Raw genomic sequence first — 72,089 nt, forward strand, 5'->3', positions numbered from 1 at the left:
ATGTAACAGGACACGGAATCATAGCATGACCGATTGCAGACCGTTATCTTACGTAAGCACTTAGCTACAGGAAGAACAAAAGAGGTTTCGGGGAGACATGCATAGGATGCTACGTTGGCTAATAACTTCCTCTATTTGAAAAACAATTACTTTTACACAATAATTACATTTACTTTGAAGATCATTGATCAACATGGAAATTCAAACTAAGTACATTAGGACCAGATCACTTTACAGGATACTTAAAATAATGGTGAAAAAGAATCGAAATGACTTGTTACTGAATGAGAGGGGGGTTTAGGAACTAGCATGATCGTGGATGACAGAGAATGTACATGAATATCACGGTCCATGTGCGCACAGGGCTCAAGGCAGCCCCAAAGAACCAAGTTTCGTTTTCAGTCATAATGATAAGGGACGTAGCTGTGACATCGGAAAAGTAAGTTTGTTCTACATGAATGTATTCGATCATAATACAATGCGTTGCTTAAACCCACAGCATATAGCGATCTCGCCAACAGATTTGTAGCACCATGAAGTCAACTTTGCAAATGACTGTCATAAGACCAAGCAGAACCAATTCAGACATAAGTGTAGTCGGGCTCCCGGCACTCTGCAATTCAAAAGGAACTCTCACAGAAAGCATGTGATTGGCCGCCGCAAACCAATGACCCTTCCGTGAAACATGTCAAACGTTTGGTTAGCTGCGAAAACAAGAGCTACGTAAACCTGCACCGTCGATACCAGCGTACACACGTCCGTGCCTCTCTCTCTCTATACAGTATATATAAGAGGTATCGAGTCGAAAAGCAGTTGTCTTTCGAGCTATTCGTGGGTCAAAGTTTCACAATGCTTGAGAGAGTCTACTGATAGACAGAACTCAGGTTTAGCCTACCTGTATCACATACAAATTAGTTTTAGCATCTACACTCCTGGAAATTGAAATAAGAACACCGTGAATTCATTATCCCTGGGGTCAGATACATCACATGATCACACTGACAGAACCACAGGCACATAGACACAGGCAACAGAGCATGCACAATGTTGGCACTAGTACAGTGTATATCCACCTTTCGCAGCAATGCAGGCTGCTATTCTCCCATGGAGACGATCGTACAGATGCTGGATGTAGTCCTGTGGAACGGCTTGCCATGCCATTTCCACCTGGCGCCTCAGTTGGACCAGCGTTCGTGCTGGACGTGCAGACCGCGTGAGACGACGCTTCATCCAGTCCCAAACATGCTCAATGGGGGACAGATCCGGAGATCATGCTGGCCAGGGTAGTTGACTTACACCTTCTAGAGCACGTTGGGTGGCACGGGATACATGCGGACGTGCATTGTCCTGCTGGAACAGCAAGTTCCCTTGCCGGTCTAGGAATGGTAGAACGATGGGTTCGATGACGGTTTCGATATACCGTGCACTATTCAGTGTCCCCTCGACGATCACCAGTGGTGTACGGCCAGTGTAGGACATCGCTCCCCGCACCATGATGCCGGGTGTTGGCCCTGTGTGCCTCGGTCGTATGCAGTCCTGATTGTGGCGCTCACCTGCACGGCGCCAAACACGCATACGACCATCATTGGCACCAAGGCAGAAGCGACTCTCATCGCTGAAGACGACACGTCTCCATTCGTCCCTCCATTCACGCCTGTTGCGACACCACTGGAGGCGGGCTGCACGATGTTGGGGCGTGAGCGGAAGACGGCCTAACGGTGTGCGGGACCGTAGCCCAGCTTCATGGAGACGGTTGCGAATGGTCCTCGCCGATACCCCAGGAGCAACAGTGTCCCTAATTTGCTGGGAAGTGGCGGTGCGGTCCCCTACGGCACTGCGCAGGATCCTACGGTCTTGGCGTGCATCCGTGCGTCGCTGCGGTCCGGTCCCAGGTCGACGGGCACGTGCACCTTCCGCCGACCACTGGCGACAACATCGATGTACTGTGGAGACCTCACGCCCCACGTGTTGAGCAATTCGGCGGTACGTCCACCCGGCCTCCCGCATGCCCACTATACGCCCTCGCTCAAAGTCCGTCAACTGCACATACGGTTCACGTCCACGCTGTCGCGGCATGCTACCAGTGTTAAAGACTGCGATGGAGCTTCGTATGCCACGGCAAACTGGCTGACACTGACGGCGGCGGTGCACAAATGCTGCGCAGCTAGCGCCATTCGACGGCCAACACCGCGGTTCCTGGTGTGTCCGCTGTGCCGTGCGTGTGATCATTGCTTGTACAGCCCTCTCGCAGTGTCCGGAGCAAGTATGGTGGGTCTGACACACCGGTGTCAATGTGTTCTTTTTTCCATTTCCAGGAGTGTATATATGTATATGTACGTCGTAATTACATTGTACATGAAAGTGACGTAACTTTTAAGCGTATTAATTTCTGTCTGCATCATATTTACATGCGTTGTCTGAAACTGATTGAAAAAGTATTTGTACTCATTTGTATGAATGTATCATTTATTCATATGTTTTCGAGTACCATTTTTGTAAGTTCGGTTCACTTTGTACAGCAGGTGCTTCTGTCTTATTATTTTGCTGCTGTTCAAGATGATCATCACAAACCGAAATTAATTAAAGGTGTTAAATGTTTCGATCCATAACTGGAATAGATGTAAAACCCTTCCTGCGTTACTGTACATTTTCTGTTACTGCTACGTCACAACTCATGCAGTATCAGCTCCTCCAAATGTGAAAAATGCAATGTACTGCTGTACAGCTGCAGAACAGGAAAGCAGAAATATGAGAAAGCACGCAGATGGAACAGAAAGGAGACAGAGCCACAGGGTGTACACACAGGCAGGATTATGTAGGCGTCTCTGCTGCTTCTTGTCCGCCCCCGGTAGCTGAATGGTCAGTATGACGGATTGTCAATTCTCTGGGGCCGGGTTCGATTCCCGGCTGGGTCAGGGAATTTTCCCCGCCCAGGGAGTGGGTGTTTTGCTGTCATCATCATCATCTTCTCATCTTCATCGACTGCAGGTCGCCAAAATGGCGTCAAATTGAAAGACCGGCACCCGGCGAACGGTCTGCACGACGGGGGGCCCTAGCCATACGATTAAATAAATGCTGCTTCTTGTAGACATAGGTAAATGACACGCCGGCGTAGTCTTGCACTTCCGTGTCACGTTATTCTGCCATATTTTCTTACAAAGTCACAATCTTAAGCTGCTTTCTTCATCATTCCATTCAGCGGAGTAGATCGTCCTAAGGCGGAAGTGATCGTATCTTGCTCCCAATTATTTTTCGTTCAGCCTCGAGTTCTTCCCACCTGGCCATGAAAATTGCGAGAAGTTAATTAAGGGGCATACTATGCCCGCATCAAATCTGTTAAACAGATTATCATCATGCTATATTGTCACTTCACTGTAGAATAACGGTTCTATGTTACACATGTCAGATCTAGTTGTGAGTCTGCGTTTCGACTTAAACGGTTTTGTTAGTTGTTGGCAACAGCCTGAACTGTACATTCAAGGGCCAGCTTGCAGACACCCTATCGAGCCAAAATATTACGACCGCCTGTAACTAACGTGCTCAGCTACCATCGGAAAGCAATAAATTACTATTTCGCGTGGCATGGATTCCATAAGTCGTTCCTAGGTTTCCAGGAATACGACAGGTGTTCAATTAGTAATGCAACACTTTTCTTTTCCTCGATCAGTTTAGATTGCAGCAATGCGAAATTTTTTCGCAGGTCATCGTGGAATATTCCTTCTTCAGCCCCTATAATTTCATCACGCTGCCATTAGTGGCGGTGCTATACATGGAATTCAAACTGGCACCTGCAACGGAAGTGCGTTCCAAGAAGGGAGCTGTCATTGAGTTCCTTTTGGCGGAAAACCAGAGCACCGTAGATATTCAAAGGCGGTTGCAGAATGTCTAGAGAGACAAAAGCACGGTAAGTCTTTGGGCGAGGCGTCTGACATCATGGCAACAAGATGGACCATACCTGTCCGACCGCACACTGTTGTAACTCTTGCAATGCTGGAACTTGTGGATACTCTAATCGAAGTGATTGGTGGATCACAGTCAAACACCTCGCTGCACAACTGAACGTCTCTGTTGGTAGTGCTGACACGCCCGTCCATCAGTTGGGGTACTCAGGGGTGTGCGCCCGCTGGCTTCCTGGCCGCCTAACGGAAGACTATAAAGAAGAACAAGGACCATCTGTGAGGAATTACTCGCTCGTAACAATTTTTTTGAACGTCGCCACAGGCGATGAAACGTGGGTTCATCACTTCCAACAGGAAAAAAAACAGCAGTCCATGAAGTGGCCCCACACCACCTCTTCTTCGAAGGAAAAGTCAAAGTAGTACCCTCAGCCGGTAAATTCATGGCGACCATTTTCTGGGACTCTGAAGGAATTATTCTGATGTTTCCCCCTCATGGAGCAACGATCACCTCTGAAGTGTATTGTGGTACCCTCCGGAAATTGAAGAAACCAGAGTGTTCGTCGCCACAAACATACAAACTAAACTACTCCATGACAATGTAAGGCCTCACTCACGTTTGCGCACCCGAGACGAGCTTCAGTAACTTCATTGGGCAGTTCTGCCTCTTCCAGTCTACAGCCCGAATCTCGCACCTACGAACTTCCATCTGCTTGACCCAATGATGGATGCACCCCGGGGGGAGCAGTAATTCGATGATGGGGAGTTTACTGATGCAGCAGGAAGTTGGCTCCGACTCTACCAGTAGAGTGGCTCGATCCGGGAATAACTACATCTACATCTACATATATACTCCGCTAGCCACCAAGCGGTGTGTGGCGGACGGCACAATTTACACCCCTCTGTTCCACTCACGGATCGCGTGAGGGAAGAACGATTGTCTGAACGCCTCAGTACGAGCTCTAATTTCCCTTATCTTTTCATGGTTATCACTGCGCGATTTGAAAGGTGGTGGTAATAATATATGCTCTACATCCTCGGCGAAGATCGGGTTTCGGAATTTAGTGAGCAGCCTCTACCGTTTAGAGCGTCGTCTATCAGCAAGTGTGTCCCACTTCAAACTCCCTATGAGATTTGTAACGCTCTCGCGATGGTTAAATGTACCAGTCCGAATCTTGCCGCTCTTCTTTAGACCTTCTCAATCTTTTGAATCACACCCAACTGGTAAGGGTCCCATACAGACGAACAATACTCTAATACTGGACGAACTAACGTATTGTAAGTAATTTCCTTTGTTGAAGGACGACATCGCTTCAGGATTCTACCAGTAAACAGCAATCTAGAGTTCGCCTTGCCCATTACTTGTACAAATAGGCCCTCTCAAGGTCGTCGCATTGAACAGCAATTATGTTTAAAAACCGGATTATGTAGTCAAAAGTGCGGGGAGTAGTATGGGGTATTGAAATTCTGAATAAAGCCAACCTGTCTTCAGAAAAAATGTGTTGCATTACTTATTGAACGTCCCTCGTATGTGACACCAGATGTCACGCAATTACGGACTTTTTCGGCGCACGGAGGTGACATGCACTAGCGTCACAGGCCCAGGTGTGTTTCATCGCCTTCAGATAAGGAGCATTTCATGGCTAAGACATCGACGTGAGTTCTCTATCATACTCCTCAAAGCACTGCAGCACGATTGTGGCCTTGTCATATGGCTAGTTATGCTAGTAGAATATGCCGTCACCGTCGTGCAAAGTATCTTTTCGTCTCTAATTCGTTTGCTCGCGTCCATCTATATATACAGGCTAATCTCAAGAACCATTTGAACAGTCTTACTAGCCATAATTGTAATTTTTATTGCATTACCCTCATTATATCTACTATATTTCCTTGATGATTCAGTAGATGCAGTGGTCAAAATTAAAGCAATTGAGTGACAATGATACTGAAGATACGAGCATGCAGGCTTTATAGACGTATGATTTGTCATCTGTGAGCTGGTGCGCTGCTGGCGCCAATCTCCATCGATTGTCATCCCGAGCGTTGTGAATCGATTTTCGATGCCTGCTTGTCTTCTTCGCATCTTTGGCGGGTGGCTATTCAACTGCGGCGCGCGCTCTCTGCAGTGGTTTGCGTTCGGGTATCAGCTATGTGAGCGGCTGTGACGTGTGGCGCTGGCGAGTGACCGAGTCGGTACGACGGAAGAGCGTGGGCAGCTGCTGCGGCGTGTTTAGCGGTTTGAATTCAGATCCTCTGCCGATGGTGATTATTTCCTTGAGATTTGAACGACTGATTTCCTTCGCGTCTGTTACATGTTACCCAAAGTGAATGAACTGGAGTCGTAAAATTGTTCCTTGGTGGGTTCTTTTCATGTTAATTGAATACCCGAGTGCACTGAAAACTATCTTCATTGTTTCAGTTAGTGGTAACTGTATTTGGTCTGGCTGCCTGATGTGTTGATGGTATGTAAGGGAGTGCTAGCTACGCACAACAAATAGACATGAAGCCGCGCTTAATGCGTAGCGAGGGCATGCCAAGTAGTACGTAACCTGTGCCTGACGTTCAAGAGCGGGCTGAACTAATTTTCCTATTTCCCTTTTTTATGTTATTATTTTATTTGTTTGTTCTAGAGAATTGACTAAATTTGAAGAGCGATTACTAGGCAAGTGGTCACGTAAGTTAGTTCTGCTTAGGTTCATTTGTGCTGTGTATAATTAAAGGTTTATTTACAACCAATTGCGCAGCTATGTTTTATGTATCTGAATGTTGCCAGAATGTTGTCTGTCGCTGATGTGTTAATGTTTCAGATAATTGGCAGTGGTCGACGCGAGAAAACTCCGATCAGGGTACCACGGTGGAAGAGGGAAATTTAAGGACCGGAATCGGTGTCTATGGTTACGTTGTTAGTGTCCTGCAATTCCATGTTTCCGGTGGTTTGCTGGTTCAAATGGCTCTGAGCACTATGGGACTTAACATCTGCGGTCATCATTCCCCTAGAACTTAGAACTACTTAAACCTAACTAACCTAAGGACATCACACACATCCATGGCCGAGGCAGGATTCGAACCTGCGACCGTAGCGGTCACACGGTTCCAGACTGAAGCGCCTAGACCCGCACGGCCACAGCGGCCGGCGGTGGTTTGCTGGAAGCTTAATTGTAGCTCAAAGTTCACTATAGTTCTACTCCACCTTCTGGTCCGTGAATCTCCTGTATCTGGTAGAACCTTTCGTTCAGCTCGCGTCCATCACTAATTTCAACGTAAAATTGAAACGGCTCCATTTTAAGACTATTTATTATGCTATTATTACATTCTGGCCATGAAATGTATGTGAACCTCGTACCTGTGAGTAATACTAAAGAGAAGCTTATTTGAGTGTGTTAATCTGATAATACTTTTAATTTGTTTCAGTTGCTTAAGATCTGTCCATGGAATTGTCTTAGTTGTTGAAAGCAGTTTTAGTATTGGATATAAGTCATGTGAAAGCCAGTCATGAAGCATGACTGTCAGTTAAATTTCATTAATGGTGGTTTTATGAACATTGTTTTAATTAGTGAAAGTGGGTTGAGTAAATTTTGAAACATCTGTGTCTATCGCACTTAAATGCATTAATGTTATAATCTGAGTCCTGCTGCTGGTTCTGTACGGCAGGTGCCTTTTATTATAATTGTTGTTACTGTTGGTTTCGTTAACAGCATGTGTTTGTAATAAAGAAGTGTATGGCAACTACAAACTGGTTATGTGTTTAATTTCGATGTGTGGAAAGGAATAACACACCAGCCTGCTGTAGGGATTTTGATATGGTCCTGACTAACATATACTTTGATTCATAAGAAAGGTTTTGTGTATAATTTTTAAATATTTCGTACAAATTTAAACTGTGCAAGTGATCACAGTGCCACCTAGCCAACAGCCGTCGTTACTGGAGAGGGCTGCGGTGCTTCGAGAACGCAGCAAATGGAATCTAATTCTCGCCTGGTGTGGTGGCACAGCGTACGTGAAAGAAGAGGTACAAGCCATTAAGAATCTCAACGCCGACAAGAGTATATTGGTACTGCCTGCCGATAAGGGGAATGCGACCGTCGTAATGAAGACCGAAGATTATGAGCAAAAGATCCGAGACCTATTAGATCCGACGACGTACCGAAAACTATGTGCAGATCCGACACAGCGTATCACTCGGAATACGAATCGATTAATCAAGGCGTCTTCTCTGCCGGCGGACATACAGAGAAACCTGCGCAACACAGAAGCCCTACCACATCGGCTGTATGGATTACCCAAGATCCATAAGAACAACGTTTCACTGAGACCGATCGTCAGCGCTCCTGGCTCACCAACGTATAAACTGGCAAAACACTTGGCCTCTCTGCTCCAGCCACACGTGGGGAAGACCGACACATACATTAAGGACTCAGGACATTTCATTGAGAAGCTGAAGAAACTGAAACTTGCACCAAACGAGATACTGGTCAGCTTTGATGTTGTTTCGTTATTTACGAAAGTGCCACTCAGTGACGCTCTGGTGCACATCGGTTCCATGTTCCCGCAAGACATTAAAAAGCTCTTCCATGCATGTCTCACCACGAGCTATTTCACGTGGAATGGCGATTTCTACGAACAGCTGGAAGGCGCCGCCATGGGTAGTCCTCTCAGTCCAGTGGTGGCCAACTTCTTCATGGAACAATTCGAAGCACAGGCACTGGACTCGGCGACTTGCAAACCTAAGGTGTGGTACAGGTACGTCGATGATACTTTCGTGGTGTGGAGCCACGGTGAAGAACAGCTCGGTGACTTCCTAAGGCACTTGAACAGCCTCCATGCCAACATAACATTTACCATGGAAGTAGAAAAAGACAAGAAACTGCCATTTCTAGATGTGCTGGTCACAAGGGACGGCGAAAACCTGGGACACAGCGTGTATCGAAAACCGACACACATGGACCGATACCTGAACAAACTGTCAAACCACCACCCGAGCCAGAAAAGAGGCATGATTAGTACGCTCGTAACGAGAGCAGGACGAATATGTGAGCCGCCACACCTCAAACGAGAAATGCAACACCTGGAAACTGTTCTGAGGAGCAATGGGTACTCCACAAATTACATTAGCAGTGTAACAGAGCCAAACACGCGGCGAAGTAAGGAACCAGAAAAAGAAATGTCGGGTACGGCCTTTCTGCCATACATACCCAGAGTGACGGACGGAATCGGCGTATATTGCGCAAACATGGCGTAAAGACGATTTTCAAACCGACAAGGAAGATCAAAGAGTGTCTTAGATCGGCGAAGGAGAAAAGAGACCCACTTGCAATGTCGGGAATATACCGTATACCATGCACATGCGGAAAAGTTTATGTCGGAATGACTGGACGATCAATTAACACCAGGATCAAAGAGCATAAGCGACATTACAGGTTGGGGCAGGTGGAGAAATCGGCCGTGGCAGAGCACGCACTGAATGAGACCGACCACGTAATAAAATTCGCCGACACGGAAGTTCTGGCTGTAGAGAAGCACTATCACACGCGCTTGTTTAGAGAAGCTGTAGAAATACAACAACACGCGAACAGTTTCAACAAGAAAGAGGAAAGTCTTAAGGTAAACGGATCCTGGCTTCCCGTACTGCAGCGAACGACCGTCGCAGGTAGCAAGAGGAGAACCGCACCGGAAATGACCGCGGAGAAGCCCTCGGACGTTGGCGCGCCAGGTACATATAGTCTGCGGCCGCGAGCTCGGCTCCAGTTCACCACCGGCAATGGAGGGTGAAGCTTTGACAATGCCAGCCACTCGTGCTGGCGAAACTTCAGAAAAATCATTAGATGAACGTCGGCCGAAGAACCCGAGACAGAAGCCAATAGGCAGTTTGTCGTACGTGTGTGTGTCTGGAAACCGAAAGACTGGGTGAGTGAGCCTCAACTGACTTTTCTTTCACACTGTCTTTTAATCAAGCATTCACCTGTCATTGATGTGGAGATATGCGTTTCGAAATATGACAACAATTTCGGCAATCAGTCGTACGCGAGAGCAGTATGGAGATGCTCAGGAAACACTAGTGGCAGTCGCTACTTTTTCAAGGAAACGGTTAAAATTTCGAGCGCAAAGTTCGGAGAAGAGTCGAATAACATGTTAATGCCTCACATAAGGTCTTGCGAACTGAAGACGACCAGACAATCAGCGAAATTAGAGCACACATGAAGTTTATCGGCAGTCGTTGTTCCCACACACAATTCGCGAAAGGGACAGGGAAGGAGAGAAACATAGTGGTTCGCCACACACACTGCAAATTGTAAAGGGGCCGTCACACGCCCGACGCTGAGCACTGCGCAATAGTATTGACCATCTGAGAGTAGTATTCACGGTTTGCGCAGTATCTTGGAGAGAGTAGAGCCTTAAAAATATTGACGCTCGCCCAGCATATTGCATAGTGTATTGTACCGTGTAAGGGCGATACCGTGAAACTTACGGGAGTTCCTGCCGAGACTTCGTTATTTGTGGGCTTGGAGACAATTGGCACAGCGACGGTATATGAATTAAATACATCAGGAAACACAGATGAGAGGAGTCATCTGTAGAAGTGCAATCAGTGGAGTAGTTTGATTACATGATTAATACTTATTCAGTAATCAGCTGTAGAAGCTCAAATGCCCCAAAGCACTATGGGACACATCTGAGGTCATCAGTCCCTAGACTTAGAACTTCTTAAACCTAACTAACCTAAGGACATCACACACATCCATGCCCGAGGCAAGATTGGAAATGGCGACCGTAGCAGCAAAAAAAAAAAAAAAAAAAAAAAAAAAAAAAAAAAAAAAAAGGCTCTGAGCACTATGGGACTTAACTTCTGAGGTCGTCAGTCCCCTAGAACTTAGAACTACTTAAACCTAACTAACCTAAGGACGTCACACACATCCATGCCCGAGGCAGGATTCGAACCTGCGACCTTAGCGGTCGCGCGGTTCCAGACTGTAGCTCCTAGAACCGCTCGGCCACCCGGCCGGCGCGACCGTAGCAGCTGCGTGGTTCCGGACTGCAGCGCCTAGAACCGCTCGTCCACAGCGGCCGGCAGCTGTAGAAGCATTCAACAAAAGTGCTTAAGGGCAGGAAAATAAAACTCCTACTGCCTATTTATTCGCTTCAGAAGCTTGAATTATTTGTTGCAGAAATACATAACAAACTTTCAGATTTAGAGATTGCTTCCAGTAGTGTGGAAAGTGAAACCAGACTAATGTATGGAAACTATTTTTTCTGTGTGACTGCATAATGAAGTTCACTAACTGTTGAAAGATTTATCTGTCATCTTCAAAAAGTTCCGTCAGTCATCTACCTGTAGTGCAAGGTCTCATATCATGTTGGTACGGCGGTGTATAGGGCGCCTTCCAAGCCACTTTTTCGGATCGTCGCCGCTGCCTTTTGTATTTCTTTCTGCTGCACGTAGCGCAAGCCATCGCAATACATGCGAGTTCCGAACGGTCGGGCGCTGACGTGTTCGCTATGAAGGCAGAGCTCCAACTCATGCGTTCTGGGCATACACATTGCACAATAATATTGTGCCGTGTCCTCGGAGACTTTCGCGCGGCATACATGAGTAAAACTGAGCCGTGGTTGGCTCATGCTATGCGCTGGATTAAACCTTCGTTGCGATTCTCTGTTTAGTCTCCCGCGGTTATCGCGATTATGGTGTTATCCTTCTCCTTCCGCGGCTGGCAGCAGCGGTGTGTATCGATATTCGCACGTTGGACTATCTCTGACCTGGCGCTTATAGGTTCCGGCTGGGCGTTGTGCGGGCAGTCGGTCGGTTGGCGTGGAGCAACGAGGAATTCTCGGCGGGGCGTAGTTTGGCCGGGACCTGCTGGCGGTCTCTACGCGGTATCTGAGTGTGTGGCGCTGTTCCTATTGCTACGATGTCCGTGGCTCACCGACCCTGAACACGAAAGTTGAGTTTTGATTTAACGTACCAGCAAGTCAAGACTGTTCACATTGTGTCGTTTGGAGTTCGTTGTCGGCTGTTGGGATAGACCCGCGAGCAACAACGTGGTTTTCAAGTTCGAAAATTCTAGCCACCAACTGGTGGAGTATCACTGTATTTGGTTAGTTGAATTGAAGTGTACCAGCGGAATCTTCTGCCTTGTGGCCGTTAACGTTCCGGTTACCTGCCCTGGCCGTTGACATAAATTTCGGGCAGTGTAGTTTCGTCAACGTGTTGCTTCTGTCCAGCACGGTGTATAGTTTGACAGCTCCACGCATGATTGGTTGTGGGCGCCAATATCTTCTACGTTGTTCCGTTGAACTCCCTGTTGTGCTCTGGTCGGGTGAAGTGGAAGTTATCTTGTTGGTGGTTCTGTTGGTTGGGTTGTCGTCAGATCGGGAATGGTTGGCCGGACTGCCTGTCTCCCCTAAGCGAGCGTTAGTCTTTGGATTACAGGCCGACCCTCGAACATCTGAGCGCCCTTGGGTGTACTGCTTTATTTTTTTAATTAAATTTGTTCTTCTTGTTTTTACTTGTATAGCTTCTAGCCGATTTTTTAAAAATTAGAGTTGTTTAGCATTTAAGGCCTTCATCCTAGTTTAAAGTACTGTTTCACGTAAGCCCTTTGGCATTTTAAAAATGTTAATGTTGTTGAATTTTTTTGAGTATTGGGCCTTCAACCGATTTTGAGTTTGAGTTCTTTTGCTCTTGAGACCTTAAGCTTAAATTAGAGAAATGTTTCACGTAAGGCCTTTGGTATAAAAAAAAACTATTGTTATGAAGTTTTAAGTTTTAAGCCTTCAACCGATCTGAATTTAACTTAATTACTTCAGCCTAACTAAAGAACTGTTTTAAGATATAGCTTGCCTGTTAAATTTCTGATTATGCTTGCGCTTTAAGTTATTGGCCTTCAGACGTTTTTAAATGAAAGTGGCTTTCAGCCAGAAATTAAGTCCCAAGGATTAAGGCTGTGTGGTTTTTAAAAAAAATATTTTTTTGGGATCTTGTAATGTTTGATCAAATAATAAAGTTGTATGTCCGAGTGTAGCTGACAGCCCTTATTTTGGCCCCTTTCCACAATTTATTCTATCTGTCCTGTCCTGCGGCATTAGCAGGGCGCCTCAAAAACGATCTCGGTTTTATTCAATATTGTGCCGTTCTTGGCATCGCGTTTTCGCGTAATATATTGACACAATATTATTGGGCAATACATTTTGAGTGTATGAAGACTCCTTAAGTTCTAGGAATTTCTTCTGGAACTTTGAAGAGTTATTCTGTTTGATAGTCTGCCTCATGCCGGCCGGAGTGGCCGTGCGGTTCTAGGCGCTACAGTCTGGAACCGCGCGACCGCTAAGGTCGCAGGTTCGAATCCTGCCTCGAGCATGGATGTGTGTGACGTCCTTAGGTTAGTTAGGATTAATTAGCTCTAAGTTCTAGGCGACTGATGATGACCTCAGAGGTTATATCGCATAGTGCTCAGAGCCATTTTGAACCAGTCTGTCTCATGGTGGAAGCGTATTGTGCTACCCTGAGAAAAGTGAAGAAACAATTTCGGCGTCTTCTTCGCCGCAAAAGTGCAGAGGAACCTCTTATTCTGCATGACAACGCGAGGCCCCACTCAAGCCTGCACACACGGGAGGAGCTTACAAAACTTCGTTGGACTATTCTTCCACGACTCTATCATCCTGATCTTGCACCTTCCGAAATTCCACCTGTTAGGCGGGATGAAGGATGCGCTCCACGAGAACCAGTACGTGGATGCTATGACGCCATCGTTCGTGTTTAGTACAGTAAGACTCTTACTTGTTGACAATGATAGCTGTGTTACATGTAATGAGTATTCGTTCATTTGGAGAAAGACTAGTTAAGTAAAACTTCTGTTCACTGTGTTAACTTATTTGCTAATCATATCTGCTCCCACTCAGCTTTCCTGCAATGACAGTTGCCACACCACTCTGTAGGCCACCTCCCCTTACCGTTGCTTACAAAGTCGTGCTTCTTGCATGACTTATTGAATGTCTCTCATAGACGTAGACCTTTTCAGAATCTGCGCTGCAACATTTCAGGTCCATTCGCCGCCTTACGCGCGACCTTACGTCAAAGGCAGCGGCAAGTTGGCCTCGATAGCAGGTAAAATTGGTCCGTAGCGGCAAGTTAACGAGACTGGTGGCGCAGAAGAATTCGCCGACACGGCCGCCTTTGCCCCCTCCTCCGCAGCACCTGCCGGTGTGGCGCTCGCGGGCACAGAGCGGACCGCCGCCGCCGCCACGGGCAGCGGTCGTGCTGACTTATCGCCACAATTACGGCGGCGCGGCAATTAGGCCCCGGCCGCGGCCGCCCACGCCCGCTGATTTAGGGAGCCGCTCCATCAGCTCCCAGGCCGGCCAAAGCACGGAGCCGCTGCCTTCCGGTGTCCCGCGTCCCGCCCCACCCACGCTGGTCAGCACTCACTGCTACACAGTAGCACAGGGGACCCGGCCAAACAGCATCAACACCCCATTTCCAGAGCTTGTTTTCTGACACCTCAAACGTAGTGCCGCTGTGTCTTGTTTTCATACCTCTGGGGGACTGAAACGACACTTCTACGGATCCTGCTGCTCTTGCTGTATAAACGGGTGTTCACAGGTACAGCCCGTTAGACTGAGGTGCTAAGCGACGTGGTATGGAACCAAACCCCTGCAGAAATATTGACCCACGCTTCCTCCATAATTGCGAAAGTCTTGCCAGTGTTGGATTGTTTGCACGAAGTGCTCTCTCTATAACGTACCAGAAATTTTCGATGGGATTCATGTCAGAAGGTCTGGATGCCCAAACCACTCGCTCGAACTAACCAGAATGTTCTTCAAACTGATTTCAAACAATAGTGTCCCAGTGACATGGCGTATCGTTGTTTAGGAACATGAAGTCCATGATGGCTGAAAGGGGTCCACAAGTAGACGAACATAGCCATTTGTAATCAATGACTGGTTCAGTTGGTCCAGAGTATATGTGCATTCCATGTAAACACAACCCATACAATTATGGAGACACCTCCAGCTTGCACAGTGCCTTGTTGACAACTTCGGTCTGTGGCACACTCAAACGCTCCCATCAATTCTTACAAACTGGATTCTGGATTCATCCGACCAGGCAACGATTTTCCAATCGTCTGGGGCACAACCAATATGGTCACGAGTACGGCAGGCGATGTCCTGTTAGCAAAGGCACTCGCGTCAGTCGTCTGCTTCCGTAGCCCATTAACGCCTAATTTCGCCTCACTGTCCTAACAGATACTTCCGTCGTACGTGGCACATTGATTTCGAGGTTTTCTCACGCAGTGTTGCTTGTTTGTTAGCACTGACAAATCTATGCAGAAGATGCTGCTCTCGGTCGTTAAGTGAAGGCCGTCAGCCACTGGGTCGTCCATGGTGAGAGGTAATGACTGAAATTCGGTATTCTCGGCACACACTTGGCACTGCCGCTGTGTCCGGAATATTTTCTGCGTTTTTTCTTGCTGTGTTTCTCGGCATACATCATGTCATCTACAAATGTATGAGTGGCTGTTAGTAAACAATCATAAAAAGTGCCGAGAAAAACGGCAACAGAAAAAAAACGAATAAAATATGCCGGAAGTAGCAGCGACAATCGTAAAACCGAGCTGTAACGTATAGCAAATAAGAGTTTCTGAAATTATTCACAGAAAACAGTATCAAACCAAACTGTAGACATGTAATAACACTTAAATTGTTTTGTAAGTATACTATTTCTGCATAGTGATCAAAATTATTCTGGGTATTATGTCGCTTCATTGCTAAAAACTAACAACAATAATAAAATAAAACCGACGTTTACGGCCAAATTGCAACTGCCTTCCTCGTGCCCTGAGGAAGGACTTTGCAATTCGTCCGAAACGTCGGTTTTAATCACTATGACACCGACCGCGGAACCTATGTTCTTATATTTCTGCATGTTTTAGCGTCAGCTAATCTACTGATGACGGCTATACTTGTCGCTGAAACTAGTTTGGGAATAAATAAATAATAAAAGTCTTTTGCATCTAGGTGGAGCCACAATCCCATATTGTTGTATTTGTATGCAACCACCGACCTATGCAAGAGTTCCAAGATAACATTATTGTCACTGAATAGGATTATGAAGAAAAATTAGAGTCTCTGCGGAACTGAATCCTGCACTAGTGAAGCCTGTCAGCACCAAAATAACACTAATGGAGCTGCATAAGCTGGGGACTGCAGGACAAGTTGAAATTCCAGTGCCTTTAACAGGTAAGCATGGTGCCGAAGCCATAAATCGTGTACTATGGAGCAATGGATAAAACATCCCCGCCTTAGGAGCAGTAGAGGGGACCTAATTAAACCGTGATTGGCAAGCGCCTGCAAGAGACCTGCGTGGTTGGCTGGGTGGCTTTACTTGGAGAAACCCCTAGATTCCGCATTTTGGCGGAGTTCTCAGTCGGACGATCTGGGCGCCGAATCCGCGTCCGTCGACTCCAGCGTCGGTCCAGCTGCGCGTAAGTCTGCTCTCTCACTTGGAGTGCCTCAGTGAACAGTGTCACATTCAGTATGTTTTGTTTTGCAACTATGTTGTTGCCTTAAGATGCTGCTAGTATTTGCTACTGTGGTTAGAATGCACTCCTGGGACTTCTGCGCTGGCTTCTTTTGTAACAGTGTTATTCATGCTTTTCCTAACCCTAGAACTAGCCTCCAGTGTATTAGTTAGTCCTGTCTGGAATAAACAAATATTTCAAAACCCTGTTTGTCCAAGAGTCTCCACAACGAGTTCTGTACCAAGTCTCACCACCTGCGTTTCTAGTAAATGCCTGTACCAGTGTTGGCTCAGGCAGAAGAAAACAATCAAATGTCTTCACTGCGAATTGTCCTTCTGCCTTCTGCTCTGTACCGCTCCGGAGCGCAGACTGACCAGTAAACCTTTTCCACCCTCTCCCACCTATGTCAGGACACGTTTTACCGAACAGTTTATTCAACAGGTGATGTGTATCACCGATTTCTGCTCAATGAATTATCAGCGCTATTAGAAAACAATACCTTTGCAGAAAGACAACTGTGAAATGGTTCAAATGGCTCTGAGCACTAGAGGACTTGACAGCTATGGTCATCAGTCCCCTAGAACTTAGAACTACTGAAACCTAACTAACCTTAGGACATCACACAACACCCAGTCATCACGAGGCAGAGAAAATCCATGACCCCGCCGGGAACCCGGGCGTGGGAAGCGAGAACGCTACCGCACGACCACGAGCTGCGGACAAAGACAACTGTCGTTTATGCATGATGGGGTACCGTCGCATTTCCTACGGATTGTGTGACAGTACTTAACTGCAAGGATTCATGAGCAATAGGTTGGTCAAGAAGGTCCAGTAGCGTGGCCTAATCTTTCATAGGACGTCAGTCTGTTGGATTTCGGAGCATAAGACTTTGAAAGCAACTGGTGTATTGCCAACCCATCGACAATGTGAAAACGTTACAGGACCGTGTGACAAACGCCAATGACCAAATCCGAATGGAGCTAGTTGCAGATGAAAGGGTGATTAACAGATGAGGATGAGTGTCCATATTTCTACAGGTACTGGCTTCCGGATATATAATTGTAGTAACTTTTCGTCTATTTTTGATCAATTTCCTGCTTGTAGGAATGTCTGACACTTCCTAAAAAACGTCGTGTGTGATACAGTGTAGACTAATACTGATATAAGCACGAATATAGTGCGCAGTTATCTATGACCGTTTGCTATATGTCAGTGATGTGCATTTACCTAGGGCTGTTCGATATAGACCACTGCATATCACGATTGTAGTTAAATTAGTACTAACCTATCATTGACCAACAGCAAGAGATAAACTTTAACACAGAAATACAGCTTCAGCAGAACAATGACTTCCTTTAAGCTGTTTTAGTATATCATGTAATGTGACTAAAATAATGGAAACTTCAGGTAGGAATATCAACAACGTGAGAAAAGACAGTACAATTAGGGATACATATAGGTAAGCTTTCGGCCCCAGCCTTCGTCAGAAAAAGAGAAACACACACCATTAATTCACACTCGCAAACACACCTCATGCATACCTGACCGCCAATTCCGAGTTGGTTTTGATTTCTGTGCGAACAACAAAAGTATTTACTCTAAAGCTGTATCCTCTCAACAAATTATACAACGAACAATATCGAAACGGATACGCCAGAGCGGATTGTTTTCAAAATTATTAATGCAGTGGAACTTCACTTTCGTCTGAGAACACTAATGAGTCAGTCGATGTATCACGCGTGAGTTCATTTGTGTAACAAATGCATTCCTGGCAGCCGTCATTGCTGAATTTTCCATTCAAGTAAGGTTAGAAGAAATATTACGAGTCAGTTAGCATCAGAATTAAGTCGATTTGTATCTAAAAGTGTAGGGCTACTGCTCATTCCATTAAACATTCCAACTGCTATGTAAGGGAACCTGTAATAACGGTCATATTACCTTCAGGGAATACTATTATCTTTTTTACGGACTTTCTTATATCTACGTATTGGAAAATTATCATCCTCTTTTCATCAATAAAGCTGTACTTGTACACTGGCGAATTCTGGAAACCGATTAATGAGTTCTTTATAGATTTCAGCTTCTGAGATTACTTGCAGCACCATCGCCGAGAGACTACGACTACTCAGAATGCTGTACGACAAACGCTGGCAACTAAAAAGAATAACGCCATTAACTTAAATCGATGTATGCTATTAATATAAGGAGAAACATCTTTACGCCAATGATACTTTCAGGCTTTATGTAAAGACGTTTCCTAAGTCTGAATTGCTTTTATTTTCATATTGAGTATTAATATTCAGACTTTTGAGACTGCACAGTCAGAATCCGTTTAGACTTATTTAATAACTTTTAACTGGATTGACAAAGAGTAAAAAATATTCCGTGTTCTCAAATTTCAGGATTAGAATTCATTTAGACTTATTTAATAACTTTCAGGGGAGTTGAAAAAGAGTTAATCACAGTCAGTTGGCGGGATATTTCATTGTTTATGAGGTCTGTGGAACCCAACATGATGAAAGCCGTTGAAATGTTACTTACTGTACATTTGTGTCGAGGCTGTGAAATTTAACCTCTGGCAGCAACGACGGCTCTAACTTGACTGGGTATCGAGTCGAGCTGAACCTGGGTACCACGTACTGCTTCACCTCAGTGCAAGAGTTCAAAAACCGCAGTGGCTAGCGAGTGGTGGCGTGCGAGTTTCCTGACAACCAAACGCTCTATCCGTGCGCTGCGTGGTAAATCTTTCCCTCTACACAGAAAGTTGCTGGCGTTACTGCTGCATCCTACGTGGTGTTGCACATCAGTGCACCTGATACATCAGAACAGAAATAAAGTTAGTACGCAGAAACGTTTCTAAGTTGAGTTTTCTGCGTCATTACGTCCGCATCAGTTATCAAACAAGTGGCATTCCATAGTGTAGTACGAATTTGGTGTTATCCTCTGCAACGTACCAGCTGGATACGACTGACAGTAACCCTGTTGCTACAGGCTCTTCATCTCATAGAGAGTTCAGTGTAGTAGCATCTTTGAAAATCCACGATTTGGTCTCATGAAAGTAGTGCTAACAGATTATGAATGATATCAGTTACGTCAGAATTCAGGAGAAATAACTACAATGTTTAACTCTCAAATGCTAACAATATTACGGGATTGCCATACAATATGTGCTTGGGATTGAGCAACAACACTGAAAATATATGACGAGAAACCCCTGCATTCCACTCACTTTCAGGAATCTATAGAACCTTGATATACAGGGCTATTACAAATGATTGAAGCGATTTCATAAATTCACTGTAGCTCCATTCATTGACATATGGTCACGACACACTACAGATACGTAGAATAACTCATAAAGTTTTGTTCACCTGAAGCCGCACTTCAGGTTCCTGACGCCAGAACGCTCGAGAGCGCAGTGAGACAAAATGGCGACAGGAGCCGAGAAAGCGTATGTCGTGCTTGAAATGCACTCACATCAGTCAGTCATAACAGTGCAACGACACTTCAGGACGAAGTTCAACAAAGATCCACCAACTGCTAACTCCATTCGGCGATGGTATGCGCAGTTTAAAGCTTCTGGATGATTCTGTAAGGGGAAATCAACGGGTCGGCCTGCAGTGAGCGAAGAAACGGTTGAACGCGTGCGGGCAAGTTTCACGCGTAGCCCGCGGAAGTCGACGAATAAAGCAAGCAGGGAGCTAAACGTACCACAGCCGACGGTTTGGAAAATCTTACGGAAAAGGCTAAAGCAGAGGTCTTGCCGTTTACAATTGCTACAAACCGATGGATCGGTCGTGGTGGAGATCATGATCAGCAATTCATGTCATGGCCTCCACGCTCTCCCGACTTAACCCCATGCGATTTCTTTCTGTGGGGTCATGTGAAAGATTCAGTGTTTAAACCTCCTTTACCAAGAAACGTACCAGAACTGCGAGCTCGCATCAACGATGCTTTCGCACTCATTGATGGGGACATGCTGCTCCGAGTGTGGGAGGAACTTGATTATCGGCTTGATGTCTGCCGAATCACTAAAGGGGCACATATCGAACATTTGTGAATGCCTAAAAAAAACTTTTTGAGTTTTTGTATGTGTGTGCAAAGCATTGTGAAAATATCTCAAATAATAAAGTTATTGTGGAGCTGTGAAATCGCTTCAATCATTTGTAATAACCCTGTATATTAGCAACACCATTTACTGTTCAGTGGACGGGGCTCTTGGGTTCACCAATACATATATGTATTTTATGTAAAAGTCTCGCATGCCCCACAGTGATTACCCATCAGAATACTTCAGAAGAAGTGTTTGGCACGCAGTATGTGTATCAGCATCACTGCTGGAAGTTCATACAAAATTATGTGCATATTAGAACTTATTTGTATACGCCATTAACACTGGGATAAGCAAATATGAGCCATATTGTTAGTGCAGGTTGCATACATTCAGGGGCAAGTATATATTCAAGGGTAAACTATCTATCTTCACCTTCCCTTAACCTATTGTTGTGCTAATTGATTTATAACCATTTGGGGCAAATTTACGACCCCTTGGGGGTAATTCATACTTCTAAGAAACATCCCATTTCTCCACAACCTCTGCGAAATCCCCAACCCTCCCCTCCTGCCCCTCGCCGATACGAGCACACTTTTTGTACAAAATTAATTGACTAATTAATTAAATTTCTTTATTAAATACCCCCTCCCCTCTGTGAAATCACCCAGCTGTCCTCTCCTATCCCCCACTTCCCTACTCCCCTTCTCCAACTGGAAAGTGACGGAAAAAAGTTGCAATCTGTGCTGACCTGCCAGAGTGGAAGGATCTCATGACAGGAAATGTGCAGTACATTTGAGTAGTACTGTCTATTTATTTGAGCATTATTAACTTAATTAATAAAATTGGTGGGAAATACTGGGTTGTGGCTCTCTTTATTTGAGCGGGAAAATAGCCCACTCTTATGTCATCACATCTGCGAAATGCAACGGCAGGAAATAGTCCATTTGCACTACCTTATCAAATTAATTGTTTAATAGTTTACAGGAGAAAAGGTAAGAAAAACAGCTCTGGAAAGTAAGTCAAACAAATCGCTTCAAACACTCGTCACCACCTTACGATGATTCTTCTTCATAACAAAACATATTTTCAACGTCTGAGAATCACACACATAGGCTGTATTTTGTAAATCAAGTAAATAAATTTCGGCCACAAATAGATCGTAGCGCTAAATATATTTGAGGTCTTGTATGCACCAACATTTGAGAACAAAAGCACACTCCCCCCACAACAACGTTTCCTATAAATAAATCTGGTGCAGAAAAGAAGAGAAAACCACGCTCGCGATCGCGAAGCATGCGCCGTTTGCCGACTGCAGGAGTACCTGGGGTCGTGGCCGTGCCGGCCCAGAGACAACTTGACTCACGCAGCTGTGTTAGCCACACTGGCAGTTGTGCGCGCCGATATTCCACTATCCACCTATCCACACGCTGTGCGTACCAGATGCTCAGAGGTCGGAGAGACTGTCACCGTGACCGCCCAATCGTCAACCATTCAGTGTACATGGAGGGGGAATAATCGTCCAGTGCAAGAACTCGCCACTTTGAATCTTTTCAAATTTTCACATAAAAATCGAAGAATAAATACAGCATATATGTCTGCTTCTGTCGCCACTCATCCAGCATACGGGTTAGTTTGCTCTTCAGCCACATAGAAGGAACCATGAGTGCCACGGGCAGGACTTGTCCCCATGTTGTGGGCAAGAGCTGACTAGCCAGAGCCTTTCTTTGTAACTAACCAGTCGGCACAGGCTAAGTTGTGACTTCCTGACCACATCTGACGATGACTGTGGCACACCGTGAGACACCCAGATGTGTCCTGTACGTACAGTTCTAACTACAGATCCATTCCTGATATAGACTCTCACCCTGGACTGCCGCCGTTCCTGGACCCCCCATCTACAGACAGACTAAGCCAAGGCAAGTATCTGACTCCATCTCCTTAAACTCCTGTTTGGCCGTACATGGGGTCTGGACCCCTCCACCATCTTCCACACTTATAAATCCCTCATCTGCCCCATCCTTTGCTATGCCCACCCCATCTGGATTTCCGCCCTCCCACTTACTACAAGTCCCTCCAAATCCTGGAATGCCATGTGCTCTGCCTCACCTTTCACATCCATCTCCCATCCCCCATGTGGATCCTATACAACTTGATTCCCTTCCTGCAACTCCTCCTTTTCCTCAAACGGATACAGATCTTTTACACCTCCCGCAAGCTTGATCCTCCCCTCCTGCTTGTCTCTCCCGTCCTCTCCCACCCCATCCCACTAGTGCACCTGTACCATTGCATCCCACCTGCTCTCCATCTTCATACTCTCCATACCCTTGTACAAGTTGGCTTCCGCTAACTCCCCCTTCCTGCTGATGTCCTTGATCCTTCCATATATCCCTCCTACCAGATATAATCCTCCCTTCCTCTCCCCATTCCCCACTTTCCTGCAGGGCTCCCTCTCTTCTTTCTCACAATCCTTTCTTCCTCCCCCTCCCCTCTCCCATTTTTCCCACTTCGTCCCCCCCTCCCTGGGCTTCCTTTTCTCCCACTGGCTTCTTCTTCTTCCCCCCTCCTTCCCCCCTGCGTGTCACCTACACTCAGTGGCAGCCTCCACCCCCCCCCCCCCCCCAATCTCATCAAGTGTGTTCATGTTTTCTGTGCCAAATATCGTCACCATTATTTAGTGCTATGGTGTTTTCTTCGTTTCTGTGTATCAGTGTTATCTTTTGTGTGCTCCTTCGTTCCAATGTAAAACTGATTACCTTAGTTTGTACGCACTGTGGACCTTGTTTCTGAAACCAGTGCCTTTCCACAAACCTCGTCATCATTATTCTTCTGTGTGTCTTCTGTTTTTAACATTCATGTATTTCTGTTTCTATGTCTCCATGTTTGCTATATGTTTTTTCTGTTGGCAGAAGAGCAGCATCTGTACTCTGCTACCGGACGACCTTTCTATAAATGGAAAATACAATAAAGAAAAAAAAACATGGACTTCGTAGTCCGAAACGGGGATTTTGTTGTCCACACAGATCGAATTTATCACATGAAATATATATTCCTGCCCTTTATGTGAGTTATTTTCGAAGACAGAAGAAATCGGAGCATACACACGTTTTCACATAGTTAAATTATCGTTGCTCATTGTGAAAATCCTGTTCAACGGTAAGGCACAGGCTTTTTCTCTTCAGGTAAAAAAAAAAAATCTGTTCTCGTCAGCTCAGTATCTGTTACGTCCTGCATCAAAGATCTCCAACCTGAGAGCAGAATGGAACTCAGCAGGAGCTTATCTGTTGTGCATAGTTTCCTTACATTGTTTAGTTTAGTGCTATTCTAACTTACTTCCGAGCAGAAGCGGACAGTGCTGATTACTTAGACGCTTTTTGTAGTGCTATATATTTTTGTTGAAAGATTTTGCTTATTTTTATATCGTTTGTCTTGAGTGAGTTCTCCGTTGCGGAAGTCGCTAGTGCCAATTTATTTGTTTGATTCCACGACCCTTGCGAACCGTAAATATTCAGTAGACCTCCAGCGTCAGATTCTCAGAATTTAATCTCGCGTTTTGTAAGTGTATATTCAGTTAGTAGGGCATTAGTTACTCAGCTGCTTGTTTTGAGACTAGTGACCGTTGTACTCAGCGCAGTTAGCCGCTTAATTTGGTGACAGCTATCGTCTGTGATACCTTTCCAGGGCATGAAGTTACGTATTTAGCTTTTCCTGTTTCTTCTTAATAGCATATATATTTGTTTAATTGCTTGCGTGTTTTGGTTTTTAAGAAGTTCAGTCTAGGTTTTTTGTTGGTTGAAATTGTAAACTCAGGTATCCTATAGCTCAGCTGTCATTTCTTCTGAACAGCCAGCGATACAGTTCAAAAATGGTTCTAAGCACTATGGGACTTAACATCTGAGGTCATCAGTCCCCTAGACTTAGAACTACTTAAACCTAACTAACCTAAGGACATCACACACATCCATGCCCGAGGCCGGATTCGAACCTGCGACAGTAGCAGCCGCGCGGCGCCGGACTGAAGCGCCTAGAACCGCTCGACCACATAGGCCGGCAGCTACACAGTTCATTGAGGTATCAGCGTCCCTTGGTTACACGTCAGGGAGGTAATAAGTTCTTACCTAAGTTTCTGCCGTCTTTTACTGTTTACTCTTCAGTCAGTCTCGGTAGCAAGGGCAGGATGTATGCCAGCTTGTGTGACGACGCAGGAGGAGCTGGCCGCAGTTTGCAAACAGCTGAATGTGGTTTTAGCCGTGATCAGTCGCCTTCAGACCACTGTCTCGGGGTGTAGCGGTGGCGGCGATTCTGGAGCGTCGTAAGCGACACATCAGATGTCACTTGTTTCGCCTAAGGGCTCTACTTCCGAGGCACCTTCTAGTGTACCTATGCGATGGACACACAGGGTGAGTGACGGGCGGTACCAAGATTGCGTCGCTCGAGACGGAGGCTGGCGGCATAGCCGCACCTGTTCACCCTGTGAGTGAACAAGTGACCATCATCCAAGATGTGGAGGCGGCCTTGCCTGCGGCTGCTGAGCTTACAGGGTATTGTCGTCTCATGTCGGCATCAACAATGAATGTCGCATGAGTTCTGAGACACCCTCAGTACGTACAGGAGATTGGTAGAGGCCGGTATACTGCTTCCAGACTATTCCTGCTGAGACCTGTCAGTCTATGGGGGCAGTTGGATGTTTCACTCTCATCTCAACCCTGAAAAGTTTCTGCCCCCATCCCTGCCATCGCCACCAGCCTGCTTGCGAACAGTAGCCACTGCCGCCACAGCGAAACGTGTTTGAGCTTGCAGACCTGGGTTTCCCTAAGAATACAGACCTGTAGAAGCATTTCTGTTGGCTCCCACTAAATTGGTCGGTGCGTGCTTCGAATGGTTCAAATGTCTCTGAGCACTATGGGACTTAACACTCAACATCTGAGGTCATCAGTCCCCTAGAACTTAGAAATCCTAAACCTAACTAAGGACATCACACACATCCATGCCCGATGCAGGACTCGAAACTGCGGCCGCAGCGGTCACGTGGTTCCAAACTGAAGCGCCTATAACCGCTCGGTCACTGCCGCTGTCTGCGTGCTTCGAAAGTTCAAATGGGAGTCCCTGGAGAGAAGGCGACATTCTTTTGAGAAAATTAGAGAACCGTCATTTGTAGCTGACTGCATAAGGATTCTACTGATATCCTCATACATTTTTGGTAGGAACTATAATGATAAGACAGGAGAAATTAGCTCTCGTATGGAGGCAAATAGACAGTCTTTTTTTTTTCTAGCTATATTTGCCACTGGAATAGAACTGGAAATGATTGTAATTCGTACAGAGTATCCTCCCGCATCTACTGTACGATGACTTGAGAAGTATGCATATAGATGCAGATGTAAATTTAGTTTACGTATTAAGACTTCTCTCCATCCCACAAAATTCCCGGAGGAATGTTGTTTCTTATTTATCGAGAAAACAAACGACGGAACTTCTACTGCTCATTGTTTCTCGGTAAAAAAAGAAGTGGCCCCTCATTTTGACATTGCAGCCTGTTAGTGAGATGTATGTGAAAGGCTTAGAAGAAACGGTACAGAGCTCATCTCTTACATCTCCTTTCGTCAGAGTATCGCTTAGCTGTCACGAATGTTAAAGTCTCCGATATTGAGCATCTGAATCCACCTAATTTGAACTTGTAAGAAATGTCCCCTGTCAAGTAACAGACCCATGTTAATTCTCTCGAAATCCCGTCACATTCCGACAGCACTTTCCATTAGTTAGAAGTCTGTCTAGTGCTCCACCCTATCAGAACAAGAGGAAAAGCGCACTGACATACAGGAAGAAAGTCACAACCATGCAGAGTATGCATGGACTTCACATACGAAACTTAGAAGCATAGCACCTACAATTTATCAATATCGAACAACTGTGTATAAACATCCCCCTGTACGTGTCCTAATCTTTTGTTTCATATTCCCCTGATTATTACGCTTGGAAGTCGACGGTGTAATGATGTTACAGTCATCGTTAATAGCCGGCCACTGTGGCCGAGCGGTTCTAGGCGCTTTAGTCCGGAACCGCGCTGCTGCTACGGTCGCAGGTTCGAATTCTGCCTCGGGCATGGATGTGTGTGATGCTCTTAGGTTAGTTAGGTTTAAGTAGTTCTAAGTCTAGGGGACTGATGACCTCAGGTGTTCAGTTCCATAGTGATTGGAGCCACTTGAACCATTTTTCATCTTTAGTAGCATAGTATACCGTAAGGAGCACGTCACCTTTTTCAAACGGTGAATAACTCCATCATACGAATCTAACAGTACCATTGGGTATCCAATACTCCATCCACTGAATGATTCACATCAGTGCAACAGCCTCACGGTTCCACGCATAATTCGGGTAATTGCAAGAGTAGGGTGAGACTCTGGATTTAATCAGAACAAGGCTCAATTTTTCACTCAAACGTACTCTTCAACAGTGGTCTGACCATGATACCGTATTCCATCTAGAGCAGAGTATATCCACATTAGTAGTACGCACATATGTAGTGCTAGTTATTTATTTAGAAGCAAACCCAGTACTTACATGTTTATCCAACTATCGCGCATCGAGAGCCAATTAACCAACAAATACAAGCTAGACCAAATCAATGTCCATGTTTTCTCCTGCAACAGCTATGCTATTAGTATCTCTTACAGCTCGACCCGAACTGTAGTGCAACAGTATGAAGGTGACATACTGATAGGATTTGTGGTAACTCGCCTCCTATACGGTCACGTTTGAAAGGGTGGATCACATTCCCCTGAAGAATCCGTGCAGGCGAATTTGACCCCACCATACTCTTCCACTTTAGCTCACTGACTTGCCATTTCTTACTGTTGAGATTGCTTCCCCCTAAGGTTGCAGCAAATGAATCCGTACCCGACATACGCATTTTACTTCATCTAGCTCCAGATGCATGCTGCTAGGCATTTTACGACAGTTAAGGCTTCCGATGACAGAGCACGGTGTTTCTAGTGCTATTATTGTGCAATAGATTTAGTTACATTCGGATGAACTACCAACTTCATCACAGGTCTTTCCACCTGCATTCACCTACAAACATCCCACATCCAAAACAAATACACCGCAAGTGGATGTACAACGTGTGGTTGAGGATACATCGCATCAGTATTATCGACTACCCATCCATCCCAATCTCACATGCTGGTCGAGTAAAAAATACTTCCATATATACCTCAATCCACTCTACGTTTTTGGGAGTAATACTCGTCCTTCACAGAGATTTTGTCCACTACATATCGAAATGGTGTATGGCCAACCTATATGATCCTACAAGTAAATCAGAGCTGTATGCCTTGCTCGGTTGACCCTGCATCGCTCCATTCCTCCACTAGCGTGCTTGATAGCTGATTATTTGCTGAAAGGTATCCATCCATTATCACCTCCCACCATTTCTTGTGATGAAGTCCTCTGCTGTATGCCTACACTTATTAACCCTCTCTCTGTCCAACACCAACATCTAGTCAACTGAACATATTTCACAAAAAAAAAAAAAAAAAAAAAAAGGTTCAAATGGCTCTGAGCACTATGGGACTTAACTTCTGAGGTCATCAGTCCCCTAGAACTTAGAACTACTTAAACCTTACTAACCTAAGGACATCACACACATCCATGCCCGAGGCAGGATTCGAGCTGCGACCGTAGCGGTCACGCGGTTCCAGACTGTAGCGCCTAGAACCGCTCGGCCACTAAGGCGGGCATATTTCCCACTAAAAATAAAGACAGCAGCTCAACACTGGGGGTGGAATGTGGAGGCAATTGTAGGAAAACCCAGCTGGAGGTTTGAGGTGCATGTGTCACAACAAGATGTAATTACTTGAGAGAGAGCGCGGGTACTTTCGATAGGAATTTTCCAGGTATCAGCTTCAAAGATCGCCGACTTAACGCTCCGCTGTCGCTGGACTGTTTGGGCGGTGGCGCTATGGTGCCCTCTGGGTGGTTGAATATGTGTTAGGCTGCTTTCATGATCACGTGTGTTGGTAAAATGAGTGGCAGAGGCTACTGGTGTTCTCAAAAGTCAGTGCTTACCAGACCTCCGATATATTTAGTGCCACGATCAGTGTTCCCTTTTTTGTATATTTGATTACTTGCAGAATCGTATAGGATGGACCTACGCTTGAAGTTCTCTAAGGCTATATATACAGCAGGTTCGAATCCTGCCCCGGGCAGGGATGTGTGTGATGTCCTTATGTTAGATAGGTTTAAGTAGTTCTGAGTCTAGGGGACTGATGACCTCAGATGTTAAGTCCCATAGTGCTCGGAGCCATTTGAACCATTTTTGATGGGAAGCAGATAACTGCGAAGAAACCATGGGTAACTGGAGAAATACTTCAGTTGATAGACAAAAAAAAAGGAAGTACAAGAAAGCTCAGCGAAAGTTAAGATTACAGAAATACAAGTCGCTGAGGAATGAAATAAATAGGAAATGCAGGCAAGCCAAGATGAAATGGCTGTACGAAAAATGTGAAGAAATCGACAAAGATATGATTGTCGGAAGGACTGACTCAGAGAGCAGCAAAGCCAAAACAGCCTTCGGTGAAATTAAAAGCAAGGATGGTAACATTAAGAGTGCTATGAGAATTCCACTGTTAATTGCAGCGGTCAGAGCGGATAGATGGAAAGACTTCATTAAAGGCCACGACGAAGGTGTAGATTTGTCCCATGTGATAGACGAAGAAACTGGAGTCGATTTAGAAGAGATAGGGGATCCGTTATTAGAATCAGAACTAAAGGGAGCTTTGGAGGACTTAAGCTCAAAGAAGAAAGAGAGGATAGATAACGTTCCATTAGAATTTTATACATCATTGGGCGAAGTGGCAGCAAACCGACTACTCACGTTGGTGTGTAGTACGTACGAGTCTGGCGACATACCATTTTACTTTCGAAAAAATATCATCCACACAATTCCGAAGACTGCAAGAACTGACAAATGTGAGGATTATCACACAATCAGCTTAACAGTTCATGCATCCAAGTTACTGACAAGAGTAATATACAGGAGAATGGAAAAGAAAACTGAAGATGTGTTAGATGACGATCATTTGGCTTTAGGAGAGGTAAAGGCACGAGAGAGGCAATTCTGATGTTGCGGTTGGTAATGGAAGCAAGACTAAAGAAAAAACAAGAGAAGTTCGTAGGATTTGTAGAGAAGGAAAAGGCGTTCGACAATTTACAATGGTGTAAATTGTTCGAAATTCTGATAAAATTAGGGATAAGCCATAGGGAGAGAAGGGTAATAAATAATATGTAGAAGAGCCAAGAGGGAATAATAAGAGTGCACGATTATAACGAAGAGCTTGGATTAAAAAGGGTGTACGACAGGGATGTAGTCTTTCGCCCCTACTGTTCAATCTGTACATCGAAGAAGCAATAATGGAAATAAAAGAAAGATTCAGGAGTGTAATTAAAATACAAGGTGAAAAGATGTCAATGATACGATTCGCCGTGGCATTGCTACCCTGAGTGAAAGTGAAGAAGAATTACCTGATCTGCTAAATGGTATGAGCAGTCTAATGAGCACAGAATAGGGACTGAGAGTAAATAGAAGAAAGACGAAACTAATGAGAAGTAGCAGAAGTGAGAATAGTGAGAATCTTAACATCAGGATTGATGGTCACGAAGTAGATGAACTGTGCTACCTAGGCAGTAAAAGTACCAATGACGGCTGGAGCAAGAAGGACATCAATCTGGCAAAAAGTGGAATTTCTGGTCAAGAGAAATCTGCTAGTATGAAACATAGGCTTTAATTTGAGGAAGAAATTTCTGAGAATGTACGTCTGGAGTACAGCATTGTATGGTAGTGAAACATGGACTGTTTGAAAACCGAAACAGAGGTGAATCTAAGCATTTGAGACGTGGTGCTACTCACGAATGTTGAAAATTTGGTGAACTGATAAGGTAAGAAATGAGGAGGTTCGGTGCAGAATAGGATAGGAAAGGAAAATGTGGAAAACACTGACAAGGGGAAGGGACAGAATGATATGACATCTGTTCAGACATCAGGGACTTACTTCCATGCTACTAGAGGGAGCTGTAGAGGACAAAAGCTGTAGAGAAAGACAGAGATTGGACTACATCCAGAAAATAACTGAGGTTGCAGTTGCTACTCTGGGACTAAGAGGTTGGCACAGGAGGGGAATTCCTGGTGGGCCGCATCAAACCAATCAGAAGACTGATGACTAAAAGAAAAAAAAAGAAAAAAAAGAGAGAGAGAGACAGAAAGAAATACCGTACTCTGTTACGGCAAGCGTTAATGTCGTAAAATGCCAATAAGTAAACATCTGGGGCTAGGTGAAGCAGAATGCAAATATCTGGTTCGGGTTCATTTGCTGATATCTTAAGGAGAGCAATACAACACTAAGAACTGATAAGTCGGTGAGCTAAGGAAGAAGAATACGTTCGGCTCAAATTAATCTGCGTGGATTTTAGGGGGGTTGTGATCCACTCAATAAAATGTGGTGGTGTAGGAGACGAGTGACCTCAAATCCTGTCAGTGTTCCACCGAGAGACTGTTGCACTAACGTTTGACTTGAAGTGTAAGAGGCACTAAGATCATTGCTGTTGCAGGAGGAAACATTGATCTTGATTTGATCTGGTTTGTACTTATTGGCTAATTGACTATAAATGCACAGTAGTTGGATAAGAATGTAAGTACTGGATTTGTTTCTAAATAAATACCGAGAGAGGTAGTGCAGTGGCTAGCACATTGGATTCGCATTCGGGAGGACGACGGTTCAATCCCGTGTCCGGCCATCCTGATTTAAGTTTTCCGTGATTTCCCTAAATCGCTCCAGGCAAATGCCGGGATGGTTCCTTCGAAAGGGCAAGGCCGACTTCCTTTCCTAATCCGATGAGACCGATGACTTCGCTGTCTGGTCTCCTCCCCCAAAACAACTCAACCCTCTAAATAAATAACTAGAACTACACACATGCGTACTATCCATGTGCATATGTTCTGCTCTAGACAGAATACAGTAATGATCGGTCCACAGTTAAACAGTTCGTGGGGGTAAAAAATGAGTAATGCTGTGATTAACTCCTGAAGTACCCCCTACTCTTGTAATAGTTCTGAGTGTGTTGTGGTGTTAGGCTGTTGCAACGAAGTAAATCATCCGAGGGATTATTTATTGGAAGTTCTGTGATACTGTTAGGCTCATATGATGGAGTTATGCTCCATTTGATAAAAGGTGATACATTTCTCATGTGACGCTAACGGGACAGTACTGTTAGATCGTGATGGGATTTACAGAGAATTAGAATGAGTCTATGAGTTAGCAGAGGACATCTCATATTCCCTGAAATCACGTGGATTGCAATCATATACACCAAAGAGTGGAAGATTCGTGAGAATATGAAAGGCATGCGGTACTTTGACGGAAGAGGTATTGTGAGGTGAGCTATATGCCGGTTCTTCTAAGTGCTGTGGGAAAGTGACTACAGTGAGATAATTAGGGGCTAACACCTTTGTACAACCCACAACAAAAGCTCCGTCTTTTGTTTTCTCGATAAATAAGAGACAACATTCCCCCAAGTGTTTTGTGTGCTTGTAAACGGATGGGGAGACATTTTAATAGGTAGACTAAATTTACATTTACATGTGTATGCATGCTTCTCAAGTCAGCGTACGTTGCGTGGCGGAGTGGACCCTGCACCACTACTAATCGTTTCCTTTCCAATTCCACTCACAAATATAGCGAGGCAATAAATCTATCTATATGCCACTGTAGGTGTGCTAATTTCTCACATCCTATCTTCATGGGACATATGTGCAATGTAAACTCAAAGAAAACAACTAGAAGCAAAGTTTGGGTCTTTGAAAACCCTCCTTACAATTCATGCCTTGCTCTTTGTGGCTTTGCACTGTTCTCGCATCTGAAGATGAAGCTGGAAGGAGCGCAGTTTTCAAGTAATGAGGACCTCTTGAGGGCTTGGGAAACGAGTGTGTTTTACTCCCTACAGAAACTTTGGTGAACTGGTTTAGGGATTGGTTTCTGAGGATGGGGAGGTGCATTCAGTGTGGCAGAAATTACTTCGAAGAAATTAAATAAAAAAAGCTTTACTGCAATTTTTTTCTACTATCCTTTGTATATTGGTGGCAGTAGCATCCTTCTGCAGCCAGTTTCAAATGTCAGTTCTCTAAATTTTCTTAACAGTATTCCTTGAAAACAACATTGCCTTCCCTCCAAGGATTCCCATTTGAGTTCTCTAAGCGTTAACCAATTTTGGTATTGGGAGGGAACCCCCCAGAGACGGCCGGCCGGAGTGGCCGTGCGGTTCTAGGCGCTACAGTCTGGAGCCGAGCGACCCCTACGGTCGCAGGTTCGAATCCTGCCTCGGGCATTGATGTGTGTGATGTCCTTAGGTTAGTTAGGTTTAATTAGTTCTAAGTTCTAGGCGACTGATGACCTCCAAAGTTAAGTCGCATAGTGGTCAAAGCCATTAGAACCATTTTTGAACCCCCAGAGACGTCACAGAAGCGTCTGTAAAGGTTACCTGACGAGTGTAATCGGACTGCACGAAAAAAATTACTCCCCATGCGAAAGGACTCATTTTGTCAAACAATCTGATACCACTAACATACTGCCCCGTGGGTCGAGGCTAGAGTAGGAGTATAATTCATGAATTGTAAAGGTAACCAGGCGTTTGTTTCGTTGCGGTGAGATCTTTTAACGAAATATCAGTGTCCCTCCTACACAGGAGAGATAACCATCGTAATAAAATCAGCCATATTATCGAATTTATAAAGTGATACGCAGTAGTAACTTGATACTTTGCTGCTAGATGATGAGGCATTTGCCTAGTTTAAGAGTTTCCGAGAGTGAGGAGACATCCGGTGATAGAGAAAGATCGTGCTCTTAGCACGCAATCATGAGCCAAAAATGAGTTTAATATTCTTGTCCTGTGATGCATGACGTAACAGACATAACGCTGATAAGAACAGCTTTTTTTCTTTTTTTTTTTTTTTTTTTTTTTTTTTAACTGATGAGGGAATACTTAGAAGAAATATAGGTTATGCCATACTGTTGTACAGAATTTCCTCAAGAAGTAAAGACACTTCAGCGTTGTGAAAACATGTGTTTGCTCCAGTTTCGAAATTAGCTCGCATAAAAGAGAGAAACCTACACTTTACGTAAAGCATTCGAGTTGAATAGCCTACAACATTTCCATTTCACATTGGGTAAATTGGATATTTTTGAACTGGGGAGTCTATATCAGATGGAAGTCCCGTCGGAATTACATGTTCAAGCCGTATCTGGTTGTTTCTCAGTGCACCATAGCCAACGCCAGGGGCGATCACGGGGGTTGGGTGCCCAGAGGTCGCAGATCATCCTGTGCCGACTGGCTCCAGCTAACCGACTCTTTCCAGCAGCCACAGGGTGAAGTCCCGATTGCAGCGCTACTGGCGCCGTTGAGGTGGCTGAATAGTGAACTATACAGTTTGCTGATTGAATGGCGACAGAGGGTGAAGTGTATGTTGCATGTATTCTCCGATTTTTACGTGGAAATCTGAGAAGATTGAGTATGACGAATGTTGGCCTGTAAATTGATCGGTTAATGGCTGGACATCACAGTAATGTGCGTGCAACGGCTGACGTGGCCCACACGGATGTGCGGTTCTTGTCCTCTCCCTGATGGTGCTGCCACAGCTTGCAGCACTCCTGCAATTGGCAGACGGCACGCACTTTGCTACTGGGAGTTTCGTTCTTTTGTCAGGTATGTTTAGTGGAAACGTAGTATGGGAGTTTGCTTGTGTTCTCAAATGTTGACGCATACAAGACGTTGGATATATTTAGTGCTACTTTCTATTTGTGGCAGAAATTTAAGTACTTGATTTGAAAATGTGAGTGTGTGATTCTCAAACGTCGAAAATATGTTTTATTATGAAGGAGAATCATTGTAAGGGTGTGGTGAGTGTTTTAAGCTATCTGGTTGACTTACACTTTCCAGAGATTTTTCCATACCTTGTCTCCTGTAAACTGATAGGCAATTAATTTGATAGGGTTGTGTAAATCGACTATTTCCATTGATTTTTGATATTGCAGTTGTGACATCATAAGAGTGGGCTATTTTCCCACCCAAATAAACAGAGCCACAGCCCAGCATTTCTCACCAATTTTATTAATTAATTAACGATTAAATAAATGAACAATGATAGGGTTGTGCAAATCGACTATTTCCATTGATTTTTGATATTGCACTTGTGACATCATAAGAGTGGGCTATTTTCCCACCCAAATAAACAGAGCCACAGCCCAGCATTTCTCACCAATTTTATTAATTAAGTTAATTAATGATTAAATAAATGAACAATATGTTACTCAATATGTTAGAGCACTTGCCCGCGAAAGGCAAAGGTCCCGAATTCGAGTCTCGGTCTGGCACACAATTTTAATCTGCCAGGAAGTTTCATATCAGCGCACACTCCGCTGTAGAGTGAAAATCTCATTCTGGGAATATGTTATTCAAATTTACCACCTATTTTTTGTCATGAGATCCTCTGTCTGGCAGTTCAGGCTGAGACTTTTTCCCATCAGTTTCCCAAATGGGGTTGGGAGGAGAGAAGTGGAGGAGGGGAGGGGAAGGCTGGAGGAATTCCCAGAGGGGAGGGGGTAAGTAATTATTCAATTAATTTTATGGTAAATGTGTGCTTATATTGGCAATGGGAATGGGGAGGGTTTGGGATTTCCCAGAGGGGTGGTAGAGGGGGGGGATGGGGTATCTCAGAAGGTCAGATTGTCCCAAGGGGGCATAAATCCACCTCAGGAGGTCATTCATCAATTAGTATAATAATAGGTTAAAGGGGGAGTACAATAATTTACTGGTGAATGTTTGCTTGTCCCTGAATGTATGCAACCTGCACAAACAAATTGTCTCAGGATTACCTTTATCTCACTACTCCTGTTATGTTAACCCAATTTTAAAATGTGAATTACTAGTTATTGTTTCTGTCTCAAAACAGTGTTTCACTTCACCAAAAATAAATAAAATATATAGTTAATAGTACTGAAGTGCAGATGGCAATGGTTTATGTTTTCAGTAATCTATGTAAAGAAGCAATCAAGTCATATATACATCTCATGGAGGAAGTGGAAAAACTTACCTAAGTGTTCCTGCCCATGCACAAGAACTGTAGCTCAAGTTGAAACGAATGGTTAACCACAGACAGGATGTATATGTATTTAGTAGAAACCTCCTTGTTATGGGGGACCATTTGCAATAGCTGAAATAGCATTAGATTATATCTAGAGAGATGCTATCAGCTATGCCACAGTGGTAACTTTGGTTCCCATGAGATTATCAGAATTATATACTTTCAGGTCAGCTAGCACTTTGATGGGTGACCATCCAGAACTGCAGAATTCTGTTGGCAAGCAGGGTGCTCTCAGCCCTTGTGGCGCCAGTTGAGGAGCTACTTGATGGAGAAGTGGTGGCTCTGGTCATGAAAGCTGAAAACAGCCAGTAGAGGGGAGGGGTGTGCTGACCATATGCCCCTCCATATCTGCATCCAGTCATACCTATTGGCTGAGGATGTCATCACAGATGGTTGGTATCTTTGTGCCTTTGAGGCCTTTTCAGATGAAGAGAGAGATGAATATATACACAGAGAGGATTTACAGCCCAGTTGTTACTACACTGAAGAGATTTAATACATTTCACATGAGTTGAAACTTAATAGTTCAGCTGCTGCAACGTGAGGCAGAGTGATTTTTGCTGCTTTGTTACAGGGACTTGACAGTTCACACATTTTTAGTTGTTGTCTGAATTAGTTCATTATTAGAAGAGTGGAAATGTGTTTGTTCTTTACAGATCAGCCAAGGGACTGGCAACCTATTTTTAGCATGAGTCTTTGAGACAGCCACTATCAGTTGAGGGCACTGTCATAGAGGTACTTCTTGCTTACAAATGTATTATCTTACTGGCTTTGCTATAACTTCCACACATCTTTGTGACTATATGAGTGTACCTTCTCTCCATAGGTGGGTAGTGATATAAGACAAAACGTATTACACTACAGTTATCAGCTCTCAGGTTCGTTATTCGCTCTTCACCCCTTTTGGTAGCTAACTAGAAATAGTCAGCACTTGGTAAAAGAACGCCATACATGATATCTGTGGGTGGAAGGCCAGGTGTGAGTGCCACCCTACAGATGGAGAGTATAGTCCAGCAATATACCATGCACTATCTGGACTATCACTGTATCCAAATGCAGTATCCAAACTACACAGACTGCAGTACAATACCCAAACTATCTAGTGTGTCATAGTGTACTCAGCATGACAGGAAATAGGTTGATACGAATTTGTGAGTGGAAATGTCAGATTCTTAGCGAGTGTATAACATGTTCGAAAATCATAGCACAGATCCTTCTGAATGGTTGTGACGGGTGGGCTTTCTGACCCTTCTCAAAGTGAGTCCACACAATCTGTACATGGTTCAGGATACCACACAATATGCTCATCCACAGCGTGCTGGATAGTTTGCTAGGACACTTCTGGTTTTTGAATGTGGGTTCATGAAAGTGAGTGCACTGCTTAGTATTCTCATTGTTCTCTATTTTCACTCTTCTTAGATAGCCCCTCAGACATAATGTAATGTCGAAATCAGGCAACACGCTCGCTACTACTGTGTAGGTTCAAAAAAGCACGTTCCTCCATAAAGCACATTTTTAACTTCGCAGATAACAATATGAGACTTAGTAATACAAAATAAAAAGTTCTTGTCAAATTCTGAAGTTCCAAAAAAACGCATGGCTAGGTGGAGTCCCTTTATTTAATACTGTAGAAGCGTTTGGGATTAATTCAAAGACAATATAAACGTAGAAACTCTCACAGACACCAAGTAAAAAGTAAAAACAGTCGGAGATCTCGGAAAAATTCTTTATTATGACAGTTGTCAGATAATACTATGTTTTCACGATTAATTGTATACGGGAACGAATTTAGGTACAAATTATTTGTCTTTTGCTGTCGAAATTGCGAATCATTCTGAAAATTTTGTGTGACAACAGTTGAGAAACCAAACTATGTAATAAAGGCGCAGAGAAGATTGAGTCGAAAATTTCTTTTCAGGACATCGAATTCATGATAAGTATTCCACTCTCACTGAAATTGTTATTAGGTTAATATGCAAAAATTAATATATTTAGATACGTAACTGAACTCAACACAAATCGATCACCTATAGAGGCCACTGAACCAAAATCATGTGTACTCAATAACATCAGGAGAAATAGAAAAGAAGGAAAGGAAGAGATTTAGAAAAATATTCGCACCGTTAAGGCCAGAAGAGAGCAAATTTAGATACAGAATGAAAGTAAAACTTGAAATAAATGAAGAAAGAAATAAACGTTCGACACAAAAAGAAACGCGCTGTTAGGTCCTTAGGCTATGTATTGAGGATGGGCAACTGAAGATCCATCATTCGAATTTCGTCACGTTCCTGAGGGTAAAAATGGAAACCCCTGGGTCAAGATATAAAGACAGACAGCAATGGGCATAGCAGAGTACATGACAAAATTACGTGCTGTGACGAGTAGAAAATAATAAGAATAAAATAACTCGCGGACAGAGTATAAATATGATATAAGGACTAGTTCCTGAAAATAAGAAAGGAAGCGAAGGATAAACCACATAGAATGCATTTGTCTGTTTCTTGTGGTGCTTACATGGTTAATGAAGAGCAAACTCGTGGTTGTAAATGCATGGATTTACAGCGAAGCCAGAAGTAAATCCATCTCTCTTGTCTCACCTCTTGAAAAAACTGCCACGACTGTCACTCAGCTTCATTTAATTACAAAACTAGAACTGCTGTTGTCACTTCTCCTGTCTTACCACATTCCCTCCCTTACAGGTTTATAACTCATATTTCCTGACAACCTACCATTACGCTGTTTGATTAGTATTTTATGATGACTGCCATGTGTCACTAATGAAAATTGCCACTAGAGGCTTCATCTTGCGTGTTAATGAGCTCTTAGTGTATGTCCTTTACGATCTTCGCGTAGTCGTCCTGACAGTGGAGGGCTAGGGGAGGGGTCTACTATAGAGCAGCCCTCTGCGACGTCCCTGGAACGGTGCTCATTGGAGATATCTGTCCATTAATGAGAGAGATGTGAGGTGGAGCGAAAATTCACAACCTAATGAGACACTGTGATGAAGTAGCGTTTTGAGTGAAGGTCATTTTTATACAATATTAAAGGGTGGAGACTTAAAATATGATATTTTCTCATTGTAAATGCGTTGATAATTCTAAAATTTATGCCCGCTATCCACCGCGAGACTGAATATCACCTGGTGAGCTTGCGGACACGTGACGCGGTAAGGGAAGTTTATAAGCGTGATTCATATATGCATACGTAGTGTAGAGGCAAGAACTGTACACAAACAAATGCTTATAACGAAAGAACTCGACATTTAATATTTCTGGATAAATACGCAGTCGCTTGAGACACTCTCCAAGTTGTGATACTCCCAATATCAGAAACAGCTCCGAGTCATATGGGACATACGCACAAATGTTTACTGTGCAGCAAGCTGATGGATTCCTGACATTCAACATGTGGAAAGGTGGAGTGTGGGCTATGGTTAGCAGATGAAATCTGTAACACGTGTTCAGCGACGTGCAAGAAGGAAACGTAACGTGGATTCCCCCACAAGCAAACCCATTTATGAGTTGGACAAATCTCTTAGAAAAACAGGACGTTTGATGTCAAATGCTGAAAAACAGCCTAAAACAAATGTGAATGAAGAGACCGTGGAATGTGTCCGCGAAGCTTTCGTTAGAATCCCACGTAAACTCAAACGGCTCAGGTATTGTGCTTACAAACTCCAACTCTTGCATTACATGGAGCTTGAATATCACCGGTGACGACGTGATGTTGCTGCTGAAATGTTGCGTCATATAAACGAAAAAAATAACTACCTCAACGTTATGCTGTTCAGTGATGAATCTGCCTTCCACGACTGTAGCGAAGTTAACCGACGTCTGTCGAATATGGGGAAGTGAGACTCCACAAGAGGTGACTGGGCGCGAAAGGGACACATCAAATGGTAATCTGTGGTTGGGATTACATACACATGGTCTGATTGATGCATTTTTTTTTTGAAACTAACATAGACAGGGTACGCCTATCTCGACATGTTGGCGATCTATGCAGTTCCACAGATGCCTCCCGACGTCATTTTGAAGCAGAATGGTTCCCCACCTCACGATCATGGGGATCTTACTGCATGCGACGTTTTCTGGGCGTTAGTTGGGAAATGTGCCGGGCCCCCCTGGGCCTCTCGATCTGACTGCGATGGATTTATCAAGGACATTGTTTACAGTCTAGGGATCGAGATATGGTTAATATCTGACAATGAAGGTATGGCAAGAAGTGTCGAAATAAAAACGGCGCCCTCACTGAGCTATACCAACATGCATAACAATGTTTGACCTTCTGCGTACAGTGTTGGACGAATTAAGTTATAACCTTAATAAGTACTGACATATAAACAAATATTTTTGTTTGCCTCTTGCCCAGATGCCCTGTATGGTAAATACGACTATAAGTGTCAATTTTTTAAGATTGTTAACACTATAATGTCAAAGTGCCTTACTTATTCCCTTGATTTAGACAAGGCAAGTTTGCATTCTGATTTCAAGATGACCATTTTAGAAGCTGAAACTTGTAAACCATGTTCTCTCTATTGCGATATCCGCCAAATGAAGGCTTTAAACCAAGTCTGCAACAGTCAGGTTTAGAGATCGCAATCTCCACTTTGTCTATGTTAGGTAATTAAAAAAGTGCAGACTGTTATCACCCGGCGCCAAGGAATGACCATCTCGGAAAGAGCGATGCTAGTCGGCTTTTCGTGTGCTATTGCCGTGAGCGTCCATGGAAAGTGGTTGAAGGATGATGAAAGTAAGAGAAGGCCCAAGTTTCCTCCACCTTGACTGCGAGGTCGCAAGTTCAGTGTTTAGTAAGACTCATTTGAAAGTACTGTGTTAATAGTTATGACAGGAAAAATATTAGCTGCCAATGACTCACCATATGCATTAAGAGTGCAATGAAAATGAGTGTCCGTGAGTTTCAGTTCAGAGACCACGTTGCTATGCGATGTAGGTATTACACGTCACAAAACGGACATCGGCGTCATTCAAGAAACGTTCAGAACAAATCATTAACACTGAATGAAAAATGGCGTGCCACATGGGTCACAAAGGTTCGCACCTTCAAGATCGAAGGTGAACTCTTTGGGAGTTATAAACTGTGGAGGACGCTTAGCCAGGTATCCACTCTTAAGGAATGCATATAGAATAGTATCGGTGTAATGGGTTGATGAGAGCTGATGGGATATAAAGGCATCCAGCCGAATGCAAACAGCTTGTTGTGGAGATTATTGTGAAACTGGCTACCGTTTAAGGCGTAGCTGCAGACAGTGCCATAATATGGTTAACAGACACGAAAAAAAAAAAATCCAGCGGCTGAATTTGTACGGGGTTCCCCGTGGTATGAATTGCAATGTCACACACTTTTCCGCAGGAATAGTTTGCTCTAAAGCACTATCATTTTAATACCCAGAACAGGAATCAAGTGAAAACAAGTTATTTTGACCAGTTATCTGCTAAAATCAGTACTTATACGATAGCTGTAGTTTTCTTACCCCCATGTTCCTAATCTTGCTTGCTGTGATGGAAATATTCCCTACTGTCCTTGCAAGACCACGCGTACTTTAGAGAATTTTAGGGGGTAGAGCACGTCAGACTTCTCTCAGCATAAAAAATAAATCCAGCAATTTACCACAGAGATTAACAGTCACCATAATAGCATAAGAAGGTATTAATGCAGTGATGTTCGTTGATCTTGATACAGCTCTCTTGGTACTTGTAATTTTTAGGGGTCCTTTGACGTGCATTTTCTTTTCAAACTCCGACTGCTCGGAGATGAATTCTTTTCTGAACGGTGGGATGAGTTTGTTTATCTCATCTACAAATTTTCGGACCGATTCCACGTATTTTAGTGCATCGTCAAGTTGACGCTTGGTTTGAAATTTCGTTATCTTACGTCTAATTCTGTAGCACTGTTTGAAGTTATACAACCACCCATTGTTTCGATGAAAATCATTGTAATCTATGTTACGCTCAATTTAACATGCTTAACGAAGTAGATCGCTATCATACACACTCTGGATACTATCAGATGTCATCTTTCCGTTTGTGTCGGCTAATAGAAGTAGCCATGTACAATAGTATATTGTTCTTGTGCCACATACGGGCAGAGGCAAGATTTATTCCTTTTCGACATGTACCAGCGATATATTATGATGTAAAATGAAACTGGAAGCTTAAGATAAACTCTCAAACATATCCAAAGGCAATAAATATAAAATTATACAGCCCATATAGACCATGATTTCATTCTCAGAACACATCTTGTAGATTGTGTCGAGCATTCTTGAAACGCACAAACACTAGTTTTTGTAATAAATACGTCCTGTCGTCTTTGGAATATCCGTAGTTTTTCATATTCGCTATACGAACATATTGCTGCGGACATATTCGAAACCTGCTGATCACGGTTTATTATTATGCTGGGGATGATCTTCAATGTAGACGCAGTTAAAGTATTTTGCTACCTTGGAACCATAACATATCACGGACGAAGCAAGAAGGAAATGAAAGCAGATTAATACGGCAAAAGAGGCAAAGAAGTCTGCTAGCATCAAAAATTGGTCTTAATTTGAGAAGGAAATTTCTGAGAATGTGTGTTTGGAGCACAGAATTGTATGGTAGTGAGACATGGACTGCTAGAAAACCGTAAAAGAAGAAAAATCTAAGTGTTTCAGGGGTGGTGCTATAGAAGGATGTTGAAAATTAAGTAGCATGCAGCTAAAACCTTTCTGAGAGTGTTGAATAGAAGGTTATATGACAAGCTGAATAGAGGGATTGCAGAGGAGCAGTTCGGATTTACAAGAGGAAAAGGAACAAGAGATGCTATTGGCCTGTTAAGAACTATAGGGGAAAGATATACGGAAAAGAGTAGAGAAATCTTTGCTGATTTTATAGATTTAGAAAAGGTTTTTGACAGAGTCAGTGGAACAAGCTGATGGATATTTTGAAGAGGAAAGGAGTGGACTGGAAAGAGAGAAGACTGATACAGAATCTATATTTAGACCAGAAAGTAACAATAAGGATTGGAAATGAAATGTCAGAAGGAAGCAGCATTGGACGAGGTGCTAGACAAGGGTGTTGCCTTTCCCCACTGTTGTTTAACGTATACCTTGAAGAGATTATTGCGAAAAGCTTAGATGGGAAAAGAGGAATATGTATTGGTGGAAAGAAAATAGAATGTATAAGATTTGCTGATGACGTGGTATTAGTGGCAGAAAGTGAGCGGACAGTGAATAACATGCTCAAAGATCTGAATGAAGCTTGTGTGGAATATTGGATACAAATAAACACAGCAAAAACAAAGAGTATGGTCATCAGTACAAGACGCAGACTGTCCAATATTAAAATAGGACAATCTACCATTAGCCAAGTAAGTGAATGTAAATATCTTGGAAGCACAATAACGGAAGAGTTGTGATGTCAGCAGGAGGTGAAAACTCGAATTGTCATCGCGAAGGAGGCATTCAACAGAAAGAGGAGACTCATGTGGCAAATTAGATAAAGGACTAACGAAAAGGCTTGGCAAATGTTTTGTCTGGAGTGTGCACTATATGGGGCAGAAACATGGACGCTGAGACGAGAGGATGAAAAAAGATTAGAAGCATTTGAGATGTGGATGTGGAGGAGAATGGAGGGAATAAGCTGGATGGAAAGAGTGAGTAATGAAAGACTATTGGAAAGGGTTGGTGAGAGAAGATGTCTGCTGAAGGTTGTAAGAGAAAGGAAAAAGAACTGGTTGGGACATTCACTGAGCACTGAGAAGGGAGTGCTTGCTAGTAGATGCTTTGGGAGGATTGGTTTGTGGGAGAAGACTGAGAGGAAGAGGGAGATACAAGATGATAGACGACGTAAAGGGAAGAGGAAATTATGCAGACCTGAAGAGGATGGCAGAAGACCGGACAGCCTGGAGAACTACCATGTGAAAACCTGCCATTTGGCAGAACACTGATGATGATGATGGTGATGATGATGATGATGATGATAAATGAGGAGATTCCCCGCAGAATCGACGATGAAAGGAACACATGGAAAACACTGACAAGAAGGAAGTACTGGATGATATGACGTGTGTTAAGAACGGGAATACTTCCACGCTACTGGAGGGTGCTATAGAGTGCAAAAACTGCATTGGAAAGATATGCATTGAAATACATCCAGCAAATAATTGAGAATGTATGGTGCAACTGCTACCCTGAGATGAAGAGGTTGACACGAGAGGTGAAGAGATTCGCAGCAAGGCGTATCGAACCAGTGGGGAGACGACTTAAAGAAAAGAATTGGAACAAACTGAAAATTGCAACGCATGGAGGCCTTTACCCAGCAGTTGGGTGACGATGATGACAGTGAAAATGGTGCATACTCGCCCGAGAGAACGACTCTGCTTTGTAGGTTCACTAGACGTACGTAATGTTTCTAAGTCGTTTGATTTGGAGTGTCACTTTTCCGTTTACTCCTGTTGCTTCACTTCATCAAGGAGAAGACCAACAGCCAGACTGGTGAGTGTGGGGCTCCGCCCCTGGAGCTCAGCTGTGCCGGCTGTGTGAGAAGCCACGTAGAGCGGCTCGGCGTGCTGTTGCTGGTGGCGGCGGCGTGGCGTGGCGTGGCGTGTGAGAACGCCGCGCTATCTGATGGCCCGCCGCCGCATACACAAGCCGCTATCTGATAGCCGCGCGGTCCCAGCCACAGCCTCCGACGCGACACCGACGAGCAGGCTACCTACATAACTCTGCGTGTAGCCCGCCACACCTACCAGTCTACCTGCAAGTGGGCGACAGTCCGTATCGGTCCATAGTACCCGAAAGATTCAGAATAACTCTTGATCTGATTTTATGAATTTGTCTTTATAACATGTAGCAATTTCGTTCAAGTTTTGAACCAGACGACACTACATTCCTCTACCCTTATCTGTGATTGTTTGATTTCTCAGTGAGGTGACACATCAAAACAGAACACACGACACGAATTAAAGACATTAGCTGATATCTGCATGATTTATAGCAATGGGGCAGGTTGAAAATTTGTACTACACCAGAAGTCGAACCCAGGTCCCCTGCTTACCAGGCCAATGCGCTGACCACTGCACCATCCAGACACATTGATCACTACAACCATACAGATTAACCTAGTACACCTGCGGTCAGATCCAAATTTTCAACTTATACCACACACTACTGACGTAGTACCTCTGCTCATTAGCCTGATTTCTCGTGGCATCTCGCCGATCCCCATAGTAGTTGAAGCTTGATGTGGACCTCCACATCGTCGCCTGAATTATATATGTGGTATCTGTTCTTTTGAACATGTCAGAAACAATGAATGGCACATTTATAGTGAAACGTCCCCTTTGAACAATTATACAAGACTGTGCTTAAACTGACACGCAATATTTCTTAGCGCAACGCAATCTGACTTTCAATAATCCCTACAAAAGAATGGCCCTGACTAACATTAACCTATACCTTTCACAAATCACTTACCTCACCAAAAATCTTCGTTACTCGAACTACTGCAATACAGCGAGCGCCACTACTGCCAGCTAAATAAAAGATTCAAACTAAGGAAGGCACTAACTACTGATAGGCATAATTAGCAAATGAAAGATTTTGATAGAGAACAAACAATGTATTTACCTTAATAGTCATAATATATATAGCAGTTCATGACATCCAGTCTTACAAATTTCAAAACTCCGCCATTTCTCTCCCCACATCCACCACTGCTGGCGGCTCACCTCCAACTGCACAACGCTACGCGCTGTTCACATCCAGCTGCCCAACACTACAATGGCAGACAACAATGCAAACTAGCCACAGACTGCACACAGCACAGCCAGTGATTTTCATACAGAGCGCTACGTAACGTTGCCAATAAGAAAACATAAACAGCCTACTTACAATAGAACACCTAAATATTAGTTCACTTTATTACAGAAATTAATAAAAGATTTACTTAATCTTAACACATTTATTTCCCAGAGGATTGCTAAATAATTTACAGCCATCACTGATTGCCAAAGCATCACTAGATGCACAGATTACAAGCTGTTCTCTTGCAGAGCAATGTTCGACATTCACGACAGTAAAATGCATCAGGAACTTTAACTACTCTTTGGTCCTATAATATGATTCTCACTGCTGTAGCAGAGTTCTATACCGATACCCGGCGCGAGGACGCTGCTGTCCTGATAGAGGAGGAGTGCTCCTCAGGAGTACATCCCATACGTCGTTGCAGATTGTAGCAAGATCTCTCTAACGTGTGTTCTATTGGTGCACGTTGTGGCATGGCGATCTCTGGACGATGCCACATTTCAGATGTGGTAAGACAAATAAAATGCAAGGTGAGTGGTCTTATACTGTGTGAATTCGAATTTGTGTACTTGAACGCCAGAGAGCGGTTCCTCGCATGCTTAGAACTCACAAATATCTCTAACAAAATTTTATCTGGTGCATATTTTCCTTAGTAAATCGTCATCAAATGATGGTTGTGTGAAAACAGTGTAAAACATCTACAAAAAGTACGTTTATTTTTGCGCTCTGTAGCTGTGTTCCATAGTTAATGCACTGGGTAGAGTTTTGCTTCAGGATACTGGAATTCAGAGGATTATTGGGAGCGACATACAAACAATAGGGAATGAGACCTACATGGTACACAAAAGAAAGTATGTTGAATGCTCCAGCAGCAAAGATGGTTTTTAAAGAACACATTCAGATGCAGAATGTAAGGAAAATTCAGTACGTAAATTGTTTCACATTAAGGTATAAGGACGTAAGAAATGTGGAAATTGAAACATACCTCCAAAGCATCAAAGCGCATAGGCTAGTATTTGAGAAACGGATATAATTCAAGCTTTTATCGAGAAGAGAGTATTAATAGACAAAGCAAAAAACATTATATAAACAAATAACAAGGCGGGAATTAAAACACATGAAGGGCTTACAGATGAATGTATAATAGATAAAGAAATTAGTCAACCCACTCTTGTTTACCTAATTGACAATTTGATTGATACCATAAGTACAGTACCAGTGAGAGCATAGTATTCACATCCCCCTGCATGTCCAAACATTTTGTGACTCGCTGCGTAATGCTTGTCTAAACTCCACAGTCACAAAAGCAGCATAGAAGCGCGCTATCAGTTATTCCAATACATCATCACAATAAAATAAACATAACAGAGTTAGCCGTGCTGGTGAGGTAATGTAATGGACATAAAAGTGGTAAGCATGATAGGTTTTTACCATTTTTTTCAGTCGTCAGCCTTTCTGACTGGTTTTGATGCTGCCCATTACGGGTTCCTATCCTGGGTCAATCTATTCATCTCAGAGTAGCACTTACAACCAATGTCCACAGTTATCTGCTGGGAGTATTCCAGTCTCTGTCTCCCTCTACAGTTTTTGCCTTCCACAACTCCCTCTAGTACCATGGGAGCCATTCCCAGATGACTTAACAAATGTCGTATCATCCTTTCCCTTGCTGTTGTCAGTGTTTTCCACACATTCCTTTCCCCTCCGATTCTGCGCAGGACCTCCTCATTTCTTATCTCATCACTCTACCTAATTTTCAACATTCATCGTAGCACCACATCTCAAGTTCTTTGATTCTGTTCTGCTCTGGTCTTCCCACAGTCCAAGTTTCACAACCATACAGCGCTGTGGTCCAAGCGTACATTCTCAGATATTTCTTCCTCAAATTAAGGACTATGTTCGAGACTAGTAGACACTTCTTGGCCAGCAATGCCCTTTTTCCCAGTGCTAGTCTGCTTTTGATGTCATCCTTGCTATGTCCGTCATTGGCTATTTTGCTGCCAATTAATTAAATTCATCTAACCCGCCCTCCCCCACGCTAGTATTGGTACACTTTCAGGAGTTACTGCAATAGTTCCTCTCACTCTCATCAATTTGATTGACTACTTAAGTTGTTCAATTAATTAACCTCTGCCCCTCTGGTAAACCCATTCCCTCCCACATTAACTCACGGAAACTGTCGTGAAAAAGACTCATAGATCGGTCATTTGGAGGGAATTCGATTGCAGTGTATGGAATATTGTTTAAACAATTTAATCAATGTGTGGAATATTGTATAGTTAAACAATTTATTGGATTTAAGGCAGTGTATGGAATATAGCTTATTTATTTATTTAAGGACTTTTACAGGAAATCGGTCCCGCCCCCTCTCCCCACTACCTCATCTGCCCCCTCACCCCCTCCCCACTGCCCCCCCCCCCAATCCTCTACATGGAAACTGGCAGCTCAGAACGGGAGAGGAAGGACCTCACGAAGCGAAATTCCAGGGCATATTGTTTAGTTGTAAAAAAAAGTCTGTTTACAGGGGTTGGATTTCTCTTGCTCATTGTTCTCTGCTGCTTGAAAACATGCGGTTCTTGTAAGACATAATTAAATCGAACGCTTATCCCTTTTCTTTTTATTCTAATCGTTCAAGGAGTACCATCATGAAACACACGTCACACGTAATTACACAGTTAAAAATCTATCGATCGCAAAGCAAGCAATGCCTGCCGCCCCCTATCCATTGGACAACACAGAACGCCACCGTACACGCTCCCAGGAGACTGGATGCACCGGTACACCCCGCAGAGCGATGACGCTGCTGTCAGCTGGCGAACAACGCGCAGGTGTCAGTTCGGGTCCCACGAGCATGAGGCGTTGACATCCCTTTCATACCTGACATCTGTGAACTACCTGTCAAAACACGTGTCTACCGAGACACCATCCCTGGCACCGTGACTCATAACCTTTGTAGCTGTGGTTCAGTGACATGTTCGCATAGCGGATCACCCTCAGCGAGATGTTTGCATAGCGGCTCATCCTCGCAGGTGCAGCTAAAAGGTTGTCAGTGTTATACTAATGTCACACGTCTATGTAAACAACAGCCAAGTCTCCCTCTGGATGCGCTGTAGAAGTTTTTGCAATGCTCTACAGAATAACACAGGATGCATTCTTCCTAGCTATCCTAACGGAACAACCCGTCCATTAGATATCAGTCCCTTCCCAGAAATCTTAAAGTGTTGCAGAAATAGTTTACGGATGCTGTTGTTGTTTTGTAGGAGCTTTCGTGATGTCTCTGCTTATCTGATTGGAAAATCTTGCCCTAATAGGAAATGTTTACGAAAATAGCCCAAAATAACACCGATTGCATTCTTCCTGATGGTCCCAACGAGGCATCACGTGTTCCCTTCCTGGAAATCATGACGTCCTGCTTTTAACATACGTCTCAGAAACGGTAAACGTTCCCACCGCTAAAAGAGTTCATCATGCCTGTGAACAGTCGCGGAAACGTTAATCATGAAAGCATTCCTGTTGTTTGGAAAGAAAGCACCGCCTAAGCACAGACGGGAAAATCAGCAGAATTACTCAAACAGAATGCGAAGCACTGTCCTACAGAAGAGAACACTGGCGGGAATTTTCGGTGTCCTACAGCTACAGGTCTGGGGATGTCCTAATGACACAGCGGCGTGTGAGTGATGGCATCCCCAAAAGAGATGGATGGTCTGCCTCAACTTGTCTTTGAGCACTTGCTTTCCCAGAACTTTCTGTAGATACCTTGCTTCCAACTTGTTTATACCAGTTGGCAGAGGCTCCTATGCCTCCAGCACAAAGGATGCCTTGTGAATGAATGGATTATTTTGATTTGCTCTTACTGAATTAACCCACCAAATTACTGATGCTGCTGGTGTGGAAGCACCGTACTTCACTTTTTCTGCAGACGAGACTTTCAGCGGCAAAGCTATTTTGTACAGATCGCCATATTCATCCCGCAAAACCCTGCACAGGTGGTCTACGGATCGTCAAATACATCCCACATACTCACCGTGCCACTGTGCAGCGCCGACGCAGAAAACCGCCGCCGTAAACGAGGCCCATGACTGCAGCTGCAGAGGAGCGTATCGGGCAGAAAGAGGCCAGCGGGTCATGGACGATCCCACACCCCAGGAGGACCTGAGTGGTAGGAGTTCGAACACTATCAATACTCCCAGTGGAGATAGTCGTCGTATTGAATCTTCTCAAATTTCTGCAGAGTATACACGCAATATACGCGGTCCCAATGGCGACTCAACACAAACTTGGTATTAGTTCACTATTCACCCATCCAGAGGGATCCGCGAGCAAAATCTTCATAATCCAGAAGCTTTCTTGGATTCCCTGAACCAGTGTACAAAGGATGGGCAAGCTCCAGCTCAGAACAAAGGCATCCACCGAGAACGTGTTTCTGCCCCGACTTTATTGCGGCTGTGCTCTCTACGGCCATCTCCAGACTCACAAGAATACTGGGAACAAGGCACATATTTATCAGTGTAACAACAATTAAACATTAGGATTGCTGCCACAGTCTGACACCGGGCAATGTACTGGAAATGTCTCATCTTTACAGCCGTGGTTCTGGAACAAATCTCAGTATCTATAACGCACATAATTTTCCACATAAATAAAAATCTTTCATTCCCCTTACGACTATCAATATGATGAACCTACACCTCCCTGGTGACCAGACACGTGTACATATACCGCGAAGACTGTGGTAAAACGACTGGGTCGGTTACCCTTGCCAAAAAGGCGTCACTGTTTCTGGCCCCGAACTGCTTGCTTGCTTGCTTTCTACGCCGATCTCCAGACTCTGTGATTACAAGAACATATGTATTTTCACATTGTGTGCCAGAATATCATACCATTTTTGCGACGATTCTCGATATCAAGCACTAAACAGTATTCTACCTATTGCTTGCACACTATAATTCCGAAGATATAGACAGGAAATTATTTCTATAGAAAGTCGAAACTTTAGCGAGGTGGAGCGTGCTGTAAAACACTGACAAGGGAACCTCCCCATCGCACCCCCCCTCAGATTTAGTTATAAATTGACGCAGTGGATAGGCCTTGCAAAACTGAACACACATCAATCGAGAAAACAGGAAGAAGTTGAGTGAAACTATGAAAAAATGAACAAAATATACAAACTGAATAGTCCATGTGCAACATATGCAACATCAAGGACACCGAGGGTTGAAGAACGCCGTGGTCCCGTGGTTAGAGCGAGCATTTTCTAAACGACAGGTCCATGGTTCGAGTCCTCCCTGGAGTGAAAATTTTACTTTCTTTATTTTCGCAAAGTTATGATCTGTCCGTTCGTTCATTGACGTCTCTGTTCACTGTAATAAGTTTAGTGTCTGTGTTTTGCGACCGCACCGCAAAACCGTGCGATTAGTAGACGAAAGGACGTGCCTCTCCAATGGGAACCGAAAACATTTGATCGCAAGGTCATAGGTCAACCGATTCCTCCACAGGAAAACACGTCTGATATATTCTATACGACACTGGTGACGGCATGTGCGTCACATGACAGGAATATGTTGTCGACCCACCTAACTTGCACACTTGGCGAATGGGTAAAAAGATTCTTCTACCTTGCCCGATTTAGGTTTTCTTGTGGATGTGATAATCACTCCCAAAAAAGTGATGAAAACATAAGAGTTTGTCACATAAACTGCAACAAATGAATGCAACAGTTTCACAGTCGCACAGTTTTCCCTGTGATCTGTCAAAACATACGTTTTTTACGTTTTCAAATGTTTCCGTGTGTAGACCGTCAAATCCTGCATATGTCCAAGCAAATCTAAACATGTCCTGGAATTTTGGAGAGCGAAGTTGATTATGTGTGAGTGCCTGAACTTTAATAATTGTCTGAAAATAAAAAATTAAACTTTTCACTCGAGAGAGGATTTGAACCGAAGACCTCTCGTTCCGCAGCTGCTCATGTAACCACGTGACCATGGCGCTCGTCAGCCGACACTCTCCAAGATGTTACCTATCTAGCGCATGGACTACTCAGTTTGTATATTTTACTTATTTTTTTCATAGTTCCACGCAACTTCTTCCTGTTTTCTCGATTGATCTGTGTTCGGATTTTCAAGGCCTATCCCTGTGCCAACTTATAACTAAATCTGAGGGGGGTGCGATGGGGAGGTTCCCTTGTGAGAAACTAGAAACTTATCTCGTCTACGAAGACTTTTACGTGAAAACTGGAAAAAAAGAGGAAACTGATATTTCCACTTGCGAATGCCGATGTCGGTGATATAGCAGATTCCAAATCATCCGCATAATTTACAAAGTTAAATAAGGTGTTCCTGACGCTTAGAGAACCAGAAAACATGTCTTCCACTCGTCTTTCACCTGCTAGATGCACACACTACAATCGATGTTGCCTCAACGAGATAAAGGCGGGAAATGTGCAGAAGCAGACTATTGGACTATTTACATGGGAGGAAACAATGGTTCAGCGCAAACACACGTCCATAATGAATCTTCTCAAATTTCCACAGAGAATGCACACGATCACACAGGCTGTCCGATACACACTGAGTATTAGTTCGCTATTCAGCCAGCCAGAGAACGACACGGTTAGGTCAGGTGCATTACTGCATCACAACCAGTCTTTCAATTGGGACGGCTCCTGCCATTTGCGGGAAACGTGAATCATTTCTGCCACAGGCCACTGCCAGTGCGCGGCACTCTCCCCTAGACAGAATCATCCTAGGAAACCAGCTACATATATATTTGATCACTGTACTTGCAATTAAATATTACGATTGCAGTCTCTTATATTGCATTCGACAATGAGCAAAGTGGCGGAAATACTTCCCGCTGACGACAGTGACTCTGGAAACAGAGATATCTGCAACATTCTTACGAATGTTGCCGCCATTGGATAAGCAGCTGCAGCAGCAAGTCGTATACTCTTAGCTCACTTATTTGTTACATAGTTTAATTCTTAATTTCTTTGCATGTTTTTGGTATTTGCATTGTTTAATTCACAAATTTCGGGCGTATTATAGTATTTGAGAGTTGTAGCACCGCGTTTTAGTACCTGAATAGTGTAAAATCGCGTAGTCTCCTTCCGCCGCCGAGCAGTGCGTCAGCAGTGCGCAAGTAGCAGCATTACTGCATTTACTATGCAGTCTTGTATTTTAATAACCGTATAAATTTTGTGTCGAAATGTTTGTGCTCTTTGTAGATTAATTCAGACGTTCTTTGCACAACAGTTTTTAGCATGGATTGGGACTGCAACTGCTGTGTTCGGATGCAGGCTGAGTTGGCATCCCTTCGCTCCCAGCTTCAGGCAGTGTTGGCTTCAGTCACACAGCTTGAGGCTGTTGCCAATGGGCATCACTATGGGGCTCCGGATGGGGGTTTGTCGGGGACGGCCAGCTCGTCCCACGCATGCCCCGATCGGACTACGACTGTGGCTGCCCGGGATACTGCCCACATTGAGGCTGATCCCTCACCTGTGGTAGAGTGGGAGGTCGTCTCGAGGTGTGGCAGGGGGCGAAAGACATTCCGGAGGGCTGAACGGAAGGTCTCTCCAGTTTGTCTGACGAACCGGTTTCAGGCTCTGTCTCAGGCTGATACTGATCTTCGGCCTGACATGGCCGCTTGTCCTGTTCCAGAGGTTGCCCCTCAGTCTGCAAGATCCGGGCGGTCACAGAGGGTGGGCTTACTGGTAGTTGGGAGCTCCAACGTCAGGCGTGTAATGGGGCCCCTTGGGGATATGGCAGCAAGAGAGGGGAAAACCAATGTGCACTCCGTGTGCATACCGGGGGGAGTCATTCTAGATGTGGAAAGGGTCCTTCCGGATTCCATGAAGGGTACAGGGTGCACCCATCTGCAGGTGGTCGCTCATGTCGGCACCAATGATGTGTGTCGCTATGGATCGGAGGAAAATCCTCTCTGGCTTCCGGTGGCTATCTGATTTAGTGAAGACTGCCAGTCTCGCTAGCGGGATGAAAGCAGAGCTCACCATCTGCAGCATCGTCGACAGGACTGACTGCGGACCTTTGGTACAGAGCCGAGTGGAGGGTCTGAATCAGAGGCTGAGACGGTTCTGCGACCGTGTGGGCTGCAGGTTCCTCGACTTGCGCCATAGGGTGGTGGGGTTTCGGGTTCCGCTGGATAGGTCAGGAGTCCAATACACGCAGCAAGCGGCTACACGGGTAGCAGGGGTTGTGTGGCGTGGACTGGGCGGTTTTTTAGGTTAGATGGCCTCGGGCAAGTACAGAAAGGGCAGCAGCCTCAAAGGGTGCGGAGCAAAGTCAGGACATGCGGGGACCAAGCAGCAATCGGTATTGTAATTGTAAACTGTCGAAGCTGCATTGGTAAAGGACCGGAACTTCAAGCGTTGATAGAAAGCACCGAAGCTGAAATCGTTATAAGTACAGAAAGCTGGCTGAAGCCAGAGATAAATTCTGCCGAAATTTTTACAAAGGCACAGACGGTGTTTAGAAAGGATAGATTGCATGCAACCGGTGGTGGCGTGTTTGTCGCTGTAGTGAAATAGAAGTGGATAGTTCCTGTGAATTATTATGGGTGGAGGTTATACCGAGCTAGGTTAATAATTGGCTCCTTTTACCGACCTTCCGACTCAGCAGCAATAGTGGCAGAACAACTGAGGGAAAATCTGGAACACGTTTCACATAAATTTCCTCAGCATGTTATAGTCTTAGGTGGAGATTTCAATTTACCATACATAGACTGGGACACTCAGATGTTTAGGACGGGTGGTAGGGACAGAGCATCGAGCGACATTATATCGAGTGCACTATCCGAAAATTACTTCGAGCAATTAAACAGAGAACCGACTCGTGGAGATAACATCTTGGACTTACTGATAACAAACAGACCCGAACTTTTCGACTCTGTAAATGCAGAATAGGGAATCAGTGATCATAAGGCCGTTGCAGCACCCCTGAATATGGAAGTAAATAGGAATATAAAAAAGGGAGGAAGGTTTATCTGTTTAGCAAGAGTAATAGGAGGCAGATTTCAGACTACCTAACAGATCAAAACGAAAACTTCTGTTCCGACACTAACAATGTTGAGTGTTTATGGAAAAAGTTCAAGGCAATCGTAAAATGCGTTTTAGACAGGTACGTGACGAGTAAAACTGTGAGGGACGAGAAAAACCCACCGTGGTTCAACAACAAAGTTAGGAAACTACTGCGAAAGCAAAGAGAGCTTCACTCCAAGTCTAAACGCAGCCAAAACCTCTCAGACAAACAGAAGCTAAACAATGTCAAAGTTAGCGTAAGGAAGGCTATGCGTGAAGCATTCAGTGAATTCGAAAGTAAAATTCTATGTACCGACTTGACAGAAAGTCCTAGGAAGTTCTGGTCTTACGTTAAATCAGTAAGTGGCTCGAAACAGCATACCCAGACACTCTGGGATGATAATGGCATTGAAACAGAGGATGACACGCGTAAAGCTGAAATACTAAACACCTTTTTCCAAAGCTGTTTCACAGAGGAAGACCGCACTGCAGTTCCTTCTCTAAATCCTGGCACAAACGAAAAAATGGCTGACATCGAAATAAGTGTCCAAGGAATAGAAAAGCAACTGGAATCACTCAACAGAGGAAAGTCCACTGGACCTGACGGGATACCAATTCGATTCTACACAGAGCACGCGAAAGAACTTGCCCCCCTTCTAACAACCGTGTACCGCAAGTCTCTAGAGGAACGGAAGGTCCCAAATGATTGGAAAAGAGCACAGGTAGTCCCAGTCTTCAAGAGGGGTCGTCGAGCAGATGCGCAAAACTATAGACCTATATCTCTTACGTCGAACTGTTGTAGAATTTTAGAACATGTTTTTTGCTCGCATATCATGTCGTTTTTGGAAACCCAGAATCTACTCTGTAGGAATCAACATGGATTCCGCAAACAGCGATCGTGTGAGACCCAACTCGCTTTATTTGTTCGTGAGACCCAGAAAATATTAGATACAGGCTCCCAGGTGGATGCTATTTTCCTTGACTTCCGGCAGGCGTTCGATACAGTTCTGCACTGTCGCCTGATAAACAAAGTAAGAGCCTACGGAATATCAGACCAGTTGTGTGGCTGGATTGAAGAGTTTTTAGCAAACAGAACACAGCATGTTGTTATCAATGGAGAGACGTCTACAGACGTTAAAGTAACCTCTGGCGTGCCACAGGGGAGTGTTATGGGACCATTGCTTTTCACAATATATATAAATGACCTAGTAGATAGTGTCGGAAGTTCCATGCGGCTTTTCGCGGATGATCCTGTAGTATACAGAGAAGTTGCAGCATTAGAAAATTGTAGCGAAATGCAGGAAGATCTGCAGCGGATAGGCACTTGGTGCAGTGAGTGGCAACTGACCCTTAACATAGACAAATGTAATGTATTGCGAATACATAGAAAGAAGGATCCTTTATTGTATGATTATATGATAGCGGAACAAACGCTGGTAGCAGTTACTTCTGTAAAATATCTGGGAGTATGCGTACGGAAAGATTTGAAGTGGAATGATCATATAAAATTAATTGTTGGTAAGGCGGGTACCAGGTTGAGATTCATTGGGAGAGTCCTTACAAAATGTAGTCCATCAACAAAGGAGGTGGCTTACAAAACACTCGTTCGACCTATATTTGAGTACTGCTCATCAGTGTGGGATCCGTACCAGATTGGGTTGACGGAGGAGGTAAGATCCAAAGAAGAGCGGTGCGTTTCGTCACAGGGTTATTTGGTAAGAGTGATAGCGTTACGGGGATGTTTAGCAAACTCAAGTGGCAGACTCTGCAAGAGAGGCGCTCTGCATCGCGGTGTAGCTTGCTCGTCAGGTTTCGAGAGGGTACGTTTGTGGATGAGGTATCGAATATATTGCTTCCCCCTACTTATACCTCCCGAGGAGATCAGGAATGTAAAATTAGGGAGATTCGAGCCCGCACGGAGGCTTTCAGACAGTCGTTCTTCCCGCGAACCATACGCGACTGGAACAGACAAGGGAGATAATGACAGTGGCACGTAAAGTGCCCTTCGCCACACACCGTTGGGTGGCTTGCGGAGTATATATGTAGATGTAGATGTAGATGAATTTATATGTTTCTCCCTTTGCTATCACAGTATTCCACCTCAAGTGCATACCTTCCTTACGACTGGACAGCCGGCCCGTGTGGCCGTGCGGTTCTAGGCGCTTCAGTCTGGAACCGCGTGACCGCTACGGTCGCAGGTTCGAATCCTGCCTCGAGCATGGATGTGTGTGATGTCCTTAGGTTAGTTAGATTTAAGTAGTTCTAAGTTCTAGGGGACTGATGACCATAGATGTTAAGTCCCAGTGCGACGACTGGACATAGTCATTTCCTCTGAAAATGTCGGTACACACACACACACACACACACACACACACACACACACACACACACACACACACAAACGCATACGTTATAACTTGTAAATAATAGATTTCAGCTATCAGTCATCCTTTGGAATTTTTATTGGCAGATCTAGATTTCAGCTAGAAGCTAGCCATTCTCAAAAATTATTCAAATGGCTCTGAGCACTATGGGACTCAACTGCTGTGGTTATCAGTCCCCTAGAACTTAGAACTACTTAAACCTAACTAACCTAAGGACATCACACACATCCATGCCCGAGGCAGGATTCGAACCTGCGACCGTAGCAGCAGCGCGGCTCCGGACTGGAGCGCCTAGAACCGCACGACCACCGCGGCCGTCTAGCCATTCCATTGTCCTCCAACTTATTTCATATTTATCGTCAAGTAATAAAATTTCCTTGTTCACTCCTTGTGAGTTCGTTATTATTATTAATGACATTTAAATAACGTCAGGTGGGTAAAACTATTTTAATTTTTAAAAAACATTTTTTTAATTTATAAAAACGCTGGAAGACACATGCTGTATACATCTGTTGGTTGATATGGCATAAATATATTTATTTTTATATTATACCACCCTTTATTAAAACATAATAAGTATATTGTTCGTCATATTTACTAGATAGTTCATAGATGGCGCCAAACATCAGTCAGATGCATGGTTATTACAATTTGTCTATTCCACTATAGATATAGAGGGTGCTAACCGCTTTCTTCCTTAAATTCGATTTCCGTTGTAAACGTAAAACAACCAAAATATGGTATTGCTGTTAATAATACTGTTTATGCACCTGACCTAACATATCATGGGAGAGGTTCCGTTGGTTCAGAATTATTCTCTTCGTACTCGTATAGTATACTGCAGAAGCATCAGTAATTTGGTGGGTCAATTCAGTAACAGCCAATTCAGTAAGAGCCAATCAAAATAATCCATTCACTCACAAGGTATCCTTTGTGCTGGGGGCATAGGAACCTCTACAAACTGGTCCAAACAAGATGGAGGCACGGTATCTACGGGAAATTCTAAGAAAGCAAGTGCTCAAAGAGAAGTTGAAGCAGACCATACATCTCTGTTGGGGATGTTGTCACTCATCTGACACTGTGGCATTAGGACATCTGCAAACCAGTAGCTGTAAGACACCGAAAATTCCCGCCAGTTTTCTCTTCTGTAGGACAGTGCTTCGAATTCCGTTTGTGTAATTGTTCTGATTTCCCCATCTTTGCTTACACGGTGCTCTCTTTCCAAACAACAAGAATGGCTTTATGATTAACGGTTTTTTCTCGAGCGTGCACAGACATGATGAAGGCATTTAGCGATGAGAAACTTTACTGTTTCTGAGGCATATGTTGAAAGCAAGACGTCACGATTTCCAGGAAGGCAACACGTGATGGCTTATTAGAACCATCAGGAAGAATGCCATCGGTGTTATTCTGGGCTCTTTTCGTAAACATTTCCTGTTAGGGCAAGGATTCCCAAGCAGACAAGCTGAGACATCATGAAAGCTCCTACAAAACAACAATAGCGTCCGTAAACTATTTCTGCAACACCTTAAGATTTCTGGGGTGGGACTGATATGTAATGGACAGGCTGTCCCATTAGCATCACTAGGAAGAATGCATCCTGTGTTATGCTGGAGAGCATTGCAAAAGATTTCTATAGCGCATCCAGAGGGAGACTTGGCTGTTCTTTACATAGACATGTCATGTCAGTATAACACTGACAACCTTCTACCTGCACCTGCGAGGATGTGCCGCTATGCAAACGTGTTGCTGAGTGTTATCTGCTATGGGAACGCGTCACTGGACCGCAGGTACAAAGCTAAGCATCATCGCACTAGTGATGGTGGCTCGATAAACACATGTTTCGACTGGTGTTTCTCAGGTGTCAAGTATGAAAGGGGTGCCACTGCCTCGTGCGCGCGGAACCCAAACTGACACCTGTGCATGGTTCGGCAGTTGACGGGCACGTCGTCGATCTGCGGGGGCCGCCGGTGGATCCTGACACCTGGGAGCGTGTGGGATGGTGTTCTGTGTGGTGCAACGGAGAGGGGATGGCGGACGATGCGTGTTTCGTGATCGATAGATTTTTAACTGTGTAATAAGGTGTGACGTGTGTTTCATGATAGTATTCCTTGAATGACTGGAATAAAAATAAAAGCGATCTGTTTAATTACGTGTTACAAAAACTGCATCTTTCCTAATGGCAGAGAATGATGGTCAAGAGAAATCCAACCCCTGCAAACTAATTTCTTTTTTTATAAATAAACAATGCACCCTCGAATTTCCCTTCGTGAGATCCTTCCTCTCCAGTGTTGAGCTGCCAATTTCGATGTAGAGGAGGATTGGGAGAGGGGAGGTGGAGAGAGGGCTGTTGATGTGGGGGCGGGGGAGGGGCAGGATCGTTTTCCTGAAAAATTCTTCAAATAAATAAGCTGTATTCCATACACTGCCCTCAGTCCCATAAATTGTTTAAGTAAACAATATTCAAAACATTTCCTAAATAGTTTAAACAATATTCCATACACTGCAATCGATTTCCCCCAAAATGATCAATCAACTGAGTATTTTGCCGCCAATTCCCAGGAGGGAGTGTGGGAAGGGAGAGGGCTTATCAGAGGGGGGAGAGGTCAGTTAATTGTACAATTTAATTAAGTAGTCAGTCAAACTGGTAAAAGTGAGAGGGGCTATTCCAGTAACTCTGACCTGAAAGTGTGCAGCAGAGAGGGGGAGGTGGCGTGTTAGTGGTTATGGGGGGGGGGGGGGGTAGGATGTGGGGGAACAAGCAATCAAAAGGAAGGATCTTTTAGCAGAACAATAGGTTAGGGACCTATCAATCAAAGGAAAACAATATGTTAATGATCTGTCAATGAAAGGAGAACAATTGGTAAATGACCTGTCAATGAAAAAAGAACAATATGTTTGCCCCCTGAGTGCATACCTGCCCCTGATGTAGGCAACCAGCTCCAAACAAGACGCACTGATGACCTTGTTGCCCTAATACTGTTAAGTTTCTCGCCGTTCTCATTTCTTTTTACTTTCGTCAGACTCACACAGTCAACACACCAATGTGAATAGTCGTTTTGTTGAAACTTCCTCTGATGATTTTAGAAATTCTGATAGAATGTTACCTATCCCTTCTGCCTGTTTCATCTTTTCTAAAGCGCTCTTAATTTTGATATAACTGCGTAGGCTTCCGCGGAAAGAGTCAGTCGACATAAAAGTTTTCTGGTATGCTACCGCATCATTATGTATAAAATAGTACTGCTGTTGGAGAAAAAATAAAAGACAACGTTTCGGCCACGGTTGCAGCGGCCTTCTTCTGGGTCTAGACACAGAAGGTACCTGGTGTTTTGGCAGATACTGGAAATTTCGTTTTTGCAATATGTGACTAGAGCCAACTCAAATGAATACTTCTCGTCATGCGACGACCAGCGTCGACGAAGGCGTCCGTTTGTTTCCTGTTACAAACAAAGTGACTTTTAAACGCTATTTCTTGCGCTCATTTGATAGAGAGGTACCAAATTAGCCTAGTGCAATATTCGTTATATCTGTTTTAGCGATAAATGTGAACAGTGGTAATAAAACACGAAGAGTAACCAGTACACCAGAAGTGACTGAGCAGCGCTCCTGCATAGCGGTAGCAGTCATCAGGGGCCAGGGAAATTCCGTCGCTGCAGGAGTACTTGTTGTTCGTCGTGTTTTTGCTCTCCCTATTAATACGTATCTATAAAATCAATAACACAGTACACTAATTTATTACCTCTACATCAGATTGCCAGGTAAAATTCTACTAAGGGAATAATTTTCTTTATAACGGGAAACAAACCGAAGCTTTCCGTCGCCTCCGGGCGTCCGATCATCGTGGCGAGTAATATTTGTTTGGGCTGACTCCAGCTGCGTATTGCAAAAAGAAAATTTCAGATGTTGTTGAAACACCAGAGGAAACGCGCCTGACGACTCTTAGGAAAGACACCCTGCATATAAGAGAAACCGTTTTGTTCGTAAATAAATAAATAAATAAATAAATAAATAAAAGATAAGGAGAGCGTCTGCAGAGGAAGTGATATTCACGATCATAACACTACGTTTAGCAAATAGATTCATACAGTCCGAACAAATGCCAGAATGTCTCAGAAAGGTCGAATCCACAACGGTTTGAACATTCCCTATTCAGGTCACAAAATCCCTTTAACCATACCTCCAGTCGTCTTTACAGTGTCACTGTTTCTATCTATTATAAAGCTGTATCTAGACAGTGAGAGTATGTGTACCGTCAAGCGTTTAGGGGCGATAAATCACGACATGGGTAACAACTTTCGTTAGAGACAAAATGTTCACTGACGCTTCCCGACGATGCTAGGCATTCTTTTGTATCAGTCATGCACCGGACAGGGGCATAGGCACTTTGCGCCGTGCACATGGTTTGTGTGTTGCCGAAAATCCAGTCATCTGCGTACAAAAAGGGTAAGGCCCAACAAACTCTAAGTTTCTTTTCCGCTTCTAAAACATTTTTCTCCATTTGGAGAGACACTTATTCTTAAGGGTTTCTTGCTGAAAATCATTCTGTCAATTTAGATAGGTAGTATGCAGCACACGTCGTTAACAGACCCTGGTAGTTCGGCGAAATCTCGTCATCACCTGGCTGGTGCATACTAAAGGATGTCTAACGTCGCTGAGGAGCATCAGCCAACACTTTGCCCCAACAAAATTTATTCTTCGTAACGTGATATATAACTCACGTGTTCTGCTTTTCGATAATAAACCTTGATGCTATAGTGACCATTTGTTTCTGTAATATGTTAGATATTCCTCCAACTCCTTAATATGTCTGTGTGCATGATGTGGTACCCATATGTTAAGCTTGGATAGGCAACCCCTGTTAATTGCTGTTCATTAAGGCGTATGCATTGCGCGACATTATTATTATCTTTAGTTAATATACATGACCGTGTGGGGTGCTTCCCTGTTCTGTAGGTCCAAGAGATCTACTATAGTATCATAGGAGTATGCCAAACAACACAACCGACACCCCACAGTACCACTGACAAATATTTCGCTACTTTGCAGTTCTTACTTCATTTTCCCTTGGGTATTCCGTGGATGTAACTGTTTATTGTCAGTACCTACAGAGTAAATATAGGGTAAACCCACTGTACGTGTGGTGTCAGCACTTGCCTTTGGCATCCTACCCCTTCTGTTTAACGCACGAACAGCTGCAGTTCACACGCTCATGTGCCGTTTTGGACCATCCTAGTTGGCCATATAGTCATTCTCCGTCTGCGGCGCAAGCGTAGCTCATCTGTTGTCATCAATACATAGTTTCTCCTTTCCTTGGTGACTATCACCAACTCCTGCTGTTTCACTTTTACGAATTTGCCCACTGTTTCAACTTTCATCGGATAGAGGTTGATGATAAAACGCTATTCATGCGCACCCACACTTTCAACATGTAATCCATCCAATTCAGAAAGCCTACGTCTATCGGCATTGACCTGGACGGTTGACTTGTGATAAACCAATGACAAACTCCGTTTCTTTTGTTCTGCTGTGTGCAGCAATCTTGCCGTTAATTCCTGCTGCACCTTCCACAGACTAGCTAGGAACATTTATGGAGTAGCAAAGTAGAGCTCAGTTCTCTGTATACCGCATGGTGTATCGTTTTCAGTGATGCTGTCATCTCTACCCTTGCATCACGTGTCTGGTAGGAACCACAGCAATTGCGCTATAGCCTTTTCTTATCCGTAATCATAGTCAATGAAAACTCCCATTTTGCCAGGCTAAACGCCAAACATCGAAAGACTGCAAGCAGTGAGGTCAGTAGAGTGGGAAGCACAATAACACCACATCATCTTCCCTTGCAAAATCCATCACATCCATGATTTTGGTGTGGGTAAAATGTCCATCGTGAAGAAGGAGATATGGCTTCTCGTAGTTGCTTGGATCCAGTCAACAAATTTCTTAAATCACTGAAAAAAAAATTCGAATTGTATCCAACCACCTGCGTGATACGCCACCCAGACTCGTGGAGAACAGTCATTTATTGACTGATAATTCGCTCTAATTCTTGGAAAAGTAAATAGAGGGATCATATACGACCCGCCAGAATTGAAACATATTTCTATTGTTATAGCGTTGCCTCTTTTAACAGATGCTAATACCACAACTTGTTTCCCACCTTTTAGGTTCAAATGGTTCCAATGGCTCTGGGCACTATGGGACTTAACATCTGAGGTCATCAGTCCCCTAGAACTTAGAACTACTTAAACCTAACTAACCTAAGGACAGCACACACATCCATGCCCGAGGCAGGATTCGAACCTGCGACCGTAGCGGTCGCTCGGCTCCAGACTGTAGCGCCCACCTTTTAGGGATGGGATTTTTTGACATATAAAGGTTTCCAGAAGTTTTTACCTATTGTTTGGTACTACAGTTATTCCTGTCACATCAGAGTTATAAATTCAGTTAGGGGTAAATTTGTGTCTATCGGCAACTCGAATTAAGATACAGAAATAGCCACATTCGATTTGTTGCTGTTGCTCGTGTCACACTAGTTGCTCTGTTTTCTGAGTGTTATCACGGGAGTTGTTTTCAATATTTTTTCGTGTGGTCTTGGTGCAAAATTTCATAATGACATCCAATCTCAAATAAATGCAGATGCTAGACGAAGTTTACAGGTGGTGCTGTAGTAATTGAGTACGAATGACACCTGTGCTACGTTCTTAATACGTTGCATGTGTCAGACGTTGTCAGAACAATGTTTTGTGTAGCTGTGAGTGCATCATGTCAGAGCTAAGTGTCTTCGAATGTGGGCAAATTGTTGGTGCTCATACGGTAACCAAGGTAGACGAAGTGTTTGGTGTTTCAAGAAGCACCGCATACGGGGAAAGCGGAACAACATCATCCGATAATTCACAACGCGGACGAAAGTGTGTGTTGAGTGTACGTGACGGACAGTCATTGAAAAGGAATGTGGTGAAAAATTAGGTAATGACATCTGCAAATGCTATTGCAGAACTGAATGTCGCCTCGCGAACCGCGCCAGCACCAAAGGAACACGAAGGGAACGCTATAAACAGCGAATTGCAGGGCGAGCTGGTATTCCAAAACTACTCATGAATGATACAGTGATGAAGCCATAAAACCTGTATTATGGGGCAATGGGAGAGTCATTAGGCGGACGAGTCTTGTTCCACACTGTTTCCAACTTCTAACCAAGTTTACGTCCCAAGAGTGAAATATAGCAGGGCATATTTTACGATTTCGGCAGCTGTATTCTGGTACTCCATGGAACCCGTGGTTACTCTGCCATATCGCATTACTGCCAAGAATTATGTGACCATTTCGGCATATCAGGCACATCCATGATATAATGCTTGTTCCTCATTGGTGATGCTGCTTTCGAAGACGGCAGAGCGCCTGCTCACACAGCTCGCATCGTTCATGATTGGCTTTGTGAGCACGAAGATGAATTGTCGCACCTCCTGTGGCCACCACACTCACCAGATCTTGGAATCATTGAGCCTTTATGGCCTACTTTGGTTGGAATTGTGCGTGATAGCTTTCCACCTCCATTATCGTTATCTCAACTAATTTGCGTAAGAATCGTGTAAGATTACCATGAAAACTATAAGGGACTTGTATTTATCCATACCGAGACGAGTGGAAGCTGTTTCGAATGCCAACGGTTTTCCTGCACCTTGGTACTCTTCATGTTTCAATACTTTTGTCCACCATTGTATGAAATAATTGCGTTATATAATGACTTAGAGGAGATATGTTACTTATTACAGTTTTTTGTAAATCTGTTATTCTTAAGTGTGAAATAATTTTTTTGTAGCGTGATGTTCGTAAGGTTGAATTACTATTTGGTTCTACTTACGATTTTGTGATATTATTCCATACGTGTCGTGCTGGATTTTCGGTGTTTCTGAACACATTTCAATTGACCACGCCATTGTCATTGTTAACGTTGTTTGGATGAGTGTGTTTATGCATACAGTGTTGGCAACAGTCAGTGTATGTTTATTGTTTGTCTTTTTTGTGTAGTTTGTTTGATATCCGTTTATTTGGTGGCAACACTATCTACATCTATACTCCGCGAGCCACCTTACGGTGTGTGGCGGAGGGTACTTATTGTACCACTATCTGATCCCCCCTTCCCTGTTCCATTCACGAATTGTGCGTGGGAAGAACGACTGCTTGTAAGTCTCCGTATTTGCTCTAATTTCTCGGATCTTTTCGTTGTGATCATTACGCGAGATATATGTGGGCGGTAGTAATATGTTGCCCATCTCTTCCCGGAATGTGCTCTCTCGTAATTTCGATAATAAACCTCTCCGTATTGCGTAACGCCTTTCTTGAAGTGTCCGCCACTGGAGCTTGTTCAGCATCTCCGTAACGCTCTCGCGCTGACTAAATGTCCCCATGACGAATCGCGCTGCTTTTCGCTGGACCATGTCTATCTCTCCTATTAATCCAACCTGGTAAGGGTCCCATACTGATGAGCAATACTCAAGAATCGGACGAACAAGCGTTTTGTAAGCTACTTCTTTCGTCGATGAGTCACATTTTCTTAGAATTCTTCCTATGAATCTCAACCTGGCGCCTGCTTTTCCCACTATTTGTTTTATGTGATCATTCCACTTCAGATCGCTCCGGATAGTAACTCCTAAGTATTTTACGGTCGTTACCGCTTCCAATGATTTACCACCTATGGCATAATCGTACTGGAATGGATTTCTGCCCCTATGTATGCGCATTATATTACATTTATCTACGTTTAGGGAAAGCTGCCAGCTGTCGCACCATGCATTAATCCTCTGCAGGTCCTCCTGGAGTACGTACGAGTCTTCTGATGTTGCTACTTTCTTGTAGACAACCGTGTCATCTGCAAATAGCCTCACGGAGCTACCGATGTTGTCAACTAAGTCATTTATGTATATTGTAAACAATAAAGGTCCTATCACGCTTCCCTGCGGTACTCCCGAAATTACCTCTACATCTGCAGATTTTGAACCGTTAAGAATGACATGTTGTGTTCTTTCTTCTAGGAAATCCTGAATCCAATCACAAACCTGGTCCGATATTCCGTAAGCTCGTATTTTTTTCACTAAACGTAAGTGCGGAACCGTATCAAATGCCTTCCTGAAGTCCAGGAATACGGCATCAATCTGCTCGCCAGTGTCTACGGCACTGTGAATTTCTTGGGCAAATAGGGCGAGCTGAGTTTCACATGATCTCTGTTTGCGGAATCCATGTTGGTTATGATGAAGGAGATTTGTATTATCTAAGAACGTCATAATACGAGAACACAAAACATGTTCCATTATTCTACAACAGATTGACGTAAGCGAAATAGGCCTATAATTATTCGCATCTGATTTATGACCCTTCTTGAAAATGGGAACGACCTGCGATTTCTTCCAGTCGCTAGGTACTTTACGTTCTTCCAGCGATCTACGATAAATTGCTGATAGAAAGGGGGCAAGTTCTTTAGCATAATCACTGTAGAATCTTAAAGGTATCTCGTCTGGTCCGGATGCTTTTCCGCTACTAAGTGATAGCAGTTGTTTTTCAATTCCGATATCGTTTATTTCAATATTTTCCATTTTGGCGTCCGTGCGACGGCTGAAGTCAGGGACCGTGTTACGATTTTCCGCAGTGAAACAGTTTCGGAACACTGAATTCAGTATTTCTGCCTTTCTTCGGTCGTCCTCTGTTTCGGTGCCATCGTGGTCAACGAGTGACTGAATATGGGATTTAGATCCGCTTACCGATTTTACATATGACCAAAACTTTTTAGGGTTCTTGTTTAGATTGTTTGCCAATGTTTTATGTTCGAATTCGTTGAATGCTTCTCTCATTGCTCTCTTTACGCTCTTTTTCGCTTCGTTCAGCTTTTCCTTATCAGCTATGATTCGACTACTCTTAAACCTATGATGAAGCTTTCTTTGTTTCCGTAGTACCTTTCGTACATGATTGTTATACCACGGTGGATCTTTCCCCTCGCTTTGGACCTTAGTCGGTACGAACTTATCTAAGGCGTACTGGACGATGTTTCTGAATTTTTTCCATTTTTGTTCCACATCCTCTTCCTCAGAAATGAACGTTTGATGGTGGTCAGTCAGATATTCTGCGATTTGTGCCCTATCACTCTTGTTAAGCAAATATATTTTCCTTCCTTTCTTGGCATTTCTTATTACACTTGTAGTCATTGATGCAACCACTGACTTATGATCACTGATACCCTCTTCTACATTCACGGAGTCGAAAAGTTCCGGTCTATTTGTTGCTATGAGGTCTAAAACGTTAGCTTCACGAGTTGGTTCTCTAACTATCTGCTCGAAGTAATTCTCGGACAAGGCAGTCAGGATAATGTCACAAGAGTCTCTGTCCCTGGCTCCAGTTCTGATTGTGTGACTATCCCATTCTATACCTGGTAGATTGAAGTCTCCCCCTATTACAATAGTATGATCACGAAACTTCTTCACGACGTTCTGCAGGTTCTCTCTGAGGCGCTCAACTACTACGGTTGCTGATGCAGGTGGTCTATAGAAGCATCCGACTATCATATCTGACCCACCTTTGATACTTAACTTAACCCAGATTATTTCACATTCGCATTCGCTAATAACTTCACTGGATATTATTGAATTCTTTACTGCTATAAATACTCCTCCACCATTGGCGTTTATCCTATCCTTGCGGTATATATTCCATTCTGTGTCTAGGATTTCGTTACTGTTCACTTCCGGTTTTAGCCAACTTTCCGTTCCTAATACTATATGCGCACTATTTCCTTCAATAAGAGATACTAATTCAGGAACCTTGCTCTGGATACTCCTGCAGTTTACCAATATTACGTTAACTTTTCCTGTTTTTGGTCTCTGAGGACGGACGTTCTTTATCAACGATGATAATGTCCTCTCTGGTAAGCCGTCAGGTATTTTACTATAAACAGTAAACATAAATAACCAGCGCATTGTGAACAGTGAAATTCCAAACAAACATGGTACAAATATCCCTTAGTGTCAGGCAACAATCGCTGTGGGAGTTAAACCACTTACATATCATAGGTCACGAGATGTGACGTCATAACAATGAGAAGCGTAAAAAACTACGTATCAAAAGTGACAATTAAAATTATTATTTCAGTGCTATTGACTCTATTCGCAATAAATTTCGCAGACAGAATCCACATATGTCACTAAATGCACCTACAAAATTATGTCATGGTAGCACACATGGTTCAAGAGGTATGACGTCATAAGCACTCAGCTGCGTCAAAAACTACGGTATTCTTCGTGACATTGCCCACTGAATCTATTCGCAGCACATTTTGCAGACAATATACGTATTTGTCGCTGAATGTACCCATAAATAGTATATAATTGTATTAACCATAGGTCAGAAGATGTGACTTTATAAACCCTGAGACGCGTGAAAAACTGTCGCGTCATGCATGCTGCTTAAATATTTTACTCCTTTGATATTAATTTTATTCGCAATGTATTTTTCAGATAGTGTCAGCAAATGCCGCTGAATGTACCTACAAAAATACGTCGTTGAACGACACATATTTCAAGAGATATGTCTAAAATTACAGCAATATGCACAAAGTTTGAATAGAGTTATTCTTTACTAGTAAGAGACTCAAATAGTTCAGTCAAGGAAATCACTGATACCTGGCAGCGCTTTTGGCAACTTTCATCCACTAAGCGGCCTCGTCGTCCAGGGCGCCTTGCCACTATTCGCGCGGCTCCCCCCGTCGGAGGTTCGAGCTCTCCCTCCGGCATTGGTGTGTGTTTTGTCCTTAGCCTAAGTTAGTTTAATAGATTCAGTAGTGTGTAAGCATAGGAACTGATGACCTGAGCAATTTGGTCTCATAGGAACTTACCAAAAATTACAAACTGCTAAGCGCAAACGGTCATAGGCGAAAACAATAATCGTCCATAGAGTTACGAAGAGGCGTTTCTGTAGAGCCGTTTACAAAATCGCGTTGTAGACACGCGATGCAGCTGTGCTTAGCATACAGAAACCGTCCGGGATCATCTTTCTTAATTCGGATACTGTACTTATAAATTTGTGTATTGTGCATATATCTTTGCACGACTGTTTCATAATTTCAAAGGTGTTCTCACGAGGACATGGAAATGAAATTTTTTCGTTACTTCATTACAAAGACAGTTCATTTTTTATTTTCGTTCCTAAACGGGGAGTGCCGTCGACAAAGGACTTCAAGTTGATTCTGTGTTTCTAGATTTCCAAAAGGCTTTTGACACAGTACCTCACAAGCACCTTGTAATTAAATGGCGTACTTATGGAATATTGTCCCAGTTATGCGACTGGATTCGTTATTTCCTGTCAGGGAGGTCACAGTTCGTCGCAAATTGATGGAAAGTCATAGAGTGAGAGTGATTTCTAGCGTTCCCCGAGGTAGCGTTATAGGCCCTCTGCTGTTCCTTATCTATATAAATGATTTCGGAGACAATCTGAGCAGACGTCTTAAGTTGCCTGCAACTGATGCTGTCGTTTATCATCTGATAAAGTCACCAGAAGATCAGAACCAATTTCCAGACGATTTAGACAAGACATCTGTACGGTGCGGAAATTGGCAATTGACCGTAAATAATGAAAATTGTAGGTCATTTACATGAGAGCTAAAAGGATTCCGTTTAACTCCGGGTCTAAATAAATCAAATCTAAAGGCTGTAAATTCGAGTAAAGAGGTAATAATTACAGTTACGAACAACTTAAATTGGAAATAACACACAGAAAATGTTGTGGGAAAGGCGAACCAAAAACCGCGTTTGATTGGCAGAAACCTTAGAAGATGCAGAATAGCTGGTAATACTGTTAACGGTGTACATCGAGAAAGTTCAAGGAAAGACAGCACGTTTTGTACTATCGAGAAATAGGGGAGAGCTTGTTACGGATATGATACAGGATTTGGAGTGGAAATCATTAAAACAAAGGCGTTTTCGTTACGGTGGGATCTTCTCACGAAATTTCAATGCAAAAATATTTTTTTGATGCCGACCTACATAGGGAGAAACAGGTCATCATAGTCAAATGAGTGAAATCAGAGCTCGCACGGAAGGCTCTAGGTGTTTGTATTTTCCGCGCGCTGTTCGAGAGTGGAATAACAGTGAATTAGTGTGAGGGTAGTTAGAAGAACCCTATGCCAAACACTTAAGTGTGATTTGTAAAGTAGCCATGTAGATGTGGAAGTAATAGAAAATTGATGAAATGAATACCCAGGCAATGTCTGGTTTGGCAGCTAGTTATTATTTAAACAAACGCCACTGAAAACGCTTTGTAAATAAAAAGAAGTGAAACGTGTATGGTACAAAAAAAACAGCCCTTCATTTAGTTGCATGGACAGACGATATCTCCAAGAAAACAGAAGTGCCTAAGAAATGACGAGAGGCAGGGAAGATGACGATATGCCCCCCCCCCCCCCCCCCCCACACACACAACCCGCGTATTGCAAGAAATAGCGAAAAATAAATAAAAAGCCTTTGATCTTTGATGTTTAGCACAGCGTATGTTGTGAATTATTAGCTTTGTGTCCAACCGGAAAGGCAGGGCCCGGCAGCAACACTTCCCGCGGCTGTGGCGTCACCGAAGCGTCGCTTCAGCCGCGGACAGCTGTCGCGCGGCGCTTTGAGGACGGCGGCGCCGTGTCCACCACGTGTACACACGTGCCGCCGTGGCATTCTCGTCACGCCTGTCGCTTGTCATAACGCCTGCCGGCCTCCCCCCACAGCCGCGCCGCCGTCACGATGTATCTCCTATCCCACGGATCGCCTACAATAAGGCACGGCTTACTGGACAACGGACCACGTCGCGACAAACACCGCTCTCTTGGTGCATTAACAACTTTCATTATTTGTCTGCATTTAGAGGGTAGCCCTCTTGGCACGCATGAAACGTAGTTAATTTTCGTGACTTTTTTTCAAGTGAAATAAAAAATAATGCTACGTCTGATGATATAGTTTTATTTCTTACACTTATGTCTTTAAGAAATTATCTTTACGTCCATATCAGATGCTCCCTGCAACCGCTGCACCAGGCGGAAGGACTCCTTGCAGTCGAAACATTGGTCATGAGCGGGAATTCCCGTTCCCTCCTATTGGACCAATAACAAAATAATTGAAATGTGTAATGGCAGTGACACACCAAAATCAGAATATTAATCCGTTGCAGTCGCTACATATTTTATTACAATCAAAAGCATTATAAAATCACAATCACAATAATAAAAGAGACTGCCTTACAAGGCCAGATCAGTTGGACAAATAACAAATAAATTTCTTTAAACGAAACAAGACCCATAAAACTTGAAATTTGAATATGACTAGGTAAATATACTCAAGTAAAGCTTTACTTAAAAAGTACAAATATCCATTCAATTCCCATCGGAACTCTCATTACTTCTAATCATCTGAGGAACAGATTAAGGGTAAGAACACAGATCCTTTATGGTTTGGCTAGCCAACTTTCCGAAACAAAACTATTTACAAATGACTAAAACAATTAAGCAGGTGCGTAATTTTGACCAAACCAATCTTCAAATTTACTTACTCAGTTGATTAATCAACAATATTCTTAGAATGATTACAACTAGAACATGACCGTATGACAATACCCCTAAAATGAGGATGCTTCAATATTACGTGTGAATTAGCGGCAGACGCGAACAGACCAAGGATTCAAATCAATACGAGAGATCCACGAGACAGGAAATGACATAAAAATGTACTCAACTTTACACTGCAACTGAGCTTCAGATGCTATAATTCTCAACTGGAAAGATCGAATCACTCAACAGTGACAACATAACCCGAGATGTAAAGCAGAGGACAGGGCCTAAAATATCTCTCTGCCCCCGTGGTGCCCTGCTCCCAGTATGCTCGCGTCGACCGGTGCCAATTATCTGTAACACAACACACATCAACTGCAGACATATTGGTTCAAATGGCTCTGAGCACTATGGGACTTAACAGCTGAGGTCATCAGGCCGCTAGAACTTAGAACTACTTAAACCTAACTAACCTAAGGACATCACACACATCCATGCCCGAGGCAGGATTCGAAACTGCGACCGTAGTGGTCGCGCGGTTCCAGACCGAAGCGCCTAGAACCGCTCGGCCACTGCGGCCGGCGGCAGACATATTCTGAGACATAAAGTACACAATCTTATCTAGAGAACGGGTGATCAATACAACTGAATAGAAAC

This window comes from Schistocerca piceifrons, chromosome 6, assembly GCF_021461385.2.
Source record: "Schistocerca piceifrons isolate TAMUIC-IGC-003096 chromosome 6, iqSchPice1.1, whole genome shotgun sequence".
NCBI lineage: Eukaryota > Metazoa > Arthropoda > Insecta > Orthoptera > Acrididae > Schistocerca > Schistocerca piceifrons.